General features: G+C 40.0%; 1 protein-coding gene across 2 annotated transcripts; it reads right to left on the bottom strand.

The window, feature by feature from the left end:
- Positions 1–13,341: 13,341 nt before the first annotated feature.
- On the bottom strand, positions 13,342–61,863 carry fdft1 (farnesyl-diphosphate farnesyltransferase 1). Of its 2 annotated transcripts, none has more exons than XM_041250661.1 (8): positions 61,632–61,863; positions 59,252–59,349; positions 44,233–44,416; positions 38,116–38,244; positions 23,201–23,392; positions 15,002–15,178; positions 14,258–14,410; positions 13,342–13,874 (listed from the first exon to the last, which is right to left on the bottom strand). In XM_041250661.1, exons 1-8 carry the CDS (start codon positions 61,728–61,730, stop codon positions 13,650–13,652), a joined length of 1,257 nt encoding a protein of 418 aa, XP_041106595.1. In that variant the 5' UTR covers positions 61,731–61,863; the 3' UTR covers positions 13,342–13,649. The 2 variants fall into 2 exon arrangements, with proteins under 2 accessions (XP_041106595.1, XP_041106594.1); XM_041250660.1 differs by having other exon boundaries at positions 59,252–61,263; positions 61,632–61,710.
- Between the last annotated feature and the right edge of the window lie 10,226 nt (positions 61,864–72,089).

Genomic DNA, 72,089 nt, shown 5'->3' with positions numbered 1-72,089 from the left:
GAGGCGTTTTCAGGGCCAGCACCCCAAACTGCCCAGCCCCAGCCTCAGCACCACGAGCAGGGCCCCTGAAGGCTGGCAGCCTCAGACCTCCTTTGGCACAACAGCTGCAGTACTGGCGCGCTTGCACCTCAGACTCCTGTGTGCTCACCACTGTGCAAAATGGCTATGCGCTTCCTTTCTGCTTGGGACCTCCTCCCTTTTGAGGTGTCACAAACATTTTCGTGACAGACCCTCTACAAGCCTCGGTGCTTCAGAAAAAAGTGGCAGCCTTGCTGTGCAAGTGAGCCATGTGTCTCATAGACCCCATCTCCCACGGAGAGGGATACTACTTGAGCTGGGTTGGGGAACAGACTGGGAAGGCAGAGGAGTATGTGGATCCTGGCCGGACCGCTGGACATCGATGCACATAAACATGCTGGAATTGCAAGTGGTATCCCTTGCTGTCCACCATTTCCTTCCAGTGCTGAGCAGTACACATGTGCTGATCCGGACGGACAGCACAACAGTGGTGGCGTATGGTCGCTGGGGTTGCATCGCAATGTCTTCAAGCTATTGATATGGGCTCAGAGGAATCTACTGTCCCTACAGGTGACTCACATTCCCGGAGCAGTGAACTGGGCAGCGGACCTCCTCTCAAGCGTGGCCCACATCCACTAGAGTGGCGATTCCACTGTCTGAGGGTGTAGCGCATTTGGTAACGGTTTGGGAAGGTGCAGGTTCGGCAGAGAGGACACATTGCCCCCTGTGGTACTCCCTCCACCCCTTAAGCGGTCTACTCGGCCTAGCGCACGAATGGCCCAAAGTGTTTTTGTACGCTTTCCCACCTATACAACTGCTCCTGGCTTTTCTCGAAAAAGTCTGGTTAGAGAAAGCGTCAGTTCTCCTAGTGACTCCCAAGTGGCCCAGGAGAATATGATTTTCGTCTCTGTGCCAGTTGTTGCACAGCCAGCCCTGGGAGATTTAATTTCATTTGGATCTCCTCACTCAGACGAAAGCCTCGTTTTGGCATCCCGAACCGGGCAGTTTCCAGCTATGGGTCTCGGCTGTGAAAGGGACCATTGGCTTGCCCTACGGCTATTGGACGCAGTTGTGGGTATGATGCAGAGCACTAGTGTGCAGACTCCACCAGGTCATTATATACAATGCCTATAGAAAGTCAACACTCCCTTTCAAAATTCACTTTTTGTTGCCTTATACCTGGAATTAAAATAGTTTTTTTTTTTTCCATTTATCCTACCCCACAATTTCCTAGTGAAAAACATTCTATAAATTTGAAGAACAATTAAAAACTGAAATAACTTGGTTGGAGTGTCCACCCCCCATATAACAACAATCCTAAATTAGCTCAGGTTTAACCAATCACCTTCAAAATCACACACCAAGTGGCCTCCACCTGTGTTAAATTTTAATGATTCACATGATTGCAGGATAAATTCTGCAGTTCCTGTAGGTTCCTTCTGATGGGTAGTGCATTTCAAAGCAAAGACTCAACCGTGAGCACCAAGGCACTTTCAAAAGAACTCAGGGACAAAGTTGTTGAAAGGCACAGATCAGGGGATGTGTATAAAAAAATAGCAAAGGCCTTGAGTATCCCTTGGAGCATGGTCAAGACAATTATTAAGAAGTGGAAGGTGTATGGCACCACCAAGATCTTGCCCAGATCAGGCTGTCCCTCCAAACTGAATGACCAAGCAAGGAGGAGACTGATCAGAGAGGCTACCAAGAGACCAATGGCAACTTTGCAAGAGCTACAGACTTTTATGGCCAAGACGGGTCAAAGTGTGCATGTGACACATCTGTATGGTAGCAAGAAGGAAGCCATTACTCAAGAAAGCCCACCTTGAATCCCGTTTGAAGTATGAAAAAAACACTCAGGAGATTCTGTAGCCATGTGGTAAAAAGTTTTGTGGTCTGACGAAACTAATATTGAACTTTTTGGCCTAAATGCAAAGCGTTATATTTGGTACAAACCCAACACAGCGCCTCACTCAAAGAACAGCATCCCTTCTGTGAAGCATGGTGGTGGCAGCATCATGTTATGGTGATGTTTCTCATCATTGTTATCGTCTGAAGAGGGGGGAGTTGCATGTATTAAAGAATGCACATTCAAACTGGAAGCCAATGAAAGGACTGATTTTACTCAAGGATAAACTTCCTACATTGACCTGGAAGTGATAGACTAAAGTGAACTCCCTTTAGGCGCTATATTTAAAGCGATACAAGCATGAATTCGTTCTCTTTCTCTTGGATTCAAAAACATCTCAGCATGAAGAGATCACTGAGCCTTCGCTTGTAATGGGGACCCATTCAAGCGTCCTATGTATCCTCATCCTGAAGAAGACTTCTCATCTCTTCTCCTGCAACTCTACATGTTTCCAAGACCAGCTGCATCTCAACATTGTTTTTCAACAACAAACACATCTCCAGAATAAGTATTACATTTCAAAGACTATGATGCATGTAAAATACTATTTGTTTATATAATATCTACATGCAACTAGAAGAAAACAGACATTAAATACAATGTATCACTTTGCTAAAGATAAAAATATAAACAATGCTACTTTGAACATTTGAAACAAGACTTAAACTGAACGGATAGTGTGTGTATTTGAAAACAACAGCTATGAAGCTGAAACCATTTCAACATTGATTGAGTTTTCCTACAAGTTTGAAGAAACTAATATTGCAACTCAATACAAAATGCAATTGAAAATGCTTCCAATCTGAACCTGTTGAAATATAATGCAGCCTTCGTTCCGACCAGCATAAGAGACGCTGACATTACGGTATGTAAGTTACGAAGGATTCTGTGTGCACGTGTGTTTGGTAAATGTTTTATTCCTTCTTGTGTCTATACTTTATGATTTTGGTATTATGATTTTTTATTATTATTTTTTTTTTAATAAATTTAGTCGTTGCCAATTATTTTTGTTATTTTTCTCCCAATTTGAAAATGCCCAGTTATTATTTAGGCTCCGCTCACCGCTACCACCCCAGTGCTGACTCAGGAGCGACGAAGATGAACACATGTTGTTCTCTGAAGCGTGTGCTGTCAGCCAACCGATTCTTTACACATTGCGGATTCACCATGCAGCGACAGCGTCAGAGGACAACGCAACTCCTGGGCAGCTAACAGGCAAGTCTGCAGGTGTTCGGCCAGACTACAGGGGTTGCTGGTGTGCGGTGAGCTGAGGACACCCTGGCCGACCTAGATATGCACGACACCTGTTAGAAAGATTCAAGATGGTATGGAACACCATTACCAAGTCCACCTGGGGCACTGGTTGGTGTCCATAGATTTAAAGGCCTACTTCCATATCCCCATACACAACAACTACAGGAGATATCTCTGCTTCTAAAGTCAAGGTCATCAGTACCAGTTCCAAGGGCTCCCTTTTGGTAATTCCTCAGCTCCCAGGGTGTTCACAAAAGTGATGGTAGAGCTAACAGAATATCTCAGAAGGATGGGGGATCCGCACCTATCCTTACCTAGATGACTGGCTGCTGAGAGCTCCCTCCAAACAAAAAGCCTTACAACACAGGAACAAAACTCTTCTGCTTTTTCAAAGCCTGGGCTTACTGGTCAATCAAGAAAAATCATCACTTGTGCCAGCTCAATCTCTTATTTTCCTCGGTGCCCAGTTCAATACACTAACATGAAGCATGTACCTCCCAGAGAAGAGGGTGACCACAATTTAGTCAATGGGCAAGTCACTTCAAAATGGGAGCTAGACCAACAGCGCTGCTATTCCAGCAGTTTTTAGTGTGCATGGGAGCAGCAGTTTCCCTCGTAAGGGACATATAATTACACATGAGGCGTACACAAAGATGTTTCCTTTTCAACCCCTTCCTTCCAGATTCCCTTCACATCAACATCTTCCCGGGATGCCACAGAAAGCACTTGGTAGAGACGTTCACCCCGGGTGAGTATGGAGCTACTACTATCTCCAAATATGCCTTCACTTTATCTACACACAGACACCTCCCTAATAATGTGGGGAGTAGGCTCAGGTTAATGACACCTCGATATAAATCATCCGGAGCTTCTGACGGTCTTTTTAGCATAAGGGAGATAAAGATTTTTACTGACATCACGGCAGTTAAATACATCATTAGGGGGGGTACATCAATAGGGGATAAGTTTCTGGAGGCTTGGATCTACCCGGATCCCAGAACAATATTTCAGATTCATTCAGCAGAAACGTGGCCCCCCCATGAGTGGTTGTTATGCAAAAAGATAATAGACTGGATATTCAATACACTGGGCCATCCACAAGTAGATCTATTTGCGACAACAATGAACACTCAAAAGCCACTTTTCTGCTCCTGGTTTTACCAGAAATCAGCCATGACAACAGACGGTCTCTCCATTTCATAGGCAAATAACCTAATGTATGCATACCCACCCCTGCCACTAATCCCAGCAATACTCAAGAAAGTAAAAAGAGACAAGGCCAGCCTCATTGTGACAGCACCTTACTGGCCCAAAAGATTTTGGTTCTCATAAATCCTGCAAATGGCAGAGGCAGGGGCCCTGTGCTTATCGGTGAGCCGCGATCTACTGTTCCAGCACAGCAGGAGGATCCTCCACATCAACCCGTCAGGACTTCAACTGACTGCATTGAGGTTGAACGGCAGCTGTTAAAAGAACAGGGGCTATCAATGCAAGTAATAAACATTTTTCTTGCATCCAAGAAATCACTTCCAGGCTTATACAGGCACGTGCAGAGCGTTTATCCGTTGGTGCAATTCAAAATCATTACACCATACAGCAGTCTCTCTGTCAGTTTTTATCTTATCTCAGTCACCTGTTTCATAAAGGCTTCTCTCTGTCCTCCATCATAGTCTGCACCTGGACACACAAAGCACTATGCAACTGACTTTTCTTACAATACAGAAAAATTGAATGGTATAGTACAGTAGTTTTCAGTACCACATAGGCTATGGGCTAAGAATATAATTTACATTACGGCCAAAAGTTTTGTAACACCTAGTAGAATATTAGGATGCAGGCATAATTTAAAGTAAAAATATATGGACATAATTTCAATATTTTATTTAACATCATGCAATCTAAGAAACTACACAATTGTATCTCAAAAGTCTACAATAGTAGTATTTCATGTTAGATTTTGAAATGTCACATTTTTCAATTTTAGGCAAACTTCAAAGCAATATGAAATTTCAATATGTCAACGTAACATTATTAGTTCTGTAGGGAGTGATGCAAAACTTTTGGCCACAGCTTAATGGCCTCCATATAATCTACTAAATAAAAACACTGGTTTGTTTTTCAAAGTTGTTTATCTGTTATCTATATGCAGGTGTATGAAATGAACAATTCTTAGCAAAGAAACATACAATACGTCGCTGACAGTGTTAGTAAATATATAATTTTACAGCCAGTTATTTAGTAAAAATAGTAGTGAACTACACAAATAATTAAAAAATGCAAAACGTGATAGCAGTATCAAATACGCTACAAAAAGATGCTTATCAGGGGCGATATATAAAATACTGACTTGCCTGTCCTTGTATGAAACATGGGAGAGAACAAACACTTCAGGGTGTCGGACATCTCCGTAGACAACAGTTTCATTCATGATGTTTCCTGGCAAGCACATGTTGTCAGCACTTGGCTGTGATTGGTTAATCCACCAACAGTACTGCATGGCAGCCAAGAGAAATCAATCTGGATTCAATTTGAGCGGTACCACTCAGCAGCACGCGGGACAAGCAGTATCATCTTGCGTTGATCTGTTCAACACCATATAAAGCAATGACAGTGATACAGGCGGCAAAATGCCTCGAGTGCTGCACCAAGCCTGTCTGTCCCGGGCTTAATACTTGGGTAACTCATGGGACCGCTATTGGAACCCATGGCCACATGTGAACAGAAGTTTCTTACATGGAAAACAACTTTTCTAATTGCAGTAACATCAGGATTGGGGAATCAAGCCCTGGTGATTGATACACCATATTTTATCCTTTAACACTAGAATGACCAAGGCAGTCATTTTGACCGTTTTTAGAATTTAAATTTGAATTTTGGTGTGTTTGTTTAAGATATGGAGCTGTGCCTTCCTGACTTTTTTTAAATACAAGTACTAATTATACTGACAAAGAAACAATTGCGTAGCTGCAAAATTACTGAGATAAAATACTATCATATCTATTCTGACCAGGAGCAGTCAAATTGACTGATACAGATAAAACATATTATAGCAATGAAATGTTGCAGTTTTATTTGTATTTATCCATCAGGACTTGCAGCCATGTATTGGAGTTTGATTATATCAGTCTGCATTCCTCAAGTGAGCGGTCTTCTATTGTTTCAATGAGCCTCCTGATAGCCCATCAATCAGCCTTGCCAGGCTGTCTGTCTGCACTCTAGTTAGTCACTTGTTTTTCTAAGAAATTAATTGTTACCCCAATACACTTTGAAAATGGATCACGGAGGACACAGGACAGCAAAGCAATGTTTGGAATTACTACAAAGTTTACTAAACAACGATTCTGATGCAGAAGAGACGGACAATGATGAATCTGGTTCTGAAGCAGACTGGGTTCGTGAAGATGAATCTTTCAGCAGCGGTGACACGAGGGTGCAGGAGATCTTGTGGGAGAAGAAGAAATCTTGTGGCAGCTCTTTCATTGTACTAGTATATACCATGGAGCATTTTTTGTTACTGTTGATGGCTGTGCCAAATGCACAAAGACAGACAATGCGGTAAGTGCACTGAATATTTTGAAAAGTGCAGGATCTGTGTGATTTGTGCCAGCACTTAGACTTCGTAAACAATTGTAAATGAAGCCCATTCTGTTCAAATGTTTATTTATTCATATAATTTTGATTATAGTATAACTGTGTATAAACTTCACACGTTATTTAATCAATATAAGCCCATTTATTAAAACATTTTTTGATACTTATTTACATCGTTTCAGTTGTACAGTTTTGTATGTACATGATATACCCATACATACACAAATTTATTGTCAAATATTGGTTTATTTAATTTTGTTAAATACTACTTGCATTCCATTCTGTTACAATTTTATTTAACATATCATTTAATTGTAGTGGTATAATATAAGATCACAACATAATTTTTTTTTCCAATGACAGCATTATAATGATATTATAATACTTGTGCAGGCATTAAACATTTTAGAAATAATTTTTTATGTGATAGAATTTAAAGCCGATGCACTTCAAACCCTCATCAATGCTAACGTCTTTATCTACTACATCAGAAAACTTGCGTCGCACATACAGTATCTTCCCCAGTTTCTGGCACGGGTGTATATATTTGAATTAATATCTGTGATGTGTATGTACAATAAATAAATAGGTTGTTTTGACCAGTACCAAACCTGACAAGACTTCCTTACAATGTACACTAACAAATAATTCACGAAGCGTGAGCTGGGGGTGTAAGGATAGGGCAGAAGCAGCAGAAAGGAGCGGTTAGTAGGACAGAGTGCCGACTGAAAATGACCGGACCTAGGATAGAAGAGCGGATGAGGTCCACTCTAGTAGCAGACCAGCTGAGTTGGACATGGAAGCTAGGATAGATGGTGGTCACTGCCTGAGGGAGGCGATGCCGACACATCCCAGGGGCAGAAGAACCAGCAACCGAAACAGGATAGAAAGATGGTCACTGACTGAGGGCGGCAATGCCGACACAACCCAGGGGCAAAGGATCACAAACACCTAAAATACATACGAGGTTTATGACTCGGGGAGCTGCCCCTCGGGAGGAAGTCGGTCCCAGTAGACCAAGACACGAAAGGGGGTAGAAAGAGGTACCCAGCATCTGAGACTTCATGCTGCCTGGGACTTGAAAAGGACAAGCATAGAGGTTAGTATTGGACTTGAACACGGGGTAGCCACGTCCCGAAGTAAGGGAGAGTATAGAATTGAGCCTCGAGCGAGGTAAGATAAGTGCAGGAGCTGCGAAAGGACAGAGTTTGGCCGGGGGTCCGCTCTGACTCACATGGTTGGTGAGAACCCTCCTGAAGGTAAGGGAGGATGATGCCTGGCCCCGAGGTCGGGGAAGTGAGACCCTCCGGCTCCTCATGAAATCTTCCACACCATGAGACGAACAAAGAATAGCACATGCCAGCGCATAACATAAACAAAGGATCAGAAGGACAAACAAGACAACGGAGGGATAGTTAGTGATTGTATGGTGTTACTATGTGAATACCTGCCGCACAGTGGAGAGGAAAAACACCTGAGACTAATTAGGGGAAAACTTCAGGTGGCCCCGGCGGACAGGAAGCCCCCACTCTGGGCATACTAGCAATTTTGAAATGGGCTGCAACTATGTCGGAGGGAGATGAATGAACATAAGAATCCACTGCAGAAGAGGACCGGTGCCCATGGTCTTGATCAGGCTGTGATTGATACTGGCCCTTGCAGAGGAGGTGGCTGCACTGATACGGAATGAATGGGGTGAATAAGCTGAGGAGGGAGGAGAGGTGGATTGAGAACCAGAGAAGAGTGACAATAGAGCGGGAAGAATCGATGAATAGAGGGTCCAGAGGGGGGCAGGGTTTCCTGCTTGAGAGATATCTTGACATTGCTGAAAAGGGCAGATAGAAGACTCGATCCTTGAGAGCTGAATGAACTGACTACGCCAGAGTTCTTCTGTCTTTGAAGTATGCAGCCGAATAAGGAAATAGGAGTTAGAAATAGAAGAGAGGTCACATAAACAATACCCTCCGAGGGGAAACTAGAAGCTGAGGGAACTGTGAATTCGGAGCTTCTGAGAAAGCCAAAGAAAGCTGTGAGGCAGATGGTCTCCATGAGTAGATCCTCGCAGGGGGAGAAGCAGCCTTTCCGAAGAGTAGAGATGAGTAAATAGAGAATGTCTGTTGATATAGGCAGGCGTGAAGGTACAGCAGGGGGGGAGCTTTTGAGGATTCCGCGGAGGGTCAGATGAACTGTTGGAATGGAGAGGATGCGATAGTGACATTGGATTCCTGAAATGTAAGATTTAATGGAAGCTGGGTAGAGATGGAGAGATTCCTTAGCATGAACAATGAAGGCCAAGATCCAGTCTTTATTTAAAGCAATAGGGTAGATGTGATTATGAGCACAGGTGGTTAGGAATGCTGACCAGGCTGTAGAATAAGAAGCGAGGGCTGCAGACATGTAGTGTTGGGTGGATTGAAGGAGGTTGTTGAGGGTAGGGTTCAGTCTAATAGCAGCTGTTGAAACTGAGGGGTCTGGAGGGGGGCTGGGGAAGCAGTTGGGACCAGCGGACAGAACTTGGATACCTGCAGATGAAAAAGAGCGTCTGCAACATTATTATGGGCACCAGGAAGGTGGCTGGCTTGTCTTAAAAGAGATACAGAAGACTATATGAGACAACAGAGCAAGCACATGATGAGGGGAGATGAAGAACGCCCTTTATTTATGATGTGCACTGTGGGTTTGTTATCATTGAAGAAAAGGTTTGATTTCTTTGACCAGTGGTGACCCCAGAGGTGGGTGGCGGCTACGATTGGATATATTTCTAGGAGAGCAGTGGATTTCTCTTGAAGGTGAAGGATTTGAATTTCGGGGGGTCAAGTGCTGGAGAACCATTCTGATGCGAGGAAGCCGCCGAATCCAATGGATGAGGCATCGGTGAAGAGGACAAGATTGTGAGGAGCTGAAATGAAGTCATCATAAAATAGAGAAAGACCGTTCCAGCTAGAAAGGAGATTAATCCACATCTCTACATCTTTTCTGGCTTCAGCTGAGACTTTGAATTCAGGTTCTTGGCAGTTGATGAGAGGACTAGAAGATGTGAAATAAATGTTATGCCCTGAGGAATGATGCGGATGGTGAAATTGAAATGACCGAGTAGAGACAGGAGGTCATGCTTCTTAATAGTAGAGTAGATCTGGAAACTGTTAATGAGTAAGAGTATATGCTGGAGTTTGGCAGAAGGTAGATTGGCTTCGAATTTCACTGTATCGAGGGTAATGCCAAAGAATTCCAGAGAGTTGGTGGGGCTGATGGTTTTCTCTTTGGAGAGAGGGACACCGACTGATGAGAAGAGGATCTTAAGCTGATTAATTGCTTGGAATGGAGGATCTGAAGGGGGGGGGGGATGAGCAGAAATTCATCCATGAGATGGAGGAGGAAAGGAACACAATAGATGTTGAGCAAAATCCAGCAGAGGGCTTCTGACAAGGAATCGAATATTTCTGGGCTGCTGCGGCAACCGAAGGTGAGCTGGTGGAAAAATAGAACTGGTCTGCCCAGCAGACTCTGAAAAGATGATGGAGAGAAGGGTGAATAGGCACAACCTTGAATGCATCGGAAATATCGGCTTTGGCAAGCCAGGCTCCTGCAACCTTGACGGAATTAATGTCATCTGATAGCTTAATGTAGTGAAGAGAGAACTCCTCGCTTGAAATGAGGGAGTTAATGCTGCAAGTGTAAGCAGATAGATCAATGATAAGGTGTTCCTTACCAGAATACTTGCGGGTAGTGATGCCTATGGGATTAAAGCAAAGGGAAGTGAAGGGAAGTGCTGCAAAGGGACCGACCATGAAGCCTTTGTCGACTTTGGCTTGGATAAGGGAACTGATGACTTGTGGCTCTGAAATGGCAGAGTGGAGGTTTTGACAGATGTGAGACTCGGAAGGAGCTTGATAGATGCCAGTAGAGAAGCTGTTTGAAAGACCATTGATTAGATAGGAGACGAAGGGCTTGACAGCAGTTTGAAGTGTATGAGCGAGAGACGGAACATTGATAGGAGTGAAAACCTGAAGCAGCTTTGATTGTCATTTAGCTATAAAAGGACATATGGACCGGGAGTGGGCGTCGTTGCAGAAGCTGCAGACATGAAGGTTCTTGCAGGAGCGGATCAAGCAAACAAAAAAATTGAAATTATTACATATTTGTCTGCCTTCTGAAAACTTGATGGGGCGGCCATAGATGTCTTGGGCTTGAGATCTGGCGGGCGGAGCTGAAGCACTGGTGGAGGCGGAGGTAAGTTGTCTTGAACTGAGAAGAGAGGGCAAGGGATGAGGACTGGGTTGAAGAGAGCTACCTGCTGTCTTAGGGCATAAGTAGGTGGAGTGCGCTGTGGAGGTGCACGCACTGCAGGCATTGGCATGAATGTCTCTGAATATACAGGTGAAGAGATCTGGATCAGAATGGGACCAGTTTGCAGTACGGTTGTCAGCTAAAAGGATAGCAGCAGCTTTGGCTGAGAATGTGCGGTGGTATTGATAGAATAGGGTGCTTCCATATCGCAGACAATTCGATTACCAGGAAGAGATACCGATTTAGCTCCTGCAATCTGTGTGGATAAACGGAATAGAGAATGTCACGATAAATCAAGACGAGGACTATTCTCCCACGGAAAGTTGCAGGAACGTTTCCACAGTCAACCATTCTGTGATCCAAGAACTCAGAGGTGGCGATGAGAATAGAAACAAGATTAACATCCTTGCCTTCAATTATTTGCTTCTGAATTTTTGGAAAAATGAAATGGTTGGCAATAGCATGAGGAGAAGAACCTGATGCCGTTGCTGAGGCAAGGTTGAACTCTGGGAGAGCAATGGGAGGGGACGGGCAAAGTGTGACACTACTGCTGCAGAAGCTGTGGCTGGTGGGGAGGGCAGGGGGAGCTGGACTGCGTGAGCAGGGTCTTGCATATGCGCAGCCGGAACAGGAGCTGCAAGAGTAGCAGAAGAGGAGAGCCTGACGGCAGAAGTTTGCAAAAGGGGGGGAGGGGGGGGGGGGGGGGGGGGGGGGGGTGTCGTCCCAATCTTATAATGAAGCTGCGGCTGGGGACTGGCTGGCTGGCGAACTGTGCTTTGAGCCGCACGCTTAAACCCTACATAATGTAATATTTAAACATTTAGTCCTATAAAAAAATGCCCACGTGTTATGAAATATTATTTCTGAGTGCACTTTGTTTTTACTATATGCTTCCTGCTGCTAAGTTCTGGTTAAAGGGAAGTGAAACAAAACAAACGGGAAGTGAAAAAAAAAAAGGGAAGTGAAAAAAACAAACAAAAAAACCCTGCCTTTTTAAACTGCAACTATATACTATAACCCTAGCTTTAAAATATTTTTGGAACAAAACATGAAAACTGAGTCGTACCATCAGCCGACTGGTTGAAGAAACAATACGCACCCAAAGTTTTTCAAGCTCGAAGACGCAAACTTTGAGTTTATTTTATGTTTGTGTGTGTAACAGAATTTGAACAATTTACACCTGTAAATAATAAACATGCCTGATGGTGAATAGTGAAACTGCATATAATCTGGTTTATTTCAAGTTGACAAACAAACACTATGTCACACGTTATATGTTTATTCAGACATAAAAGTCAAACTGGTAAATAGTTTTTATAATAGAAAAAAAAAAAACTATTTACAAAATAGTTTGATTTTTAAAAAGTATTTGAAATAATCTCTGAAAACTATTTAAAATAAAAATAGAAAATACTATTTCTATTTTGAACCAGGTATATTGTAAATAGTAGAAGATGTTCATGCCCATCCCTGATGACAATATCATGTAATGAAAAATGGCTATGTAGTATTTAAGACCCAGACAAAAGAGGTCTTAGTATGTAAAGTATAATAAAATGCCTGATTTACAGTATGTGTTGTCAAGAGTCATAAAAAAGCATGACCAAAGCAATATGATAGTCCCATTAACATGCAAAAGTTTGATCACAGTTTTTTTCCAGGTAGAAGCAAAACATGTGACTGTCTCCACTATATCTGGTCTGTGTTTATATTGTTTTGCTGTTATATACTGTACATGCAAGTTCCATTTGTATTTTACTTTTCACTGGTACTCTTTACAAGGATTATCTTAAATTTTATATTACTAATACCAAGGTATGCCACCCTGGTTCAAAGTTCTTCTGACGTCATCTTTGAGGACTTAATTACATTGAAATATCTATCTTTTGTTGTGATTTGAACTTGAAGTGAGGTGTGGATCCCTTCAGCCATAAAACTGTTGGCTAAACCAAATACTGTTTTCTTTAACAATAGATGCCATACACACAAAAACAACATTAAAAATATTTTATAATTTAGGTATTTAATTATGTACAAATCACAATGACACCACATATATTATGAAAAACAGGGGATAGCCCCCAACTCCCTCCCCCGCCCCCCTCCGGTATTTAAAAATGAATTGTGGCCCTTAATGAAAATCTATTTAAAAAACAATTATTGGAACTGTGTCCTGTTTTTGTTGCAGGGGCTTGAAGGGATAAACAAATTTAAAATATGGTGGGTGGGAGATGTGCACACAGGTCAGTCACTTGACCACCAATACTTCACTCTGCTTCATGATGAAATAGAAAAAACATTTTACATAATCCTCTCAGATATTCTGTATAAAAATACATAATTCTTTCCCCGGTCTAAAACAGCCACCTGAAGATGCAGTGTTCTTGCAGAGTAGGCAGCATCACAACCAGTGCTATATTAGTTTGAACAAAAACTAAAGCACGCACAAAAAAGGAGCCCAATTTTCATATATACATCAAATAGGAATAAACCAAAATATGTGATTGATCAGAGCTAGACATGCAGATGCATATTTCACTTGTAACAAAAGTCTCACGACCCTGGTCATTTATCGTGTGTCTGAAACACTCCCTCAGTGCCCCTGCACATCACTGACATTGGCACTCTGCCCCATGGCTGTGCTGAGGTACTGCCAGCTGAGAGCAGCCAGCAGCAAGGCAGCTGAGAGGTAGACAGGGGAAAGGCGAGAGGTGCGGGACGGCAGCCGCTCCCAGGACAGGCTCTGCTTGTGTATCAATGCCAGGATTTTCAGGGTCTTTTCCCGCGATGGGTCTGTGGGAGAAATCTTCTGCACAATCTGGAGAGGAAGTGGAAGGACACAGAGAGTGAGTCTGAGCTTTAAGAGACCCGTTACCACAATGTCATCTCATCCTTGAAGCACTGGCTGGACTGTTCGAATTTGGTGGTTTGGTTTTAGAAGTCTATAATACCGTATAATTGGTTATATACGTATTGGTAAGTGTTTGGGTTTTGACAACGCTGTTTAGAAAGAAAAACTGATCAAGCTATATAGCTGCTGCTACACGTTTTAAAGTTGTATTGCAATATATTCCACAAGATTGGACCAATAATTTAATGTTATATGGTAGATTTTAATGGAATGATTTAAAGTTGCCATTTTATCATGTTGCTGTTTGGAGACCAGAGTTATTCTCAGGCAGAATCCTAGCCCATACCCACCTCCTGGTTGTACTGGGAGATGATGGCACACACTGCTACCATGTTTGTTGCTTCCATCATGAGTGTGACAGCCTGACCCTTCCGGATCTTCACCACACCCTGGAACACCAGGGGGTTATTATAGCAGGCCGACAGCGTGGCTATAGCCATCACCTGCAAATAGAGTATTTAGGTAAAATTGTGAATACAACAGCACCTTGTAAAATGCACTGATTTATTTAATTTGAAGGAGTTTATTTATTTTATAATTGGTGTGTCCAAATATTTAACACCTGATTTTTTTCTGCAATTTAGAATGTCCTTTCTTCGACTGCAACAATTCTCCACAACAAATCAGGAGCAGTGATGGTCAGTGAGCATCCTCTAATCCCACGACCAAGCAAATTGCCTCTTTAAAGCCAGGAGTTCAATAGCATGTGTCAGCCAGCTACCACCTCTGGAGGACAAAAACCAGCCCTTCAGGTGTCAGCTTGAGCATTTGCCTCCCAAAGTCAAGGCAGTGCCAGGGCCAGTGCATAACTTCCCGTAGTATAAATCAGAGAAGACTGGCAACTGAGCCTCACCTATTGTATGATTCACCCATGGACATCTTACAGCCATGCCTTTACCAGATGAGACCCTACGGGACTCTTGAAGGATTTTAAATGTGTGACAGGCAATACTGGTTAAGAGAGGAAAGGAAGTTGAATAGAAAGGGGATTTAAGTGACCGTTCACTTGGTTTGTCCTTGCTCTCAATGCCTACTTGTGGGATGGCACAGAAGTTGAAAACACTCTGGTTGCGTAGGCGGGACAGGTACGTCAGGACGTCGGGTACATGCCTCAGTGCATCGGTCACCAGCAGATTGAGGCAGCAGAGAGCAGAGTCCAGTTGCTGAGGCTGAGCAAAGTCACACAGCCTCGCTGTAAATTGACTCCATGCCTGAAACACACACACCATCTTTTTAAGATACTCATTATGAAGGTACATTTTATATACAGTTCCGGTTCCATGACAGTAATTTACAAAGTCTGAATCTGAGCATTAGCACTCTTAAATTTTACAACTTAATTTTTAGTTTTACTCAGAAGACTAAAAAATTGATGTTGAATCTTACATCAATAAATATTTGAAGAACGACAATGGTGAATCAAAAAAGCTCAACCGATATAAATTGCAGTGATAGGAGACAGACATAATACAGAGAGAAAGGTTGCAGCTGAACAGACACACTGGGAGGCTCACTTGAGATTTTGGTAACAAAGATTGACCTGGAGGTAGTGATACCCTGGAAGCAGGAAATAGTATTATATATAATGCAATTTGACTCGTAAACGTTCCGGATGTACAGTACGAAGCATAGCAGGCAGCAAAAAATGAAAATCTGTCTTATAAAATGAAACTGGATGCGGTGGACAGAGTGAGAAAAGGTGAAACTCAAGCAGCAGTTTCAAAAGATATAAATGTTGCAGAATCTACATTCCGTGGATGGCTAAAAGACAAAGATAAACAAAGAGGTTTTCTAGATAAGGACTGACTCTAAAGAGGGCTGCTCTAGCAAAAAAAAACAAAAAAAAAAACAGTGCTGTACTAAAGACAATGAATTGACTCTGCTTTATTTGCTTGGTTTCTGTTGGAATGTCAAAAGGGAGAAAGCATATGGCGGGGGCACATAAATGCGGGCAGAGCTGACAGACAAGCTGCTGTGTGAATGTGCTGCTGTGAAACAAAGACTGTTGCTTTTGGTGTGGCCCAGGCTAATGGACCTGGAATAATCATCCCAATAAACCGTGGATTCGAGTACCTGCAAATTCTGTGTGTCTCCTTCCTTCATTTCCAATAATTAATTTGGCTTGTGGGCATTGTAAATCACAGGAACACAAACACACACCACACACACACACACAACACACACAACACACACACAACACACACACACACACACACACACACACACTTATCCAATGGACAAAGGCTTCCGATTTTTGTTTAGATCTACTTGGACTCAACGTCCCACAAAACACACACAAATAGAATATCACTTTTAGATTTTGTTTTTATTAAACAATGAACACAATCAATTAGTAGTGATTAATAATAACTTTTGCTTCAGGAAATCAAAATGCAGAAAATGTAATTCAGTCCCAAAACAACTGAGCCCATCTAATTTTTGTGCATGACACAAACAAAAACAATAATTAAAACTAAAAAGATTAAAAACTACATCAGACTTGTAGGTAAGTGATCACTAAATTACATGTATGGAGACATTTCTGAAGAAAAATGAATGAGTACATTTTAAAACTTATTTTTTATATTACAACTAGGTAATCGTAGGGTATATTTCAATACAGAGTGAAAATGATATTCTCTTAATAATCTTCAGATTCTCAGCTGTTTAGAAAGGTATAATACGGTTACTTTAGGTGGATATTTGCCCTGAAACTCAAGCTGAAAGTCATGTTTTGTCTAGGTTGAGTTTTACACAACCTGCTTTCTTAGGCTGCACTTCATTCCTCCCACCGCAAGGTGGGCATGTAGTCTGCTTAATTAAACCACTTATTGATTAATAATTCTCCTGATTCCTTTAATCATCTCAATTAATCATTCTATTAACGCGCAGTGGTGCGGTGATTAGACGGCAGCAGCTCCGGACATGCATCCCTTTATTACTAATATATCTTATTCAACATTATTTTTTAGAATGTGTAAATAAATAATTTAAATGTTTCAGTTTACTAAAAGGAACACAATTTGTGAACAAAAGACTATATATATATATATATATATATATATATATATATATATATATATATATAAACCACGCACTGATTCCCCGGAAAAAATATATTAAAATATAAAAAATAAAATACTGAAATATAACATCAATGCATGTAAACAATACCGTTAAACACAGATGCCGATGTACAATTTTCCCCTCCCCCGAAAAGTGTTGAATTTAAATCAAGGGAAGCAATATTAAAACTGTACAATGCATTAGTAAGACCTCATCTTGAATATTGTGTTCAGTTCTGGTCACCTCGCTATAAAAAAGATACTGCTGCTCTAGAAAGAGTGCAAAGAAGAGCGACCAGAACTATTCCGGGTTTAAAAGGCATGTCATATGCAGACAGGCTAAAAGAATTTTATCTGTTCAGTCTTGAACAAAGAAGACTACGCGGAGACCTAATTCAAGCATTCAAAATACTAAAAGGTATTGACAATGTCGACCCAAGGGACTTTTTCAGCCTGAAAAAAGAAACAAGGACCAGGGGTCACAAATGGAGATTAGACAAAGGGGCATTCAGAACTGAATTTTTTTTTTTTTTACACAGAGAATTGTGAGGGTCTGGAATCAACTCCCCAGTAATGTTGTGAAGCTGACACCCTGGGATCCTTCAAGAAGCTGCTTGATAAGATTCTGGGATTAATAAGCTACTAACAACCAAACGAGCAAGATGGGCTGAATGGCCTCCTCTCGTTTGTAAACTTTCCTATGTTCTTATATAAGGTGCATATAGAAAGCCTACACTCCCTTGAACTTTTTTCACATTTTGTTGCATCAGTGCCTCAGAGTTTCATGCATTTAAATGAGGATTTTTTCCCCACTTATCTACACACCACACTCCACACTGTTAAAGGCAAAAAAGTTTTTATTGAGAAATACAAAAAACTAAAAAAATATTGAGAAATACAAAAATAAAAAAAATACAAAACTGAAATACTAGGTGGAAGCACTTTTGGCAGCAATTACAGTTGTGAGTCTGTTGGGATAGGTCTCTACATCTAGATTTAACTATATTTGACCATTCTTCTTAACAAAACTGTTCAAGCTCTGTCAAGTTCCTTGGGTGTTCACGGGTCCCAGTACTGGGCGGCTACTCTTTTTGTAGAAGGCATTGTCCATGATGCTGCCACTACCATGCTTCACAGTAGGGATGGTGTTCTTTGGGTGAAGCGCTGTGTTAGGTTTTTGCTCAAACATAACGCTTTGCATTTAGGCCAAAAAGTTCAATTTTAGTTTCGTCAGACAACAAAACTTTTTGCCACATGGCTACAGAATCTCCTGAGTGTTTTTTGCATACTTCAAACAAGATTCAAGGTGGACTTTCTTGAGTAATGGCTTCCTTCTTGACACCCTACCATACAGGCCAGAATTTGAGTGCTTGGGATATGGTTGTCACATGCACACTTTGACCAGTCTTTGCCATAAAAGCCTGTAGCTCTTGCAAAATTGCCATTGGCTTCTTGGTAGCCTCTGTGATCAGTCTCTTTCTTCCTTGGTCATCCAGTTTGGAGGGTCTTGGTGGTGCTATGCACCTTCCACTTCTTAATAATTATCTTGACCGTGCTCCAAGGGATATTCAAGGCCTTTGATATTTTTTTATACCCAACCCCTGATCTGTGCCTTTCAACAACTTTGTTCTGGAGTTCTTTTGAAAGCGCTTTAGTGCTCATGGTTGAGTCTGCTTTGAAATGCACTACCCAGCAGAGGGAACTTACAGGAACTGCAGAATTCATCCTGAAATCATGTGAATCACTACAATTTAACACAGGTTACACCTGAGCTAATTTAGGATTGCTATTACAAGGGGGGGAAGGGGGCAGTTATCTGGCAAAGCAATTTCAGTTTTAAATTTTTAAGTAATTTTCTACAAATTTCTAGAATATTTTTTTCACTTGGAAGTTGTGGGGTAGGAAGTGTAGACAAATGAAATTAAAAAAAACTAACTATTTTAATTCCAGGCTATAAGGCAACAAAAGGTGAACATTTTGAAAGGGGGTATAGACTTTCTATAGGCACTGTATATTACAAATACAAACAACAATATTCATATTATATTATTATAATTATATATAATAATAATAATAATATAATTATAATAATAATAATAATAATAATAATAATAATAATAATGCAAGGTTGCTCACAGCAGCACATTAAGTGTCACTTAGTTTCATGAAAGAAAATGTCCCATGCATTAAATGCTGCTATTAAACTTAAGCATCGTCAGAAACACTTCTTTCAGCTCTACAGATTTGGCAACAACTGACAAATATATTTTAGCCTTTCATGTTAAATTGGGAAATAATTCTTCAGCTTTAAAGATTCAAAGTCGTTCTACTGCCGTTTTATTTTGCATATGGTAGGTATTTGTCCATTTCTGATTTAGTCAGTATCAAATCCTGGAATAGAATATAATGGGAGGGCATCCAGATCCAAACTACACACTTGTGAGTCGAATATACTTACTGCCATCGGAGTTATAAGTTATAAGCGGGTTGAAAAAAATGTGGTTTCTTTTTGCATTGCATTGTATGCCTTGATCATGTAACTAGCATTATTGGACACAAATCCAGTCACATCATTTAAATGAACTACAAATGCGTTTAAACATTTCACAATGCCCTGTGCCACTGATGAGTAATTCACAGAGTACAGATTAACTGTATTGGCTAATACTTTCAGTTTAAAGGTATTCGATAGTCCTTGGAGAACAAACAAAATGTGCAAAACATACTTATCTTTTGCATTTGTAGACTCGTCAGTAACTACAGATACACTCTCAGACATCTTTACCAACTGTACAATTTTCATCGAGTAACTCAGTAATTTGGGGTAGAAATGCACGTAGTTTGGGATTATCAATTTTTTCCAGGGGAATATTAGCACAAACAAATGCCTCTGTCAAATCGAAAATAACATCGTCGGTGTTCATAATTTTCATTCCCCTTACATTTTTTACTGGAGGATGCCTTCTCATAGCTGTCAATCTCAGCCTTTCGTTTTCTGTGTTTTTCTGATGATAAATGTCAGTCTATTGTTAACTTTTGAGTGTGGTCCAAAGACAAATTGCCAATTTCCAGAAGTTGCATGGGATGGGGGGCTGCACAAAAAATGTACCACTCATGAAACCGAAATACGTCCCAAATCATACCGTTTTTATTTCCTATACATTTTTGTATTTAAATTAGGAATGTATATTACTACCACTGCAATACCAGCAGCTTTGAAATGTGTTTATATTTTACCCTGTGTCTTGGTTTGAGCATCAGTATCATGCGTTGTCCTGGTCACAGCAATTAAAGAAAATAATCCCGAAACAGGTACTCTTCAAACTATAACAATTAAACTCGTTTTGTGGGTTATTCTTCAGTAGTGAGGCAGAATGCACCTTGACCTGTACAACTAACCACTTCACAATTCACTGAATATATGTACAATGAACTCTGCTTAATTCAAATCTCTGGGGACCATACAAATAGTTTGAGATGTGAAAAAATTTTAATTAAATTATGTAAATTTCCCCATGATGTGGACATTTATTTCCATAGTAAATGTGCAGAAATAAAACAGACACCACTGTATTTTACCTTGATGTTTTTATTTATTTTTTCTTTCTGAAATCAACTAAATAATCACACATTTCTATTTAAAGTGCAGCATTAATTAATAAATTATCTGTCTACATTGGCGCTTTTTATGCAATTACATACGATTGCTACATAACATCGTACTAGCTACTGTACTGTAGCCTAACTGTAGTCTTATTCTGAAACACTGTACAAAAAAGAGAAACCCTTCAGGGACCACACCAAACATCCTTGCGGGCAGCACTTGGCCCGCAGGCCGCACTTTTGGAACCCCTGCTTTAGAACCTGTGTGCTGACAACTGACTGATGGTAAGGGCCAAAGTTAAGCAGATTTATATTGGGCAGGGCTCGCCCAAATCAGGCCTGATTGTTAAACAAAGTATTCAAACAGCTGACCCTAATTAACCCTTTAATTGGGTTGAGTTAACTAGGGGGTGCAATAACTTTTTCACATCTGAAGATTGTTCGAGTATCTTGCACACCAAACAAATGAAAGCACCACCAAACTTTGGTGTCATTTTTTCTCTCAGACTCCCTCTATATATTACTACAACCCACAAAAAGATCTGACCAAATTCAATGTGACAGGGGGCAAATAGTTTTTCACAGCACTGTATATATATATATATATTATAGACAGACACACACTCACACACACACACACTTCCTAATGTTACACACACACACACACTTCCCAATGTTTCGGTATGTTTAACATACCTTTGTCAAGGGAAAGTGTGTTTGAAAACAGTGGAGTTACTTATAGGCTATTGATACCACACTCACTTTTTGTGTTTGTGATGTCATTTATTACATTGTTACTGATGTAACAAACTACTATTCCTTTCTATTTTACCTTAAGGCATCATGGTATTGAGTCTATACACCCATTTATTTTCCTATATTTTTCTGTATGGTGTATTATCTAATTTTATGTCTTCTAAAACTACAAATTGTAGGTCATTCATATTACGTTTTTTTTTTTTTTTTTTTGTAGAGTTTAACTATAGGTTTATTTGCTTTTTTATTTCTTATGTTTGGTTGGTGATTTCCTATTCTGTAAGGAATAAAATAAACATTTAACATTGTATTCTGTGTATAAACATGCACTGAGCAGGAGTCCAATGTGAGCCTGATGTAAGGTGTATGTAAGTTGTTAATATAGTTAGAATGGTGAAAGTGTCTATCATTGTATAGGTTTGTTTTATGTGAAGAGCGCTGTATCAGCTAATGTGAAACAGATGTAAACCAAAACCAGATGTTACAGTAAGGAATTCTATATGATTAAGACTGCATGTTCAGAGCTAAATTATGTGCAAAACTATTAGGGCTGTCACTTGATTAAATAGAATCTAGGGCTGCAAAGAAGGGTACATTTTGACCTTTGAAGGTTCGGAACACATTACCTAAGGAAGGATTGAACCATAAATGGTACTAATTTGCATAATCTACTGGTGACGTCACCATAGCTACTTGTTTATATTTCATTCAAAATACTATTATTTTTACAGATAATCCATATAAATGGAATAAAACATTCACAGGTAGTTTAAAAAAAAAATACATCATATAGAACAGTAATCATGTTTTTATAATTTAAATAAAAATACACGTCGTTTATTTCCACGTAATTGATGCTGCTTGTGATCTATACAGTAAGCTTGCATTGCAGCAGCACCAACTGCAGCTGACTTAAGCAAAACAAAGCTTTATTTAACAGGCACCGTTCCAAGCAGCTTATCAGTCACATTTTACTACTACTACTACTACTACTACTACTACTACTACTACTACTAATAATAATAATAATAATAATAATAATAATAATAAATAATAATAATAATAATAATAATAAATACCAGAGATTGGTTGTGCCTCCATAACACATCAACAGTCGTTTGCACAGTTTGCTTTCAACAGCAGAGAGTTTGAGACATTTCTTTCAATACAGCTTACGCTATACAACGCTTTGTTGTCGAGATGAAGAAAGAAGAAATTAAAGTTCTGCCTCTGGATACCACAAGTTGGAGGGGGAGGGGTGGACAGTACTCAGTTTTCGAAATTTCAATTATTGCTGTTGGCATATAGTTTATATGTTTCAAACATATTCTACCATAGCTCTTCTCTTATAATGTATTGTACACTGGGTATTATTCAGTTCATATTTAACTGAAGCTCTACAAACGCTATAGGTACCGCCCCAGTGCTTTGGCATACTATCTCCTACTCCATATGGCAGCGGCGCCAAATAGAGCCATTACAGCATGTATAACCATTTGGTACAATGGTAGTGGATTTTACAATGACTTTTGTTTATGTAATATGCACTATACAAATCAAAAGATTGTATTTTGCATGCGAGTGACATTTAATGTGCGATTTATAGTTTTACGGTTTTCAGAACAAAACAAACAAACAAACAAAGAAAGAACATACAGGGCGTGAATGCCTACCTTTGAATTCCTGGCTAGCAAGCAAACTTTCGAACACAGTCTTAATAGAATCTAGAAGTTCCAAATACATATGTGCAATCTTTATTTTTAAATACTCAATTAACCCCCAGTAAGTGTCAGTGATTGCCATGGTTACCTCTCGAGGCCAGAACTCCCTGCCCTCTTTCTGGTCCTCCAGGTAGTCTCGGATGATGTTGGTTTTCTGCAGAAACAGTCCCATTGAGTTGGCAAGCTCAGTATCTCGCCCCACCTCAGGGTCCTCCAGCTGGGAGGCAGAGAAGAGACGGGACAGGCCGATCCCCACCAGGCCAGCCACGTAGTGACAGTACTGTGAACAAACAGGACAGTCAGGGAACCCAGAGATGAATTTCAATGTTTTACAGTCATAAAGATTATTCATCAGAATGCAATGCAGTGTTTTTCCTGCAATCTGCTGCAACAATGAACCAACAATATATATGTCCTTCTTTTTCCACAATTAAACTATCAGACACTATTAGTACATTTACACTTAACACTAAAACTACCAGATTTTCAAACTACCTAGAACCGCCACGTGGGTAATCTTGACCCATACATTTTTAAACTGCTTTGTTATGAAAATGAAAGACATGCTATTGATACAACTCAAAAGTTTTATTCATGAACATCATATCTAATATTTGCATTGCAGAAACACTTTAAATGGAAAATTAAACACAAAAAGCTTTATTTTCAAAATGCTTGCATATACAGCACGACTACAAAAACTGTGAAAAAATAAAATATACATTCCGCATAACGTACCATATTTGAAAAGGCGCTTCCCTGCTTCCTTAGAAGGAGCTGCTTAGGCATGTGCAAGCAAGCGCAGTGAGCCGAGTACCACTACAGTTAAGAAATTAAAGTTACTTCCACCTCCGACTATATACCTCTGGCTGATTTTACCTGAAATTAAGTCAATCTAACTTAGACATTGCCAGGACTGTATAGATACTGTGTTTAAATAGTAAATTCAGTATTATTTTTATTATTTGTTTTGCAAAACAGAAACTTTATGTTTCACTTTGATTGTATTTGCACTGTCATGAAGTCTGTAATACAATGATGCATTTACGATATTGTGCTTCAGTTCATTTGATTTCAGATCAAGTATATTTTTGTATGTATCTTTTCTCTTTTACACAAAAACATTATGTTTATGTATTTCCCATTGGCAGCTGGTGGCCAAAGTTTTTGGGTGTTCACACCTCAGATTCAGGTGAGGGGGTGGGGTGCCTTAAGAAATAAATAAAAATAGAAATAAAATTTAGGCAAAGAATTACACTTGTGGATTTTATTATAATATTTAAAACACTTTAAATTTTTTCTGTCTTTTTGCAAAGTAACACACTATGCAAGACTGACAAGAGACAAAGTTGTGCTGCTCCTATTTATAGCCTTTGTTGTCTTGGCACATGCGCGCTGATCACCTGGTCACCGTGTTCTCTATCCGGCTGTGCTCCATCCAGACATTAAACCAATTGTAGCCAGTCCTGGCTGACGGCTAGCTTCTACTGCACATGTGCACAGCAGATTTGGGGGCTCGCATTTCTGAGCGAGTACAGCCCGGCTTCAGCCCGGCTTCAGCCCATTAAACAGAAGGGATGAACGGCATTGTTGATGTGCCAGTGTCACATGAGTGCAGAAAATTAAAAACGCACATCACCCAGAAGGGAAGCGCAATTCATTAATAAGAGACTGGGGGTTCGGCGAGCAAGTGAACACTGTTAACTGGCAGCTCCTGGTATTTCCCCTTTGTGTAGGTTCATAAAGGAACAAAAATTCACAAAAGACAGATTTCTAGGTTGACGCTGCACAGCGTATTAATGTATTTTTCCCCACATCCATAATAAATAATTTTGGTAAAAGTAGTGTTATGTTATTCTGTCCGTCTTTTTTTTTGCTATGAATCAGTCCTTCTGTCCTATCAGTCTGCTATATCTGCTTGTTTGACGGTAAGAAATTTGAATGAATTTGTCAGGTAAATTCATTGACGTTGCTTGCAAACAGTGATGGCATGTGCTGGAGATTAGAAGCAAAGCACAGAATATTTAATCACACAGCAACTTTCTGAAGAAGCTCAAAGCATGATTATAACTTATATGATTATTATTTTTCATAATTTTTTGTTTTCAGTAAGCTCAATTAAATTATGTCTTTCAAGAATGCAGTTTTAAAAATGTATTTCTATAATGCTTAAACTTAGAACACGGTTTAAAAGTAATAAGAACTTAATGCAAAAGAGAAAAAAAAAAAAAACTTGGTCTGCGATAGATGCGTTTAACAGTTGAATTTGTGTGGAGGTGTGTTTAGTTGCAACCTAACATGCTTCCAATTTCTTAATCTTACTATGACTGGCTGCAAAGACAACAGGGCTAACCAGTGATTGGGCAATGTTCTGTTGGGTGGGTTTTACTGTGCACAGATTTTCTAGTAACTATAATATTATTTGTGATAGTCACGAAAAACCCGCACTCGAGTCCAAGAAGTCTGATTATAAATATAGTGCTCCCTCGCTATAACGCCGGTCTCGGGGAACACACAATATAAACGTTATAATCAAAGAGCGTTATAAAACGGGGGAGGGGTGTGGGGGCGCCGCAGGACACAACACACACATCTGACAAACACAAAATACAATAACTCCCTTTCTATAATGCAAGTATAGTGAATCAAAATATAACTTTCCGTGAATTAACCATGCATAAAGCACCATGTAATCAACGCTACATTTTTTACACAAAAAAAACAGCCTGGCTAAACAGCGGTCAGGAATTCAGTTCAAAGTGACAGACAACCAAACCAAGTGCTAGAAGGAGCGGGTCGGGCGAGAGAAAGAGGGAATGGGCTCGCCCCAGGTTTGGCTGCCGGAGCGGGGCTGAAACGAAGCTGAAGTGTCTGGTCTCCTAAATACATTAGGAAAGATCACCATGTAATAAGTCTAATTTTTATTTAGCAATCAAATGAATACTGAATAAGATGTCTAAAGTGGCAGCACAGCTTTTCTTCAGTCAGATACTGTATCAAAAGGGAGAGACAGAAACAGAAGTTAGACTGAGAAGTTGTTTAAAGTTTGAACAACCGTACTGTATTTACTGTAGAAATATTGCATGAATCACTGGTATAGGGAATTGGGGGACATGCTGTAGGAGGGTTATATCTGACACGCGTTACAAATCGAAAGCCTTATAGCGAGGGAGCACTGCATATAGTATGCCTTTTTTTCAAATGGCTCAGAATGCAAATATAGCCTTCATCCATGTATTATACATAGAAAAATAGATGGGAATCAGTGAGTTACAAGAAAATCATTTCACCTAGGGTTTCTGTGACATCATAAATTAGGAGACCAAAGGTTGAGTAATTTATAAACTGTCACAGAAACCTGAGATGGAATTGTTTTCCTGTAATTCACTGAAGAGGCCCATCTATTATATTTTATAATACATGGATACCCTTGTGATGCTAATATTAAAGAAGATGAGGTTCAGCAGTATAGGTTTTTTGTTGTTTTTCTTTTTAAAGTGTCTTTGTCAGATATTCTGAGTTAACTAGCATGTTACCTAATTAACCTTTTGTCACCAATTATTGTTAAAAGGTGAGCGTCCATGATTACTATAAATATAGGGAACATAGGCACAAGTTTGTCATTGCTGAATGTAAGGGAGCAGCAAATGACAAAATACGCTCGGTTAAGCAAAGAAAAAAGTCTGTAATTACTTTAAGAAATGAAGGTCAATCTTTAAGACACACTGCAAGAACTTTGCAAGTGTCTGTAACTGCTGTGGCCAAGACCATCAAATGATTTGAAGAAACTGGCACTCATGAGGACCGAACAAGGTCAGGCAGGCCAAGGGTGACCTCAGAATCAGAGAACAAGTTCAATTGAGTCACAAGTCTGCGAAACCGGCGATTAACTGCCCCTGAAATACAAGCTCAGCTAAATGCTACTAGAAGTACAGATGTTTCAACATCAACTGTTCAGAGGAGATTGCGTGAAGCTGCCCTAACTGGAAGAACTGCTGTAAATAAACCATTGTTAAGCGTGCAGAATAAAAGGAAGAGACTTGCCTGGGCCAAAAAACACAGAAACTGGACATTTGAGGAGTGGAAGTCGGTCTTATGGACCGATGAGTCAAAATTTGAAATTTGGGTCCAACCGTCGAGCATTTGTAACACGCAGAGAGGGTGAGTGCATGAGTTCTGCATGTGTGGTTCCCACTGTCAAACATGGAGGAGGCAGTGTCATGGTCTGGGGTTGCTTTGCTGGTGACAGAGTTGGTGATCTTTACCAAGTCCATGGCAAGCTCAACCAGCACGGCTATCATAGCATACTTCAGAGGCATGCCATTCCATCAGGATTATGGCTAGTTGGGCAGTCCTTCATTCTTCAGCAAGATAATGACCTGAAACACGCCTCAAAGTTGTGCAAGAACTATCTGACGAAGAAGGAAAGTGAAGCAACTCAATCTAATGACCTGGCCTGCCCAGTCTCCAGACCTCAATCCCATATAACTTGTATGGGACGAACTGGACAGAAAAGTGAAACCAAAGTTAACCACAAGTGCCCTACATCTCTGGGAATTGCTGTAAAAGAGTTGGGAAGACATGTCTGGTGATTTCCTGCTGAAACTTGTTAACTGAATACCTCGTGTTATTAAGGCAAAGAGTGGCTATTTTGAGGAATCCAAGATTTAGAGACAATTTTCAATTTTCTTGAACACTGCTTTGATACTCCTTTTGTTTTGTATACTGTAACATTTGTTTCATTTTCAAGTATTTACAGAAAAGTATACGACGTAAAACATTGTCAATTATGAAAAAAACCTAGTTTCCAGCAAATGTACTCAAACTTTTGACTGGTATTGTGTGTGTGTGTGTGTGTGTGTGTGTATATATATATACACACACACACATATATATTAGTGCCTATAGAAAGTCTTCTACACCCCCTTTCAAAATTTTCACCTTTTGTTGCCTTATAGCCTTGTAGAAAATTAATTAAAAATAAAAACAGAAACAGCCTGGTTAGATAAGTGTCCACCCCCCTTGTAATAGCAATCCTAAAATTAGCTCAGGTTTAACCAATCGCTTTCAAAATCACACACCAAGTTAAGTGGCCTCCACCTGTGATAAATTGTACTGCTTCATATGATTTCAGGATAAATTCAGCAATTCCTGAATGTTCACTCTGCTGGTTAGTGCATTTCAAAGCAAAGACTCAACCATGAGCGCCAAGACGCTTTCAAAAGAACTCCGGGACAAAGTTGCTGAAAGGCACAGATCAGGGGATGTGTATAAAAAAAATATCAAAGGCCTTGAATATCCCTTGGAGCACGGTCAAGATGATTATTAAGAAGTGGAAGGTGCATGGCATGGCACCATCAAGTTCCTGCCTAGATCAGACCGTCCCTCCAAACTGGATGACCGAGCAAGAAGGAGACTGATCAGAGGCTACCAAGAGGCCAATGGCAACTTTTATGGCAAAAACTGGTAAAATTGCATATGTGACAACATGTGTCTGGTCTCCTAAATACATTAGGAAAGATCACCATGTAATAAGCCTAATTTTTATTTAGCAATAAAATGAATACTGAATAAGATGTCTAAAGTGGCAGCACAGCTTTTCTTCAGTCAGATACTGTATCAAAAGGGAGAGACAGAAACAGAAGTTAGACTGAGAAGTTGTTTAAAGTTTGAACAACCGTACTGTATTTACTGTAGAAATATGAAAAAACAAAAACAATATGCCAAGCACTCCTCAAAACTGGCCTGTATGGTAGGGTGGCAAGAAGGAAGCCATTATTCAAGAAAGCCCACCTTGAATCCAGTTTGAAGTATGCAAAAAACAAATCAGGAGATTCTGTAGCCATGTGGCAAAAAGTTTTGTGGTCTGACTAAATAAAATGGAACTTTTTGGCCTAAATGCAAAGCGTTACGTTTGGCGCAAACCCAACACAGTGCATCACCCAAAGAACATCATCCCTACTGTGAAGCTTGGTGGTGGCAGCATCATGTTATGGGAATGTTTCTCATTGGCAGAGACTAGGGCACTTGTCAGGATAGAAGGGAAATGAATGGAGCAAAGTACAGAGAAGTCCTTGAGGAAAACCTGCTGCCAGCTGCAAGAAAGCTGAAACTGGGACAGAAATTCACCTTTCAGCATGACAACGACCCAAAGCACACAACCAAAGCTACACTGGAGTGGTTAAGGAACAAAAAGGTAAATGTCTTTGAGTGGCCCAGTCAGAGCCCCGACCTAAATCTAACAATTTGTGGTATGACCTGAAGATTGCTGTCCATCAATGCTCCCCAAGGAAATTGACAGAGCTTGAACAGTTTTGTAAAGAATGGTCAAATATTGCCAAATCTAGGTGTGCAAAGTTGGTAGAGACCTATCCCAACAGACTCACAGCTGTAATTGCTGTCAAAGGTGCTTCCACCAAGTATTTACTCGGGGGTGGGGGTGGGGTGGAGACTTATCCAATTCTGATCTTTCAGTTTGTATTTTTAATATATAATTTTTTTCTCAATAAAAACTTTTTTCCCCTTAACAGTACGGAGTATGGTGTGTAGATAGGTGTCAAAAAATCCTTATTTAAAATGCATGAAACTGAGGCACTGACACAACACAATGTGAAAAAAATTCAAGGGGGTGTAGACTTTCTATAGGCACTGTGTGTGTGTGTGTGTGTGTGTGTGTGTGTATATATATAAGAACATAAGAACATAAGAAAGTTTACAAACGAGAGGAGGCCATTCGGCCCATCTTGCTCGTTTGGTTGTTAGTAGCTTATTGATCCCAAAATCTCATCAAGCAGCTTCTTGAAGGATCCCAGGGTGTCAGCTTCAACAACATTACTGGGGAGTTGATTCCAGACCCTCACAATTCTCTGTGTAAAAAAGTGTCTCCTATTTTCTGTTCTGAATGCCCCTTTTTCTAAACTCCATTTGTGACCCCTGGTCCTTGTTTCTTTTTTCAGGCTGAAAAAGTCCCTTGGGTCGACACTGTCAATACCTTTTAGAATTTTGAATGCTTGAATTAGGTCGCCACGTAGTCTTCTTTGTTCAAGACTGAACAGATTCAATTCTTTTAGCCTGTCTGCATATGACATGCCTTTTAAGCCCGGAATAATTCTGGTCGCTCTTCTTTGCACTCTTTCTAGAGCAGCAATATCTTTTTTATAGCGAGGTGACCAGAACTGAACACAATATTCAAGATGAGGTCTTACTAGTGCATTGTACAGTTTTAACATTACTTCCCTTGATTTAAATTCAACACTTTTCACAATGTATCCGAGCATCTTGTTAGCCTTTTTTATAGCTTCCCCACATTGTCTAGATGAAGACATTTCTGAGTCAACAAAAACTCCTAGGTCTTTTTCATATATTCCTTCTCCAATTTCAATATCTCCCATATGATATTTATAATGTACATTTTTATTTCCTGCGTGCAGTACCTTACACTTTTCTCTATTAAATGTCACTTGCCATGTGTCTGCCCAGTTCTGAATCTTGTCTAGATCATTTTGAATGACCTTTGCTGCTGCAATCACACACACATACAGTGCCTTGCAAAAGTATGACCAATTAACTCATATTATTGAATTACAAATTGTACATTGAAATTTCATTCTGTTTGATATTTTATTTTTAAACACTGAAACTCAGAATCAATTACTGTAAGGTGACACTGGTTTTATGTTGGGAAATATTTTTAAGAGAAATAAAAAACTGAAATATCTTGCTTGCATAAGTATTCAACCCCTGTGCTGTGGAAGCTCCCAGTTTGCACCGATGAAAGAAATTGCCCTAAAGAGGACACAATTACCTTACCATTGGCCTCCACCTGTGAATCATTAAAGTTGCTGTCACATTTTCTGGATAAAAAACCCACTGCTGAAGGATCATTGGTAAGGCTGTGAATCTGAAGGAAAATGAAAACCTACGAGCATTCTACAGAAGTTAAAGATAAAGTAATACAAATGCCTAGATTAGGGAAAGGGTACAAAATAATATCCAAGTTTTTCGATATCCCAGTGAGCACAGCTGGATCAATAATCAGGAATTGGAAGCTGCATCACACCACCCAGGCACTGCCAAGAAAAGGCCGTCCCTCAAAACTCAGCTCTCAAACAAGGAGACTTGTGAGAGAAGCCACAGAGAGGCCAACAATCACTTTGAAGGAGCTACAGAGTTCAGTGGCTGGGAGTGGAGTAATGGTGCACCAGTCAACCATATCAAGAGCTCTGCATAACACTGGCCTGTATGGGAGGGTGGCAAGAAAGAAGCTGTTACTCAAAAAGTACCATCTGAAAGCACGTCTGGAGTTTGCCAGAAAGCATGGGAGTGACCCAGCTGCGATGTGGGAAAAGGTTTTGTGGTCAGATGAGACCAAGATAAGAGCTTTTTGGCCAAAACTCAAAGTGCTATGTGTGGCGCAAACCTAACACTGCCCATGCCTCAAGACACACCATCCCTACAGCAAAGTATGGTGGTGGCAGCACCATGCTGTGGGGATGCTTCTCATCAGCAGGGACTGGGCATATTGTTACAATTGAAGGAAGAATGGATAGAGCAAAATACAGGAAAATACTGCAAGAGAATCTGCTTCAGTCCGCTAAAAAACTGAAGCTTGGGAGGAAATTCCCCTTTCAGCAGGACAATGATCCAAAGCACAAGGCCAAAGCAACATTGGAGTGGCTCAAGAACAAAAAGGTGAATGTCCTACAGTGGCCCAGTCAAAGTCCTGATCTCAATCCCACTGAGAATCTGTGGCACTATTTGAAAATTGTGGTCCACAAGCGTCATCCAACCAACCCGAACAACCTGGAGCAAATCTGCCAAGAATGGGCCGAAATCACTCCGACACTGTGTGCAAAGCTGGTACATACTTACCCCAAAAGACTTAAAGCTGTTATTGCAGTGAAAGGTGGCTCTACCAAATATTAATGTGTGGGGGTTGAATACTTATGCAAGCAAGATATTTCAGTTTTTTATTTTTCTTAAAAATATTTCTCAACATAAAACCAGTGTCACCTTACAATAATTTTAAAATAAAATATCCAACGGAACGAAATTTCAATGTACCATTTGTAATTCAGTAATATGAGAGAATTGGTCATACTGGGTCTGAATACTTTTGCAAGGCACATATATATATATATATATATATATATATATATATATATATCATACATACACACAGACACAGGTAGTGGACAAAAAAAATGGAAACACTTAGGTAAATGAGGGACACAAGTGTAACGAAAGCAAGGGCTTCCACACAAATCGACAAATGGACGAGTGCACGTGTGGCGCCAACCTAAAGAACTCTACAGCCCTGAGTGCTTGGTTCCAACAGTGAAAGGTTCTGGTGGTTCCATGATGTTGTGGGGTGCATTTTCCTGGCATGGTTTGGGTGCACTCATTCCCTTCGAAGGCAAGGTCAATGCTAATCGCTACTTAAATGGTACTGAGCGATCATCTTCACCCCATGTTGCATCACTTCTTTCCTGCCAGGTGGGGTGTTTTCTCAGATGACAATGCCCCCATCCACAGGGCATGTGTGGTCGCCCAGTGGTTTGATGATAGTGACACCTATGTTATCCATATGTCATGTCATCCAAATCTCTATTGTAACCTTATCAATTCCTTGGAGAACTATCGTCTGGCTGTCTACGTTAGCATATAGTCTGCTGTCTTATAATATTACTATTACAAGAATTGTTCGAGAAATCTTGATATTTTTGCGTTTTGATTTGAGAGCAACTACATATATATTTGCATTGGCAGCATGAATTTGGAACGACTTCACTGAAAACAGCATTGCCCGTTTCAAGCTAAACATAAAACAATACATGGACAAGCAGCTGTTTCTGACAAAAGCAAGGTGTCGATGGAGACAATACACATCAAACAAACCTGTCAAACTTGGGATCAAGTTTTGGCTGGCAGCGCAGACCCTACCCCTACCTGTGCAAAGATAAAACTTGGTCAGAGACTGGGAGACAATGTAGTACTTAGGCTGATGTAACCGTGCTTAGGAAAAGGGATGAATGTTACCAATGACATTTTTTTATTTCACTGTAATTAGCAAAAAAGTTGAAGAACAAAAAAAAAAATAGCCTGGTTGGAACAATAAACAAAGCGAGAAGAGATCTGCGCAAAACTTAGTGAAAGCAATAACCGATGTCCAGGTTGCTGTATTTTACAAGGTACTGGACATGGCAGCCATGAATTCCTTTGTTTTGTACAATATATATACAGGGGAAAATATCATCTTATGATACTAGCCACGGAGCTTTAGCAGAAACAGTTCTATCAGAAAGCTGCAAAGCGGCAGAGAAACGCAGCTCAACCTGGATACAGTCCGCATCAAATGACACATGCAACAAAAAACAAAATGCCAGGTAACTAAACGAACTAAAAATAAAACGTCTGATATCTGTGCTCAGTGTGAAAGAGCAGTATGTGGTAAATGCACATGACAAGTTGAAAAGCATTACATCTGTGTGGACTGTGCTAGTACGGGGGCTACTTTGAAGTATGTTTCCCTGAATGCACATACTTTCGTTTTTTTTTTTTTAAATGAAAAGAGAAATATTAAGTTGAGCAGAGGATTTATACTGGACCCTGATCCGTAGCTGTGGCTTAAGGCCAGCACTAAACCTGGACAACACTTCACCACTGTGCATGAATAAATTGTACTTCACCACAAGCACTTTAGCACTAACTCCGGACTTGTGATTGTGTGTGTCTTTTAGGGGTGGGAATTTCAAGTAATTCAGTGCTCGAGCACTCGAACGTTAACAATTTTGAGTACTCAAACCTAATGCAAGACAATATTACTCTACACAGGCACCACAAAAATTACCACGTTAACACTAGAACCGCCGCGGTTATACAGTGGCTTTCAGAAGTATTCACCCCCTTTGGACTTTTCCACATTTTACAACATGGAATCAAAGTGGATTTAATTAGGAGTCAAAAAAAGTCTATAATGTCAAAGTGAAAAATAAAATCTACAAATTGTTCAAAATTAATTACAAATATAAAACAGATTTAGCTAAATATTTAACTAAATCTTAAATCTCTTATCATGATTTAACATTTAGGGGGGAATATGAACATTTCTGCATTACAAGAGCCAATCAAATTGCGTGAAAACAAAGCGGGTGGAGTTCATTTGCATACAAACTCCAGATTTAGCTGACCAGTTAAATATTTAGCAAATGTTAAATCTTGTTAAGAGATTTAAGATTTAGTTAAATATTTAGCTAAATGTTAAATCTTGTAACTAGATTTATAAATGATATCTGAATGTATACATTTAAAAAAAAAAATTATTTTCCCAACATTTATAAATCTGGGGAAAAAAAATACAAAGTTTTAAGCTACATCTAAACAAATATGAATGCTTTTTTTTTTTTTTTTTTTAACACATGGCACCCCAGGTCTCAGTCAAGTTACAGTTCAAACAGGAGAAAAATATAGTAAAAGAACACAAGTCATCAAGTACGTGCGAAAACATTAGTTTTCCTCCACCCAGATTTTTTTGGTATTTCTACACGAATCATGGGAATGGACCTGGGAGAGGCCATTTTGACAGAATTCTGTCTACACATGCAACACTTTCACCCATGTACAGTAACGTGAAAAAGTATTTGCCCCGTCTGATTTTCTGCATTTTTGACAGTTATCAGATCTTTAATCAAAATCTAATAGTAGATAAAAGGGACTCTGAGTGAAGAAATAACACAAAATTGTGATACTTATTTTATTTATTTATTAAAGAAAGTTATGTAACACCAGCCCCCATGTGAAAAAGCAATTGCCCCCTTATACCCAATAACTGGTTACGCCACTTTTACCAGCAATAACTGCAACCAAACGCTTCCTGTAGTTATTGATCAGTCTCTCACAGCGCTGTGGAGGAATTTTGGAATACTCCTTCATGCAGAACTGCTTAAACTCAGTGACATTTGTGGTTTTTCGAGCATAAACTGCTCGTTTCAGGTCCTGTCACAACATTCAGTGGGGTTTAGGTCTGGACGTTGACTAGGCCATTCCAGAACTTTAAATTTCTTGTTCTTCAGCCATTCTGATGTAGACTTGCTTGTGTGTTTCGGATCATTGTCTTGCTGCATGACCCAGCTGCGCTTCAGCTTCAGCTCAAGGACGGCAGAGCAAAATTCATGGATCCTTCAATGACGGAAAGTCGTCCAGGTCCTGATGCAGCAAAGCATCCCCAAATCAATGCACTACCACCACCATGCTTGACCGTTGGTATGAGGTTCTTACTGTGGAATGCAGTGTTTGGTTTTCACCAGACATAACGGGGCCCATGTTGGCCAAAAAGTTCCACTTTTGATTCATCTGTCTATAGAATACTGTTCCAGAACTCTTGAGGATCATCCAGGTGCTTTTTGGCAAACTTGAGACGAGCATTCATGTTCTTCTTAATGAGCAGTGGTTTCCGCCTTGCTACTCTGCCATGAATCCCATTTTTGCCCAGTGTCTTTCTGATGGTAGAGTCATGAACACTGACCTTAGCCGAGGTGAGAGAGGCCTGCAGATCCCTAGATGTTGTTGTAGGGTTCTTTGTGGCTTTCTGGATGATTTTACACTTTGCTCTTGGAGAGTTTGGTAGGACGGCCACTCCAGGGGGAGATTCACTGCTCTGCCAAACTTTCACCATTTGGACAATATGGCTCTGATTATGGTTTGGTGGAGCCCCAGAGCCTTAGAAATGCCTTTGTAACCCTTTCCAGACTGATGGGCAGCAATAACTTTTTTTCCGGAGGTCTTCAGGAATTTCTTTTTATCATGGCACGATGTGCCTCTAGAACTTGTGTGCTGACAACTTCACTCTGCTGGTAAGGGCAAAAGTTTGTTAGATTTATATTGGGCAGGGCTCGCCCAAATCAGGCCTGATTGTTAACGAAACGAAAGCTGACCCTAATTATCCCTTTAATTGGGTTGAGTTAACTAGGGGGACAGTAACTTTTTCACACCTGAAGATTGCATGTTTGATTACCTTGCACACCAAACAAATGAAAGAAGCACCAAACCTTGGTGTCATTTTTCTCTAAGACTCCCTCTATATACGACTACAACCCACAAAAAGATCTGACCAAATTCAATGTGAAAAATGCAGAAAATCAGACAAGGGGCAAATAGTTTTTCATGTATGTAAGTTTTTTTTTTTGTTCAGAAATCCTGTGTTTTGTATGTATTACATCGTTTACAAATACATTGTTTATTTTACTAATTAGAAAATGATTTATCACCGTCAGCCAATCAGCTTCCAGCTCAAGCGGGCTCTAACAGATGGTACATGCCCGCTGGAATGTCTCAGCACCAACTGTGAATCAAACTAAAAATCAATCCCTATGTATACCGGCTTTTTGAAAATTACATTCTTGCTTATGGAAATGTTGATTTATTTGGGCACGTACATTTACCATCCTCACCTACAACACATGATCCAGCTACTGCTGAAAACCTGCTACAAAACCCTAGTACTACAAGTTATAGTACTGCAAAGCTAATAATAGTGCTGGGACGAACACAGGATTTTCATGTTCAGATATTCGCTTAATTTAAATATCTGTTCTAATATTATTTAGTTTTTCACAAAATAAAAGTAATTATATTGCTCTGAATAGAGCACAGCAGTAAGGGCACGGGGCATGGGTGTGGCCATCGCTGTGGCAGTGCCCTACGCGTGTGCCTTTATTTTACAGAAGACCTTACAATATGTAACACGTTAAAATAGAAAAATATCCCAGGAGTAAAGAGTAAGTGAATTAACTACAAAACAAAGGCAAAGCCAAATAGCAGTTCAAGTTAAACTTTGTTTTATTTATTCACAAAATAAATAATACAAAAACATTTTATTTAATTTTTTCCTTTCTTACAATTTCTTCACAGTAAACAGCACCCATCAACATGTTTTCATAAGGTAACAAAATGAGGTTTACTTGTGTCTTTTTGTAATAAACAAACGAAAACTGAAATTCAACTTTAAATATTTCAAATAAAAACAAAAACGTGGAAATGGAGTTGTAAAGTGAAGGGAAAGAAAACTCACCATTTTGGTTCTTGTTTATTACATTCCACGTAACAGTCACAACAAAATTTATATAATATATACATTTCTAAATAAAAATCACTACATAATTGCCTGCAAGTTGGACACTGTTTAAGCAAGGCATTTCAGAACAACATGCTTCCTTTTTTTCTGACTCTTTCTAAAGCAGCACAACCCGTTTTTGTCCCAGACGGCTTTCCATAGACATCACTATGTGTGCGAGCTGAGCTGCTGTGTTGTTTCTGGGTTACACATACATTATATATAAACTCACATATCACACAGAGCTCTATCATTTGCCATTTCTTAAACTGTCGCGCAAATTCTGGTGAGACGGTAAATAAGTGCAAGGTATTTGTCATTTCTAGCGAATACGAACATCTTATTTTTGTATCCGAATACATGTCAAAAAATATCTAATTCGGCTTGGGACGCATAACTCCCCACTATCGCTTAATTTCACGTGTTTCTAATTTACAAAAAAATGACATTATTCTTTTCAAATATACATATTTTTATTAATCCCAAAAAATAAAACAAGTACATATCAAATGTGTGTCTTACTTATTTTATGGTGTTTTACTGGCACACGGACTTAAAGTGTTAATGGAAATATTATAAGATTGAGATTTAAGATTATGTTTTATTTCCTATCTAATAGCATTTTAATTTAATATCAGGGGTAAAAACAGCAATTAAATTATTTCAAAATTATGGTACCTGGCGTGTACCTTAATTTTTACTTTGGAGTTGAAGAGTTTAAAGACAAGATTCCACCATAGAAAAACTGGAATGCATAATAAATAAAAAAAATCTCCAAAAAATAAAACAAAATGTTTTTCTAAACACATTGTGACATTATGTAAACTGTCTCGTGGTCATTTATATTTAATATTAAAATCATATCAGTTTAAACAAAAAACAAAAGGGGTTACCTTGTCCCATTCCTGCATAGAAACCACTTTTTTCTCTAGGAATTCTGCCATGCCGACCCCCATGCGGTGACAGATATCCGAAATCACATCCTGGTAATCCTTCCCCAGGTTCTGGAATTCCAAGGATATCTGAGTGACAAAAAGAGAAGATCAGACTTAGAATCCCATGCATGCTGTTAGAGCTGGGGAGATTTAAAAATGACAAGAGTGTATGAGCAAAAAAGCTCTAGCTGCTTGATAAAGCATACGTTACAGAGGACATATTGGATTATAGAGACAGAGATTGATACGTACATATATTTTAACAAGTATGAGTCTTTTCAATACATAGGGAAAAGGCATAACTTGATTTTTTTCCCCTTTTTTTGTCCAAATCAGGTTCTTATTCCTGAAGTAGTTCTTACATTTAACCCTTTTGCAGCCGCCATCGGCCATGTTTGATTTTATGCTATGCGCCTCTTAGCTGTGTAATTATGGCATTCCATCATTAAACTGCAAAAAACTTCTTCCAGAGACAGTCAAGCTCTTTGCAAACCTATCACATTTCTCAGTTAGAAGATACATGCTTTGACTGGTGTTGCTGCAGCCACTCACAGGTCCACAGAGGGTTTTTTTTTTTTTTTTAGCACAACCAAAAGTTTCTATTTCTATTTTAAAAGGACAATGAAAACATCTAATATTCTAAACTTCAGAAATATGTTTATTTGGAAATATATGCATGAACAGAAAATAGGAGGCACTTTTTTACACAGAGAATTGTGAGGGTCTGGAATCAACTCCCCAGTAATGTTGTTGAAGCTGACACCCTGGGATCCTTCAAGAAGCTGCTTGATGAGATTTTGGGATCAATAAGCTACTAACAATCAAACGAGCAAGATGGGCCGAATGGCCTCCTCTCGTTTGTAAACTTTCTTATGTTCTTATGTGTAAACTGACACTGCATTTACAGTAATCACTATTGTACTGTATATATTAATTCTCAGTTTATTACATCATATAATCTGTAAGAACAACTCTTTAATTGATAGTTTAAAGTTGTATCTAGGTTGATTAGTTCTCGTGCTTTTACACAGAGGAGTTATGACGGTTCAGAACCGCCACTGAAGTAGCTTATAGGTCTGTGTGAATTGTCTATACCACCACAGAACCGTAATATTTTATGCCGTCTCTGAACCACCTCGCGAGGTGGTTCAGAGACAGCACTGAACCATCATAACTGCCTGTGTGAAAGGCTGTACCGCCACTGAAGCGCTATAGTGGGAGTGGTTTGAAAGTCAACATCCCAAGTGACTGTATACCAGACGTATTGGGTATTTACACACTTTCAATTTTTCAAACACAATGGATAGTCAAGAAAGAGGTACTAATTGGAAACCGAAAGTAGTTAAGGAATTGTTAACTTTACAATTCTAAGGAGTGACAGCTACTAAACAGCTGCGGCACTTTTGGGGGCAGACCTTGCGCAAATCCAGTTAATGTGATCGGGGACGAGCAACAGACACAATAGGCTGTTTAAGTAATTTTTTATTAAATTTATGTAAATTGTAAAATCCTTGTATCCAAGTGTCCCTCGTAAAGAAACTTTAGAAGCTTGTCAAAAAGCACTAGATAATAGACTAGATGAATCAGTAATCACTGCAGAGGTGCTGTGTAGTTTTAGAAAAAAGTTATTTTACATTTGTTGATAATTACAAATAAAACTATTGTACAGCAATAGGATCTAAATTAGGAATGCATTTTGCCAGTACATACATGGGGAAATGGGAAGAACAATTACTTAGAAAATCAGAAAGAGAACCTTTAGAATGCATTCTGTTTGTAGATGATATTTTTGGGGTTTGGACACATGGAGAAGAATCTCTTTCCAGTTTCATAAAATGGCAAACGAAATACACAGTAATATTATGGTGGACCTTTGATGGACAAGAAATAGAATTTTTAGATACTGTAGTAAAACTTGAAGAAGGTTCAATTGAGACTGACCTCTTCTATAAACCTACTGACATGCACCAGTATTTACACATGTCCTGTGCACATCCAATACACACTAAAAGAGCAATCTCAAAGGGGCTAGGAATAAGAATACGAAGAACATACTCTAAAGAAAGTAACTATGTAAAACAAAGACATGTATTAAAAACAAATCTTAAAAAAAGAGGATACAAAGAAAGAATTATAGAGACAGAGTTAAGAAAAGTGGATATACTAAAAAGAGATGATCTACTAGATTATAAAAATAGAGATAAAAAGGTCAAGAGAGTCCCATTAGTAATGACGTACTCTAAACTTTTGCCCAGTATTTCTAAGATAGTTTGGAAACACTTGCGTATTCTACATAATTCAGAAAAATTGAAAAAAGTGTTTAAGGCCCCAGTTGTCGCATTCAAAAGAGAAGCCAATTCAGGTGTTCACAGTAAACATAAAAGAATAATTGACAGAATAGGTTCTACAAATACTTGCCCTAATACATGTAAAGTATGGACAAAAGTAGAAATATAATTAAACATAACAACACCACATATCCACTAAAAACTAATATCTACTGTAAAAATAGCAATGTTGTTTATGGAATAGCCTGTGAAATGTGATGAAATAATATATGTTGGAGAGACAACTTTATATAAAAGAATTCAGAACCATCTTTCATTAATTAGAAATAAAAAAATGAATGAACCAATAGTACAGCACTTCACCAGTCAAGGACATGACATAAATGATGTAAAGTTTGTAGTATCAGAACAGCTAAAATTAGACAATGCGACATACAGAAGAATAAAAGAAAGTAAATGGATAAATAGACTTAACACAATTATGCCAGCGGGACTCAACAGAAAAGAATGAACTAATTAATTCCAATAAATATATAAAAGTTAAAAATAATTAAATAAACAAAATTAATTCAAAAGTTGTGCATGCTAATGCACTGGGGAGACCATATCAAGGCTGATCCTCAGAGCCAGCATTGCATGATAATATAAGTTTATATAAAACAATGTTAATTAGAATTAATATAGATTTAAAGATATAAGTAAACGTGATGTCACATATAGAACACCATTACATCATGTAAGAATAAATCATGGATATAAACAACAACAAGCAGTTGTCATGCCGTCAAACACCTATAAATACCTCCAATGCTTTGATTCAAACACAGGCTCCCTTGAGAAAGATATGTGCAACATATCGAAACGTTGGGCAGCTGGCTCTTTGAGCTAATTATATATATATATATAAGAGAGAGAGAGAGAGAGAGAGAGAGAGAGAGAGAGAGAGAGAGAGAGACACACTCACACACACAACGCATCTGCAATTTATTGTAGCTACTGACAGTACTTGCAATAGGTAGAACACTTTTTTTATGGTCGGCAAGCCTACAACTTTTAATATACTGCAGTTGGTATCACACAACTGAATGAAAATATTAATAATGAGTGCCACTTCAATTTTCCACATATATTATTAATAGAGAGGGCAACACGAGCACAGGGAAGTTTACAGTACACTACAGTTCTTCAGAGTCATTCATTAAAAGATAATATATCTGTTTTTTTTTTTCTTTTCAAGTAGCTTACCCAGAATATTCTGCTTAGGCTCAATGGGTTGGAATACCATAAGGTCCCCTATGCCAATAAGGCTACTAGGAACACCTTGGCCCAGTCCTGTCTGATTTTCTCCAGACACAGCTGGAGCAAGGCATGTAGTGAGAAGGTATATAACAGTTGCCTTGGCCACTGGTGTGTCAAGCCATACCGCCAGCGGGTCCCCATCTCCTATTATGGAGCGCCAGAGGGGACAGTGGGTTGATTCCTGTCAGGAAAGAGATATACCTCTGCTCTCCTGAATCCTTATAAGGCAGGTGTCTTTGAGTCTGGATAAAGCACGAACGTCAGACAAAAAACAAAAATGCTACTCAACAAGCTTGAAATTGCGCGTTGTTGAATTTACTGAAAAGCATGGCAATTGCAATGCTGAAAAAAGACAAACGTAAATATGGCGAAAGAAAAACAAGTTGGTAAGAGGAAAGTGTTTATGGCCCGATGTTGAAAACATGTTGTTTGAATGGAATACTTAAGGGCTTTAATACATACTGTAACTTGTTCACTTGTAAAATGTGGTTATGGTTCTGATTAACAAAACAAATGGAATGTATCATTGTACAACTGGAAGTTTAATATAATTGTACTGCACCGTATGCAACACCAAGATGTTTTGTTAACTTCTTATTAATTAGATGGTAAACTGTTGCATATTTTAATTATTTATTTGCTTTAATTGATGCAAGCAGCACTGTTTAATACTTTTCTTTTAAATTTTAATACAATGAATTTGTAAAAGCCAATGCAGACGGAACTATACTGTCTAAGTATGGTTTTGAAAAGAAATGTTCAGTAAAGCAAAGATGATATGTTCTTGAAGTGTCTGGGTACTTCATGAGCTAAAATACAATACATTATTACAGATGTGATGTAGAATGTAGAACTTGATTTTACTTACTGGTGCACTTAATTATTACTTTTTAAATCCACTCAAGTGCCACTTGTCAGTGGTTTACACTGTTACTACTGGAATGTACAGTAGTGCCAGATCTATATTTTGACACTGCACCAATTATTTAGAAATTTTGAAAAACAATAGCGTTTATATTAGCAGTTTAACTAAAAATGAAAAATGCTGTAAATTAATGGAATAAAATGTTACCAACAAGCGTTATTTCGAAACTACACCTGTGTATTTCTTTATCAGTGTTGAGCATGTAGGAAATAACAATTTTTTTTTTTAAAAGTATTTTAAACATAGATTTTTTCAAAAGTCTCAAAAAAAAAAAAGGGGGGGGGGGGGGGGGGGGGGAGGCGGGAGCAACTTATGTCAGTGCCACGTTGGATATGTTGCCGAGTACAAAAACTCAAATAGAATGTAATGCAAGTTGGAGGAGATGCTATGAATGATTAATATTTATTCTTTGAACTTCTAAACCTTTTGTTGATGGACATATAATGTAATAATCAAGTGCAGAACGTGCATTTTGTGATTTGATTTGATTTTTTTAAACTATAAAAGGTTAGGATGCAAATGTTGTAGTGTGTTTTGGCAAACTTCACTCTGTCTCAAGGACTGTCACAGGATGGTTTGAGCGGTGATGTTAGACCCGGAAGAACACAGGACAGACAGGACTGATGAGTGATGAAATGGCGCGGTGCCCTGGTTTATTGTAAAATAAAAAGGTTTAACAAAACACTGAACAAAACAAGCGGCGTGGTGGCCAAAACAAATAGACACAGACAAAATCAAACAAGTACCATGCTGGAGCTTACCAACACGAATAGCAATTGTTATTTCTTTTATAAATACTCTCCTCTGTCTCTCTCCTGTTCTCCACTCTCACACAACCCCGAGTGAGGGAAACACTGCCACAAGGACTATAAAGACAGTGTGGTAAAAGCAGTCCTAAAAAGCGTACACCTGGGTATCAAATACTCCAAATCCAGTATCTGAATGTCTTACGCCTCTCTGGAATCATTTTAATGCAGTTACTGTTGATGGTAATAATACAGTACACATGGATGTATGTTCTTGCATGGATGTGTGCAGCTGGGACTCGTAACAGGAGTCGAGTTGCTAGGCTCGCCCAGCACTGATCGGGAGGTCTGGATTGGATGGGGGCGTGCCCAGTCTCTTTTAATGAGGCTTGCGTTCGTGTTGTGTGGCAAACTTAATTTTAGCTTTATTATGTTTTCTTTATTAAATCTGACAGAAGGGCTACCTTTGCTAGTACCCTAGTGGCAGCACCTGTGTTAATTAAATCTGTTCGGCTGTGCGGCGTGTCAACACCCAGTGTGTGACTCATTATTACTCAGCGACGACCCACACACGTAGCGTGTTAGAGTGCCTTACACAGTATATTTACCTGTTTGGTGCAGTCTATGAAGTCTACATTGCACAGCTCAATCAGGGCAATCATCCGGAAACCAAAAAGTCACATGACATCCTCAATGTAGCAGTCATTTTGAGACAGTGTCAAGGTCACAGGCACATTTAGTCTAGTGCAACTTAAACAGCAGTTATATTAACACCCCCCCACCACCACCACCACCCACACACACACACTGTTGGTACCGTGGGGAAGTCCTCCAGAACCTGACGGTCTTTCTCCTGGCTCTCACTGAAGCTCCAGTCTGGCTGGAACAGGTAGCTGTTGAAGTTGTGCAGCATGGGGACCTTCTTATCCAGGGGGATGCTCATGTCATCTTCCACTGTGTCCAGAGCGCGAAGCACCAGGTAGAAGATACACACCGCATGGCTGAGAAGATAACATAATACAATGTATAACGAAAAAGACTGAGAAACATATGACAAGCTAGTTACTACCGAGGAGCGACAGTGGAAGAACCTGTTAGGCATGAAACATATTACACTGAAATGCAAAAATGAATGAAGAGAGATTGAAAAATTCTTGCATGCAATATGTAACTGAAAAAAAATAAAAAATTAACAGTCTAGCTGGTTGTTCACCTCCAAACCAGTTTTCCATTAAGCTATTTAGCTTAAGATTCAGATATAAAGTTAATTACTAGCCACAGAAAGAAACACAGTTTAACTCAGTAATAACCATTTATTTAAGCTACTTTGTAATGCAAACAGACATGCACCTGCTACGTGCAAGACAGCCTAAATACAGTTTAATATGATTTTAACAAAGTATGATTTGTATGTTTAACTAACAGCTATGTTAGTTAAACATGTTTGAATGTCTTCAAAACAACCAAGGAATAATAAATTCACTTAGTGAACCCAGCTTACTGATATTCCAATTCTAAACAGCTAGTGGAAGCAGCTTGTAAACTGCAGGTTAGTGCACCAGTTTATGCAAATTTGAACATTTCTAAACAATACTAGTTTAGAGGACCAGGTTGTGAAAATTATTACGTCATTTTAGGTAGAGCTTTGAGGGCTTGCCCCCCGTACACACTGTAACTTACTATACACAAGCGCCTTGGTGATTTTTCATAGCTGGCTACGGCCCTAATTTCAATGACCGTTGCTGTTTTGTAATTCGGAACACACAATAAGTAGATAATTATTAGTTTATATAATTCTTACACCAAAAAAATTTAAATAAAAAAATAGCTGGTAGCAGCAGCAGGATATACAAAATAGTGAATGAAACACAATCTTGAGAAGGGCATCGATTTCTGTTTTCTTGTAATTTTGTGCAATACATTCTCAATACCTTACATAGTTCTGCATTTTATCTATAAAACGTGTGCTTTCACGAAAGGGGTTAGAATGTGTATGCTTAAACAGTGTACCATTTTTTTTTTTTTTTTTTCCCTTAAATCGAGTGCCCAGTAATGCACCATAACAAAACTGTAAATGCTTTGCAATTAGAAATTTCAAGAACTGTGAAACTATATAGACTCTCAAATGTAAACATCTAACATTCTGTACATCCAGCTGTTCATCATTGTGATGCAGAGCACTCTCCATTGCCTGACCAAGTTTCTATTTTTATTTTTTTCAAAGCTGTATTGTTTGTACAGGTTTTATAACAGCGGTTAGCAAACTACAGCTGTGCAGACACTGCAGACCGAACTCATGTGACCACTATCGTTATTAAATTCCAGCCATGGGTACATCTTCAGCCAGTCTGCCTGAAAAAATCGATCTTTTTTTTTTTAAACTTTCCTTTAACCAACACAGATTATTTGTGCTGTTGTATTAAGGCTGTATCTAAACCTGTAGTCTAACCTATGTATTAGTCAGTGGTGTGTGACCGAGTTTAGTAAAAAAATAAATACCTTGAATATTTATTTTTTGTCAAATTACCCTTTGTATTTTTTCATTATGAAAGTTTGTAATTTTTAAATTAAATATAGGTCACTTTTCCATTGTAAAAATCAAATGGTATAAAAAAAAATCTTATTTTTGCAACAATTAGAGTGTGAATCACTTAGAAAACATTGATTTGTGTTTGTTTGAATTACAATTTCATCAACATAACAGGCTCTCTATTTCTTTTTTGGTATTTTATGTATGAAATTGCCATGGTGCCCTTGGGTTGGATTTATGTTTTGATCTTTATAATCTGCACTGCATTTTTTTCTACATTCTATATCAATTGCTGTTGAACAAATACTTTATTTTTAACAGCAATGGATGAACCCAACGATTCCGTCAACTGTGACAGTGAAGGTGTCTCTTGTGCAGATGGATCAATTGAACCTGATGCTACCGAAGCATCGTGTTCTGCTTCTGCAACCAACAGGCCAAGTATGAGGCTTGCATCTAAGGAACCCCTTCCAAACCTAAGAAAGAAAAAAAAAATATGTAGAGGAGTCATGGAACCTACTCGTGCCATGCTTCTTGAGCAACATAGAATGATGCTCCCGATGGAGAATGAGCAAGCCCAGGCAGACCATGAGATGGAGGAAAGAGTCAGGCGTTTTGAAGCCCTGCAGAACACAAATACGTTTCAGATCTTGCTTCAGTATATTTCAGACTGGTCCCCACAGCAGCCAGAAACAAGACAGTTCGTTATGGTGGGGCACTTAATGGCAGTGTTCACCATGAGTCACCTTGCGATGAAGTCACGCGGACTAACTTGTGAAAAAACGTATTCTGCAAAGTTCAAGATAATGTAGCAGGTGTTTACTGCTATTAAGTTAGTTTAAAAAAGGCTGTACACTGATGTTGTTTTGAAAGTTTCATTTTAACAAGTTTTAACCATTTAATATTGTGTTTAAATATATATAAAAAATAATGTGTTAATAAAAACACACTAAAGTAAGGTTTATAATTTAGAACAAATACATCAGTTACATTGTAATGACTACATACTTTTTGTCAGTCACTGTCTACTTTGTTTTATCGCTCCTTGTTATTGGGCAAATTTCATATTTACAAAACTATTTACTATTTATAACTATTTACAAAAAAGGTAAACCAGATTAAAGATTAATACTTTAAAAATAAAACTAAATTACAAATCTGTGTTTAAATGTTGTTATAAGATCGATTATAGGCTACTATATAATTAATAATAAAACCACTGAACACTAAAATCAAATGTGTAGGTTTAAAATGTTCTTCTTTTTTAATGTGCCTGCCACGACAGCAACTGCTTGAATTATTATTATGGTATTTTTTGTTTTGAAACATGTTGCCAGCGAGTGTCGTATGATTATTGCTTTTCTACCTTGCTCTGCGAGGGACGTGTCATCTTGGAGGACCTGTTTGTTTTCTGGTTGCTCGAAAGTAGGTATGTCAACCTCAGCAAAGCAGCAAGCCTGGAACTCCTCTGCTTTTGTTTCACGTGCTGTGAAGGACACAACATGCGCCGATGACAAGGCACATCTTCTACAGTGTGGTCATTGCGTTTAAGAAGACACCTCCATCTCCCTTTCAAACGTCCAATGACAGGCTCCACAACCATTCTTTGAATCCGCGTAATTGATGTATGGTTTCATTACCCAGCTAGACCTGCTAGAATAGCTACCGGAACAGTAAAATTGTTTATCACCCAGGGCTGTGTGATCCGGTCCTAAACACCGGACACAGCCCATCCTCCTATGGGAGTTCAGCCGCACACTCGTTGCACTGGTGAAAACCAGCGGAGGACCCTGCAGAGCGCACTGACATGGTGCACGGGCGTTGGTGACCGTAGTCGCCGCCGAGGTGGTGATGCACCGATCAGTGTCAGCGCCGAGCTGCTGCAGCAGAGTCAATTGCCGAAGAGGAGCACGGTAAGCGCTAAGAGAGCCCAAGACTGAGAAGGGTGCGTAGGCCCGAGCTGGATGGTAGCTGGAGCAGAGTCAATTGGCATCGGAGAAGGGAAATCCGAGAAAACCCAGCGGAGCTAAACCAAGTGTGCGTAAAGTGCCGCGTGATCCAGGATTTGCATAAACTAGTAAGCATGCTAGAAATGGAGCTGGAAGAAGTGAGACAGCAACAGGATCTTGAGGAACTGGCACACCCACAATTCATGGAAGTCTGCATCACCCCTAACAGACTGAAAGCCACCAGGGAGATAGAAGGTCAGAACAGCTAGGTTCAAGTAGGCACAAGCAGGGAAAAAAAGAAACTTCATCAAACACAACCACCAGAAATCAAAACAACCAACAAATTTGAGTCACTTCAGAATACTGATGAGCAGAACCAACAACAAGAGAATGAAAGGAACAACATCGAGGACCCTATTAACAGTGGTGACAAGACAGTAAAAAGAAGGGAGGTCATGATTGTTGGGGACTCCATATTGAGAAACACAGCAAGTTCAGTTCACAGTTTGGACCCCTTTAATACAACAGTGTGCTGCCTTCCAGGAGCCTCGGTCAAGCACATCACTGAGAACGTGGACAGGCTCCTAGAACGAACAGGAGACGACCCGGTAGTAGTCGTCCACATTGGTACAAACAACACTGGAAGGGACAGACCAAAATCCCTGCAAAACAAATTCAGAGCTAGGAAGGAAATTAAAAGAGAAAACCAAAACTGTGGTATTTTCTGGTATACTACCGGCACCTTGCAAAGGACCATATGGACAGCTGGAAATAATTAATCTAAACGCATGGCTGAAGACGTGGTGCACATGAGAAGGCTTCACCTACCTTGATCATTGGACCACATTCTACAATGAGGACTATCTGTATAGACGAGACAGACTGCACTTAAATAACAAGGGAACCAGTCTACCTGCAGAAAAAATCCTCGAGCAGGTTCAGAAGCATTTAAACTAGAAAGGAAGGGGGGAGAAATCAAGAAAAAAACAGAAGGGAGACCGCATCAAAACAAGAACAACAACTCAGGTAAGACAACCATTAAATGTATTTATCTAAATGCTAGAAGTATCAGAAACAAAATTCTAGAACTTGAAGCTACTGCACTAACAAGTAACTATGATGTGATAGGTGTTACTGAAACTTGGTTGTCTGAGAGTGATGGGGACGAATATAATATTTGTGGGTATACACTGTATAGAAAAGACAGGCAGGATAGAAGAGGAGGAGGGGTAGCGCTATACATAAGAAACAGTCTTGAAGCCCAGGTGTTAAACCTGGACAAAGAAAATAAAGCAAAATCAATATGGGTCAGAATAACGGACAAAAATTCAAAGGGCATAATAATAGGAGCATGCTATAGACCGCCAGATTCAGATGGTGAGCAAAATAATCTGTTATACAATGACATCAGAAATGCATGTAGCAAAGGAGAAGCCATGCTAATGGGGGATTTCAACTTCCCCCATATAAAATGGGAAAACCCGGTGGGTAGCACGAAGGATGAAATTGAAATGGTGGAAATGACAAATGACTGCTTCCTAACACAATTTGTCAAGGCACTGACTAGAGGGGAGGCATGCCTTGATTTAGTCTTTTCAAATAACGAAGACAGAATAACTAAAACAGAGGTCAGAGAACCACTGGCAAACTCAGACCACAACATGGTCTCATTTGAAGTGTTTTTTAAAACCCCAAAAGTAATGACTAAAGCTAAGGTTTACAATTTTAGAAAAACAAACTATGAAGGTATGAAAGAGACTTCAGAAGTAGATTGGAGTAAAATAGAGAAAACACCCACAGAAGAAGGATGGTTGTTCTTCAAAAATGTAGTACTACAGGCGCAAAACAATTACATCCCTAAAGTAGACAAATCTAAATGTAAAACTAAATTGCCAAAATGGTTTAATAGATCAATTAAAAAAAATATTCAGCGAAAAAAGGCACTTTATAGAGCATTAAAAAAGGACCAAAAAGAAAGTACGCAGAAAGAGTACACGGAACTGCAAACGCAAGTCAAAAAGGAAGTTAGAAAGGCCAAGAGAGAAATAGAAATGAACATTGCTAAGGGAGCTAAAACCAATTCCAAAATGTTTTTCCAATATTATAACAGCAAGAGAACATTCAAAGAGGAGATTAAATGTTTAAGAGATACAAATGGCAAAATCATAGATGAAGAAAAAAAATAGCAAATATATTAAATGATTACTTTTCACAAGTTTTTACAAAGGAAGATACTGACAACATGCCCCACATGTCATCCAGTTCCTATCCAGTTTTAAATAACTTTAGCGTAACTGAGGCAGAAGTGTTAAAGGGACTAGGAGCTCTTAAAATAAACAAATCCCCTGGGCCGGATGAGATCCTCCCAGTAGTACTCAAAGAAATGAAAGAAGTAATTTACAAACCGCTAACCAAGATCATGCAGCAGTCTCTTGACACAGGGGTGGTACCGACAGACTGGAAAATTGCAAACGTAATACCGATCCACAAAAAGGGAAACAAAACTGAACCAGGTAACTACAGACCAGTAAGCCTGACTTCTATTATATGCAAACTTATGGAAACTATAATAAGATCCAAAATGGAAAATTACCTATATGGTAACAGGGTCCTGGGAGACAGTCAACATGGTTTTAGGAAAGGGAGATCGTGTCTAACTAACTTGCTTGATTTTTTTGAGGATGCAACATCGATAATGGATAATTGCAAAGCATATGACATGGTTTATTTAGATTTCCAGAAAGCTTTTGACAAAGTCCCGCACAAAAGATTAATTCTCAAACTGAACGCAGTTGGGATTCAAGGAAACACATGTACATGGATTAGGGAGTGGTTAACATGTAGAAAACAGAAAGTACTGATTAGAGGAAAAACCTCAGAATGGAGTGTGGTAACCAGCGGTGTACCACAGGGATCAGTATTAGGTCCTCTGCTATTCCTAATCTACATTAATGATTTAGATTCTGGTATAGTAAGCAAACTTGTTAAATTTGCAGACGACACAAAAGTAGGAGGAGTGGCAAACACTGTTGCAGCAGCAAAGGTCATTCAAAATGATCTAGACAAGACACTGGGCAGACACATGGCAAATGACATTTAATAGAGAAAAGTCTAACGTACTGCACGCAGGAAATAAAAATGTACATTATAAATATCATATGGGAGATACTGAAATTGGAGAAGGAATCTATGAAAAAGACCTAGGAGTTTTTGTTGACTCAGAAATGTCTTCATCTAGACAATGTGGGGAAGCTATAAAAAAGGCTAACAAGATGCTTGGATACATTGTGAAAAGTGTTGAATTTAAATCAAGAGAAGTAATGTTAAAACTGTACAATGCACTAGTAAGACCTCATCTTGAATATTGTGCGCAGTTCTGGTCACCTTGCTATAAAAAAGATATTGCTGCTCTAGAAAGAGTGCAAAGAAGAGCGACCAAAATTATTCCGGGCTTAAAAGGCATGTCATATGCAGACAGGCTAAAAGAATTGAATCTGTTCAGTCTTGAACAAAGAAGACTATGTGGCGACCTATTTCAAGCATTCAAAATTCTAAAAGGTATTGACAGTGTCGACCCAAGGGACTTTTTCGACCTGAAAAAAGAAACAAGGACCAGGGGTCACAAATGGAAGATTAGACAAAGGGGCATTCAGAACAGAAAATAGGAGGCACTTTTTTACACAGAGAATTGTGAGGGTCTGGAATCAACTCCCCAGTAATGTTGTTGAAGCTGACAACCTGGGATCCTTCAAGAAGCTGCTTGATGAGATTCTGGGTTCAATAAGCCACTAACAACCAAACGAGCAAGATGGGCCGAATGGCCTCCTCTCGTTTGTAAACTTTCTTATGTTCTTATGTTCTAACTCCATTCAGTAGAGTCTACCGAAGCGAGACTGAAGTACTTGAAAAATAGATGGTGAGTAAGCAGATTCAAGAAAATGCACAGAGTCCTTTTCTTCAATCAGTTGCCAGGTTTATTGAAATATGCAGGGAGTCTGGTCCCAGGTACAGGACAAACAACACTCAAAATTACAATGTTTGCGTGACATTAAATACCCTTCTGTATAGATGGTCCACCTCCCCTTTCTCTGACATTAACCAATGGTCAAGGTAATTTAATTTATTGTGTGAGTGTTAATGTGTGTGTGTCTGTGTGTGTGGTCTAGTGTGACAACCTCTGAACTCAGTGCATTCTTCACACTCCTGGAGACAAAAGGTCCATACATCTGCCTTTTGTTATCTCCTTGCGACCCCCATTGATGCCAGTGGGATTATCTCTTTTGATCTCTCTGAAGTCTAGAGCCTGTTCCCTTCTAGTCCACAGCATTGTTATCTCATTAGCTTGCAGTCATTGTTGGGCAGTTTGTAGACGCATCGTCTCTATCAGTGGTTAGCAGTACATGCAATTTGAACCAAACAGTCTGCTATCTGCAATATTAGTCTCTTTTCAGAAAAGAACACCAGTATAGCTCTGCTAGTCCACATGCATAGCAAACCCCTAATCAATTCTCAATCCATGTTTTCCAACAGAGACTAAGGCAATTAGCAATCTCAGAAATACTCATAATATTGTAGCTTGCCATACCGAATCCAATTTGCAGGTTTTCATTATACAAATGAGCCAATTTCCAGCACAAAGCAATCTAGGTGTTGTCTCAGTGAGGTGAGAGAGAAAATGGCGATATGCTACTGTGAGACGTCCCTCTTCAGCAGGAGGTGGGAGGGACTTCCCCCTCACAGCAGGGCCCTGATAGGGCAGCTTTTCTATATATATGCTCAGTGACTGACGGGTCAGAAAGGCTCTTCCCATTCGGTAATGGTTGTCATTTTTTTCAGGGAACCAGGGTTATGGTAATAACCTAACGATACCACCACTGGGAGCTTCTTTCATAGTTCCACACTGATCGTGCCACAGAGCAACCAAAGGTGTCTAAAAAAATAAATTAATAAATAAACACCAGATGTTGCATATACAAACATCTGCGTTTGAGGCAAAAGCTCAACATTTTACTGCTTTCAGTGATGTCACAGTGTGCTTTCTCACATTAAAATTAACAAGTAACAACAACAAAACAGCACCCTCTATAGCAGGGGTCTCAAACTCTATTTACATGCGGGCCAATGTCTTCCCTGATATCCTAACGTAGGGCCAATGACATCACCCAAGACGGTATTGGTTAAAAAAGAAAAAAAAAAAAAAAAAAAAAAAAAAAAACTCTTTCATGAAGTATTACACTTTTTTACAATTTGGGTTTGCCAAAGATTTTTTTAGTGTTTGCCAGACACCTGGCAATGCTTCAGTTCTGTGAGCCTGTTGATATTCGGCCTCTGACTGTATCAGATTATTCTGTTCTATATTTTGACTTGTTTATATTCATAGTGGAAAAAAAGTTTCTCACAATATATGTGCTACCTAACAGCCATGATTTTTTTTTAAGCTTTTGCAAAAGCTGTGGGAAAAATGGTGGTAGCTGCTTGAAGAACTGTGTGACATCTCCTTGAGCTTCCTTGAATTTATTCTTCAAAAGGTGGTTGCACTGAAGATCAATGAGCGCCATCTGTAAATGACTTGGTGTTGCTTCCATGTCTACTAAAAATGGATCAGCAAACAACTGGAAGCTTACTCTTTGCTTTCTGAAATCTGCAAACCGCTGATCAAATTCTTCCAAAAGCAGTTCAAGTTTAGCAGTGTATTCAGCACCACTGAACTGCATTTCAATGTCCAGCTCTTCCAGAAGTGATTTGCATGATGGGAAATTGGTGAGATTACTGTTTGAAATCTGATTTTTCCACAGTTTCAGTTTAGTTGTGAATGCTTTCAATCTTCACTGTTGTAACAAGCTGACCAGGACCTTGTAGCTTCAGGTTTAGATTATTCAACACTGGGTGATATCAACAAGGAAAGCAAGATCCATCATCCATTTTGTGTCTCCAAACTCTGACAGAGGCATATTAATCTCCTCCATGAACCTTTTCACCTCTGTTTTTAACTCAAAGAATCTCTTTAAAACAGTGCCCCTGCTTAGCCAATGCACCTCTGAAGTACAGCAAGTCACCATATTTGGATTCAATTTCCTCCAAAAAAGCACAAAACTGTCTGTGCCGCAAGCCCCTGGAGCAAATGTAGTTCACACATTTCACAACAAAGGACATAACCTTGTCGAGCTTCAAAGATTTACTGCACAGTGCCTGCTGGTGAATGACGCAGTGCAATGCTACTGGTTGCTCTGCGTTTTGTTCTTTTTTTGCACAAGCGCTACCAACCCATTCTTTTTCCCAGTCATTGCTGTGGCTTAATCTGCTGTTACACCTGCTAAAGAATGTCACTGCAAACCAGCACATTCTAGTTCATCTCCTAGGTTTTGAACGATCTCACTTGCTGTTGTTCTACCACGCACTGTTGACAAGCTTAGCAGTTTTTCAGTGACTTGAAATTTATCATCAACACGTCTCACAAATATCAACCAAATCGGTGCTCTCATCAATATGTACGGAATGCTTTGCCTTTCTCGCAGAGCTGCTCCTCAAGATCTTTAGAAAGCTCAACAATACGCTCTGCTACTGTATTTGCAGACAGGCTAATATTGCTAAAAATGTTTCTCCTGTCAGGACATACGACCTCAGATAGTTTGATTATACAGTCTTTAATAAATTCACCATCAGTGAACGACTTCCCAGACTTAGCGATCATTTCACTGACCACATAACTTGCCAAAACTGCGAGAAGGGTATGGCTGCCTCCCTCTCAGCCTTCCTTCTGAGCCTTTCTGCGTGCTCATAACCCCCCCCCCCCCAGTCACGTGAGGAGTTCAGATGTCATCAGAAGTAGTGATGCGATTCCCGAAAACAGTAACTTATTTGGTTTATTTTCCATCATATTTTGATTTTCTCAGTGTCGCTCAAATGACATATTCTGTCCGTATAATTTAAGTTGCTAGCTAACATTAAGTTAACGTAACTATCAAGCATTAGCTAACGTTTTCATTGCTCCCGTTGTCAACAGACAATCATCAAGAAAGATAATTTCATTAAACACTTGCACTCTGCATGCAACCAGGATGAACCGATTGTTGAAAAAGCAGCGGCATCACCAGTTGGAAAGAAGGTAGCCGCAGCTGTAGAGGGGGATCCCGTAGCTGGAAAGGGGGGGTGCCGCAGCTTCATTCATTTTGGAATATAAAGTTCAACTCTTGTTCTAGAGTTTTGAGTTCATACTACAGGTTTCTCCTCAAGAAAATGGAACTGTTGTGTTGCTCCATTGTAGTGCTTCAATGCAGTATCATACTTTAACAGGGTTTTCCCTGGGTTTTGAAATGGATTAGGTGGTGAGGCCACACAGGGGTTGGGCGATTGCGGGATAGATGGATGAAAAAACAAAACATGTTTTTGGGGTCAATTTCATACAAAATAGGTTTGAGTGGCTTTTTGGGCATGTCCCCCTTAGGTGGTAAGAGAAAGACTTATGTGGGCCACCTAGCATGGAGATTTGTGGGGAAAACCCTTTTTAAACTAATAGGGAGACCTTGCAAATTGTTTCTTCAATTCAGAGTTTACACTAATGTAAGATGTTCATGGTGGTTCTGTTTTAGACCGTACATGTTTATATAATTTCCAATTACACAATACTAACTGTTTGTGTTTTATGCATGCTTTTCATAAATCACTAATTTTCCAACACACCAACTAACATGTAGAACTAACAAGTTTTGTGTATTTACAGCAATCTGGCAAAGCTGATTGTCAAAGGACCTTGGACAACCATAACTGGCCTAAGAGTAAGTCATATATACTTGGTTGTAAGGGAAAGGATGGGATGTTTGTTGTCATTTTCTATGTACTCATACAATCACAATTTACAGGAACTTCCAGAGCAATACACAGGCATCGATTGTGGTGTTTTCATGTTGATGGCGAGTGGGTAAATAAACAGGGTATTTCTGTAATAAAACTCTGGTTTGTGATGTATGCTAATGTATTGTTTAATTATTTTTATAGCATGCCTTTTACATTACAACGGATGTAGCCTTTGATTTTACTTTGAGTGCTCACAAACATGCAGTAGATTTCAAGAGGAAATATGCAGAATGAGAATATGAAATCAATATTTATTTTCTATCATTTGTTAGACATGCCGGTTATTCGTAAGTGGTGGTGTGTACTCCTCATGGAGAACTTCTCCCTTGGAAGGTAGGTGTGAGATTCTGTTACCTCTTGTTATTTTCATAAATAATGATTAACACTGTATTGATATACTAAGTATATATTTTCTTTTTATGTTGAATAGCCATGGAAGACGTTTTGCACAATGGACAGAAAAAGGCCGCCTTTCTGCTAGAGGAAGAGACTATTTGTTCTACAAAGAGACCAGGTATTAGTCTGTGTATTCAAAATTCTCAATAATTATGAATAACGCTTACAAAACATAAGATTCTTCCAATACATGGAAAAGTATTTAATTAATAATTACATGAAATTAAAGGTTTAAGGCTGTCCATATGTTAACAGGTAAATGCACAGGAAGCTGAGAATGGGGGAAAAAAATGGCGACTGCAGCCTCCCACAGATAAACCAAGTATTACTCTCTGTGGTGTCTCCAGTGTATTCTCGTTGTGGTCTCATAAAGGAAAAGTAGCTAAAACAAACAAAAAAAAAAACTTTGAATTAATGGAAGACATTTCGTCAATTTCATTAATAATTATGCCTTTCTTTGAAGGATCAAAGTCAAGTCAAGGATCCATTCAGATAATTGTATGTTTTCATTCTTATTTAAGTGTAGTACAGTGTACGCCATATTTGTTATTGCATGTAGGTTTCTGAGAAAGTCTTAGAAAAGAAACATATCATGGCAACATCAATCTGCTTGAGGTAAAAAATAAAATGAATATAATTTTGCAATGGTAAGTACGTGCATAGATACAGATATGCTCTGTGGCTGTAGTCTACATGGGGGAGTGTGTATATTACAATTTGGGTATCTTATGTGTCAGTCTTTGTTAACAATAGCAATTTGAAGTTGGCATGGAAACCCTGCTTCAATAAAGTATAAGACAGCATGTTGCATTGTTCTCTTAATATATTATTTGTTGTGACTCTTGCTCATTTATTTATTTGTGTGTATTAAGTATATTGCAAATTCCAGCTTCCAATTCCTGTTTTGTTTTTATTTTAAAAATACAAAAGGACATGGGCATATTCCTTAAGGAAGTGAGAGATGTTAGAGGACTAGTGGTTTACTGCTCACTGTAACATGGTAGTAGGGTGTATATATTTGGCAGTGAAGGGGTTGATTTGTAGTCAAGGACTGTTAACGTTAACGTTATCTGTCACGTTTCTTAATTTCCCTTAAAAACTAATAAGCGGCTAATACGACCTTCAATTTGTTGTTACGGAAGCTCAACGCCCCAGATGGGAACGTCACAGCCTAGGCGAGTCTTCTATGTCACATCCTGAGTCTTGAGAGGGATGGGAGGTCGCGCTCAGCCTGGGTCTGCAGCCATACATACTTGAAAACTGCTGCCTCTGACTCACTTTTTGAAAAAGCTGTTCCTGCAACACTAATCCTTTCTTTAACTGCAAAGCTGTCCTCTCTCTCTCTTCTCTACGATATTTATCATACTGCTCTGCATGATTTGTTGTATAGTGCCGTTTAATATTGTACTATTTTAAAACGGCAACTCTTTCCTTGCAAATCAAGTGTACTCCACAAGTATATAATATATATATATTTATTATATATATATATTTATATAGATATATATATATATATATATATTTTCGTGAAATTTCCTGTGTTCGTGGTGAATTTTTCATTTTGACTGATCCATTTATTTGCTTATTTACGTTTGTAGGGGGTTCCCTGTATGATATTTTCGAGTGACTGCTACGATGAGTAGTTAAGAACATAAGAAAGAACATAAGAAAGTTTACAAACGAGAGGAGGCCATTTGGCCCATCTTGCTCGTTTGGTTGTTAGTAGCTTATTGATCCCAAAATCTCATCAAGCAGCTTCTTGAAGGATCCCAGGGTGTCAGCTCATATAGTCTCAGCGCCACTCTTATTTTTTTGTACTGATGTTGACTCAACGGAAAAAAAACGTTTAGATCTGATCAGTTATCTTGTGTCAATTATGGCATAAAAAACTTTCACTGTCACCAAGCTGTCAGTTCAGTTGCTCTTCCCGAATACATGTCGGTCTGTATAGATCTCTGCTGTAAACCACGACTGTGTCAATTTACGGTAGCAAATGCGACAGTTCTTAAAGTGGTAGCAACGCATTACAACAGAACTAACCATAAACAATGCACAACGTCGCCTACACACGTTTTACAACTATACTCGAGTTTTACGCATGCAGCTCCATGCGGGCCAGATTAAACTACTTTTGTGTAACTATTTAGCCGGCCGGATTGCAGCGGTGTGCGGGCCGCGAGTTTGAGACCCCTGCTCTACAGAGACAACCATTTCCCCCATTCCAACCAAGAAAAAAAAAAAAAGTAGGGCTGCAATCACCCACTACTGCACCAATCAAAAGCAATATCAAAGTAATTGAGTTAAATCACAACTGACTTATACGCAGTTTAAAGTTATACTTAACACGAATATTTAATACAATTATAATAATGTTACTAGGCCTAGCAGGTAATAGAATACATAACCACAAACTAAGCATTATTTATAACAGGTCCGAGTGTAGTTGCTATAATAAAAGTAACGGGACAATTACATTAGCCACAAATTAGCCCAGGAGCGCTGTCGCTTCTCAATTGTCCCAATTGTGATGACAATTATAACTATTTAAATACCTGTAATATTTAAATTACCTTTTCGAACAGCGAGTAAGAACAAACAAAATAAACAGGTTATATACTGTCTGCACATACGGACGAGAATTTAGATTAAGACAAGACTTAATTAAAATACAGGAGGATTTATTCTTGTCAAATGCCATCGGTAGTCAGACAATGTTAATGTTTTACACAAAGCTTAAAATGTATCCAAAACTTCTGAAATGATCTTATATCACATATTAGCAATAAAAGGTCTTTATTTCCACTTAAATTAAACAACGACTTATCCACCCCAGATTTTTCCTTTTTGCAAAAGCCAATCAAATTTATTTATTGTGGCTTGGGAAACTACACCCATTTATAAACTTAGGCACTCTCTCTTAGCTCCTCCGTTCTGCTCCCTTGATACAACAAACAACTTTTTCGGGGAGTTAAACTAACCCAGTTTCATTACGGCAATCTGGACGCTTTAACACTGTTAGGCTAGAGTTCATATCACATCGCTTTGAACTCAGTTGTCAAATGTTTTGCTCTAATGTGGACAGGGCCTGAAAGTGTCGTTCGACTTACCGTAGTTCTCCGTCCAATGCCTGTATGACGGCGGCGAAGCTACGACTCGTCTGGTTCAGGTAGCCGTAGCAGGTCCGTAGACTTTCACTCATCGACTCCTGGCATGAGAAACACAAAAAGACGGGGTGTCGATAACAGCCAGCCACTTGCAGCGGTGCAGGTCGGGCAGCCCTTTTGCCTTTCAGGGCCCCCCTCTCTGTTAACCTTCCACCTGAGAACACAAACCGTGCGGCAGCAGCCTCGCTACGAGGCGACACCAACAGTGTTCGTTTGAACAGCAAGAATGACACGGCGCTTTTGCAGCTGGGACCGGCCATGAGGGTTCCCCTGCAGTATCATAAGTCTGTTAGCAATTTCTCCATTGCAGTCATACTGGGTCGCTTGTCTAACCAATGTTTATGTTGTTTTGCGCGTAAGAGCACTCATCATGGCTGTGAATACACCTCCCCCTCAATCGTCACAAAACCCCAAACTACAGCTCTCCACACCACACCCCTTCAGCTGGCCAGTCACAGAAACACACTGCTGACTTCCACAAATTCAGTTTTAGTTTTTAGTTGTCTGCTTCAGTCAGGCTTAAATCCAGAGTAGCCTGTCTGTGAAGAGCCAGCGCCTAAAATGAACACAAAAGCATTCAAACTAGAATGCTTTTCCTTTACATACACTTTTCCCAATAAACCCCCCCACAAACAAAACACAGCCCAAAAGCAATGTGTTAATGACTGCAGCACAAAAACTGCTGGGAGGGAGGACAACACCTAGATACAGCGACTACTAGCTCAGGGATAAATGATCTGCGTTTGGCATACTGTACCAGCCTTGGGTGGTCTTTCTTGCTTGTTTATTTTTGCATTGAGTACATCAAGAAGTAAAGCTTATAAACTGGTTAGGAATAAGCCAACAATTAAAACCCAGAAGCAAGGGTAATGCAAACACCACAATATGAAAATAATAGCCTTATTTTCTTTCTTGAAAGAAACACATTTAGTGAACATATTATTCCATAGTAAAATTAACATACTAAATGTTAATAGCTTGAAATGAAGACTGTTCAGCTGGCCCCATCCTTTATCTGCATGGTTTCCTTGTTGCTGGAATTGCAGTTGACAGGAATTGTCTGTCTCTTCTAAAGACCACTGGGAGACAGGATTCCCAAAAACTCCATGGTTGTGTGTTCATTTGAACTCTGCCTCTATCTTAATTTGAACTGACACACACACATCTTTATTCTCTTGTGTAGAGCAAAGTAGGCACAATTATAATCCTAACATTTTAGGCTGTAACAGAAAAGCACTAATCACCACAAGTTCCCTTTTCCTTTATCAGCACCTGCAGTATCACATACAGAAACTCCTGCCTGGTATTATTTTTATAGGCTGTGGCCTGGTTCTGCCCTGTGGCCTTCTGCTTATCTCCCAATAACAAGTCTCTTAAAGGGCCACATTTATCAAGGTCTTTGAGAAAAGAATAAAATTGCTGCAGTTATACAATCAGAAAAAAATGTGAACTTGTGAGTACAGTGTGTGCTGGGAAATGTATCAACAAAACAGAAGTATATGGAGTTTTGATTTAGTTTGTTCTACTCTTTAGTTTTGCTTCTGCTACAGCTCCAATAGATCTTGAAGATGTTATTAATACAATCACTTTGCTGCAGGTAGATGCAGAAGCTTTTCAGATCAGTTCAGAGTGTCACACAATGGCAAGAAGGCTTTAAGAGGGAAGAAGCCTGCAAGCCTGATATTGAAACTTAAAAGAGGAAATGCTCCAGAAAACAACATTGTGTATCCCATATTTATTAATGAGTGTTACAGTGTGTTTCAATTAAAGACATCCCCTTTGAATGATGGATTCATGGAAGAGCCCTACCTGTACTTAACTGTTATGTTATGTAAAAATGTTATGACACTTTATGAATCATGTTTCCATCCTTATGAGAGGAAAGATGCTTCTAGGTAGAAAGAAGCTGCCACTCCTAAATCATGATTTCAGTCACATAATTTGATAACAGCTGTCTGTAAAAAAAAAAAACAATGAAATAAAAAAGCCAAATCTTAAATTTCTACAAAACTGACTGTATTCGTTTTAGTGCCACTAGTGGGGTTATATGACCCACTTCTTGTGACCTCGTGCCAGTAAAAATCCTACTGGTAGTAGTAACGAATATTTTGATCAGAATACTTTTTTTTTCACATTTGTTTTATTTATTCCATTTTTTTTTTGTTGGTTTTTTCTTTTTTTTTTTTTTTTTTTTTTTACTGTTTATACTTATATTTCCCTACGATTTTATTAAAATTGCAAATCGCCCTGAGGAGAACGTAACACAATTTAACAGTAATGATTTTTAAAAAAACACATACACAAGTAATTTTTAAATACTCACATAATCTAATTTCGGCATGACTGTGTGGCACCCTCCCATTTTAAATTTGAAAAGGTTGTACATTTCTTCTGGGTGACCCAGTGATTTTAGGATATCCATTTTGCAGTATTGGTTGGAGTATGTCGGATATCGTCAGGTGTTCCTCGGCTATACTGCCAGGACTAGGAATACAGTAAGTATTCTCCTAAACTCTCAGAATTTAATTCTTTTTCCAGCGCCTACCCCGGTCCGCCCCCCGAACACCAAGTCAGGCAGTCGGATATTTACGTCAGATGGACTGACGCTCCTGTTAGGTCGGAAGCTATGGGATCAGAATAGATTGACCAATAGGATAAAGAAGAGCCTGGTGTGATGTCCCGTCTCAATTGGCAGTCTGACGAAGTAGGTCGGGTTTTAGTATGACAATGGGGTGCGTTCACAACGGGGATATATTTGTTATTCTGTGCAATGTTTATAATTCTTCATTTGCTTTTATATACAGCTGCTGTCTTTTTATCTGACATCGCTCTCCGTATTCTAAGTTTTCCATTTTATTTTGTAAATGTTACTTTATTTATATTTTTTTTTTCCGTTTTTGTGTTTGTCCGGTGTCTGCCAATGAAAATGAGTTCATACCTAAATCTGGGTGCAATGCATCTTATGACATGTCATAAACGTTTAAAATTGTTTGTTGTCCCTGTGAAATAAATACACCAACAAATACATTCTGCGCAGAAACCGTTCAATTTCGCCATCTGCTTGACGTCAGGTGGTTTGACAAAAGAGGTGACGCAGACACGGGATGTAGGTGCTGCAGCTGGGGTGAGCAGGGAGCTCGATCAGTTTAAGAATACTGCAGGTAAAGGGATGAAAAATACAGTTCTAGCATGTCTTAAAAATGAAGAGGAACTAATATATGAAGATAAAGTGAAAGCAGATTTATTGTTAATAAGGTTAATAATAAAATAATAGTAATGGAAAGTATGCTTTAGAATTTTTGGCACAAATAGAGGAGTTTCATAAAGTCTATTATAGAGAAATAGAAAATCAAGAAAATGTTAATTATAATACAATATTTTTCATATAAAGAATTAACAGGCTATTAAACAAGGGGCAAATACAAGTCCAAGGGTGGACAATATTTGGAATACACTGAGTATATCTGTTTACTACACTCTTTGAGTATATCTGAGTACATGCCACAGGAAAGTTTAGGGATTTTGTTAAAATTGGAAAGAGGAAAGCTCAAAAATACTATCGGTGTTAAAACGGGAAAGATCATACAGTGCTATAGGTCTTGGAGCAGTAATATAAGGTACGGGAATATGATGACATTTTTGAGTGAGGAACATCTAATGAAGGGGAGTACTGCGACAAATTGATATCATGAATATAATTAAGGAAAATGTGGAAAAAGTAGTGGAACAGTCGCATTCCATATGACAAATTGGGCAAAAGAGATTAAGATTGAGGAAATAAAAAGAATGGAAAATGAATGTTTAAGAAACCAAAAATCTGTAAACTGTTAAGCACAATAATTAGCAATAAAGGAAATAAAATACAAACGAGGATGGTAGGACAGGACCATAGACAAAATAGAGGAATTTAAAGAAAAGGGTATTGTGATTTTGACAGATTGACAGAGATAGGATATATATATTAATATGAAATTATCCAGAAATTACATTCTAGCTATAAAAATGATAAAAAATATTCTGGGAAAACAGTGGAACGGCAAGATTTTATTATAAAAATCACTCAACAGCAGGGAAATATAAACATGGGGAAAGGGAAAAACAGGAAGAAACTAATAGACTAAGGTTAGGACATTAAATTGTAATTTATACAAGATTGGGAGTCGTGAGTGGGTTATGCTACGTAGTAATTGTGGTGAACAAGAAACAGTAACATATTGTAATGACCCTGGCGATGGCAGCATCCTGGACGTTGTGTTTGTCTTGTTTGTTACGTCCTGTTAAGGTTCTGTGTATTGCGAGGGTACGGGGCACGCTGTTAGTGTATGTCTGCGTGTGTGTGTGTGTGTGTGTGAGTGTGAGTGTGAGTGTGCGCACGCGTGTGCGCGCGCAATGGGCGGTTCCCCCGGAGGCTATAAGTAGGAAGGGGGGGGAGCCGCGAGCGGGAGAACGCGGGTGAATGTCTGAGCGGAGAGAGACTGTGAGAGACGGAGAACTGGCTGAGTGCTTATCGACGAAGCAGAGTGCGGTGTAAGGAGGAGGGGGAGTGGGACCATGACCCTGGGAGCGAGAGTGGTCAGCAGAAGAGGCGGCCTGACCACACACCACCTCGAGCTCGCATGGCCCAAGCAGAAGAAGAGGAGGCCCCGTACCACACCACTGACCCCACCTGGCCCCCGGAGCTTACCATCCTCATCAGGGCGGCGATCACCCAGCCGGCTTGGACTCCTGAGACCCCCCCACAGCTGTGCTGGGGCTGTGGACAGCCTGGCCACTTACGGCTCCACTGCCCAGCAGCAGCTGCTGTACCACCACGGCTGACACAGCAACCGCAGGGAAACGCCAAGGGGCCCGCATAGACGGGACGATGCGAGCCCCTAGTCCAGTCCCCTTAATCGCGGACCACCCAGCTGCAGCGGCCGCCACCAGTACTAACCCGTGTAGCCGACAGAGCGCGGCGTAACCCCCCACGGAAACAGCCAACCACAGACAGTGCCAGCCAGCTATAGCGGTAGGAAGGACCACTGCCGGGGATTTCTGCCATGTCCCCGTCTGCATTGAGGGGGTCCCGTGCACTGCTCTCGTGGACACTGGCTCCACGGTGACTCTCATCCGCCCGATGTGCTCCCTGCAGGAGTCCGGCTGGAGCCCACCACCGTGCAGTTGTGCACTGTGACTGGAGAGCTAGCCCCCATGCAAGGAAAGGGCAACCTTGCTATTGAAGTGGCTGGACGGACCGTGCACCACCCCGTCTGGGTAGCAGCTGTACAGGACCCCTGCATACTTGGCCTGGACTTCCTGCGCTACACCGGCAGACAGCTAAACCTCTGGACCGGGACACTGCACATACAGGGGAGCCCGGCTTTAGCTTTAGCCTCACCCCTTGGACTGCTGGGTCAGAGTCGGGACCCCTTCGCACGACAGTTTTGACAGGATGTGCCAAGGACACAACGGACCGCTGCAGTGAGACGGGAGACCTCAGCACACCCCCAGGCTCCATCATCCGCCAGTCTCATCAGGGACAATACAGTTTCTCGACGGCCACCCTCCAGCCGCAACACTCGCCAGCCAACACGCCCACCCTCAGGCCGCAACGCTCGCCAGCCAACACACCCACCCTCCGGCCGCAACGCTCGCCAGCCAACACGGCCACCCTCCGGCCGCAACGCTCGCCAGCCAACACGCCCACCCTCAGGCCGCAACGCTCGCCAGCGTGTACAGCCGCCCTCCTGCAGTTCTAGTGTGGCCCAGGGGAATGCAGCCCTCCCCCAGGCAGCCCCGCCGCCCTGCCCGGCGCCGCCAACCGCTACCCAAGGGCTGCGGGAGGATACCGCCATGCCACGCCCTACTGTCAGGGGTAATTCAGCATTCCCAGCAATCTCCCCTCCGCCACCAGTCTCCACTGAAGACCCAGCTCTCAGCGCAGTGCACGCAGTCTGGCTCAGGAGCTGTGAAGGGCTTTGCGCAGAAGAGCGTCGCCAGCTGTGGGAACTGGTGTATGAGTATCGCCACAGTTTCGCTACCGCCTCGGATGACGTGGGGCTGACACACCTGGTGCAGCACCAGATCGAGACGGGAGTTGTCCGCCCCATTAAACAGCGCCCTCGCCGCCAACCGCTCGCCCTCCAGGAAGCCACAGAGCAGGTGCTGGAGTAGATGAAGGCGGCAGGGATCATTGAGCTGTCCGACAGCCCCTGGACCTCGCCGGTAGTCATGGTGCGGAAGAAGGACAGCAACTGGCATTTCTGTGTCGATTACCGGCGAGTGAACGATGTGACGGAGAAGGACTCCTACCCCCTTCCCCGCATCAATGAGTCCCTTGACTTGGTGGCCGGCTCTAGATGGTTCTCTTCGCTGGACCTCCGCAGCGGTTACTGGCAGGTTGCGCTGGATCCCTCTGCACGGTCGAAGACTGCCTTCTCCACTGGACGGGGTCTGTGGCAGTTTACTGTGATGCCATTCGGACTTTGCAACGCCCCCGCAACGTTCGAACGGCTCATGGAAAAGTTGCTGGCCGGAGTACCCCCATCGGAGTGCCTGGTCTACCTGGATGACCTGCTGGTCCACGGAGGGACCTTCCAGGACGCCCTGGCCTCCCTGCATGAGGTGCTCCGGCGTGTGAGGTGAGCAGGGCTAAAACTGTACTCTGAAAAGTGCCAGGTGATGCGCTGGGGTATGGCAGAAGCGGAACTATGACCTCCGAGTACGGGGGCGCCACTTCACCACCGGGGAGCTCGTGTGGGTCTTCAGCCCCAAGAGACAGCGGGGCCGTTGCCCCAAATTGGACAGCCACTGGCTTGGTCCTTGCCATGTCCTGGAGAGGATCGGGGACGTGGCCTACCGGGTGCAGCTACCTCACAGAGGACGCAAGGTAGTGCTGCACCGGGATCGGCTGGCCCCCTACCTGGGACAACACCCAGCATCATCCGACCCAGCAGCTCCTGACAGTCCTCTCCTGCCCCCTCCCGATCCACTCTGCTCTAACAGTCCTCCCACCCCCACGGATGAGGGTTCCTCCCCCGACGGTTCAGTTTCCCTGTCCCCTGTGGCTGATGGGAGGCCGTCCTCCACACAGGGCTCCCGCCCGCAAAGACATAATCGCCTTCCGGGTCGTTTCCGAGACTTTGTTCTTCCCTCGGGGACAAGGGACTAAAGGGGGGGCTGTGTAACGACGTTGGCGATGGCAGCATCCTGGACGTTGTGTTTGTCTTGTTTGTTATGTCATGTTAAGGTTCTGTGTATTGTGAGGGAACGGGGCACGCCATTAGTGTATGTCTATAAGTAGGAAGGGGGGGAGCCGCGAGCGGGAGAACGCGTGTGAATGCCTGAGCGGAGAGAGACTGTGAGAGACGGAGAACGGGCTGAGTGCTTATCGACGAAGCAGAGTGCGGTGTAAAAGAGAGAGATACAGCAGTCGTTTATTATTTTGGCGTGAACCCCGACCCAAACAGGGTTCCGTTGTGTTATAAAAAAAAAAAAAGAATAGTAAGTGGAACCTCATCTGGTCTCCCCCCGAGTCTGTCTCACCCCCATAGCACAAAACGCTACAATATTCATTAAACGCAATACATATAATCAACAAAGAAACTGATTAAATAGGACGTTAAGGATATATAAAACAAAGTAGCATCAGTAAATTATATTATGAAGGTAGAAGGGAGATAAAAAAATGGAGAAAGAAAAGTGTTTATTACAATTTATAAAAAGCACAGGGAAATGGGAGAAGCTATAAGGAAAGAACTACAATAGAAACGTATAAAGGGAAAGGGCGCTCATCATCTCCATTTAGATGGCATGCGCAAAATGTAAAAATAATTGCAGTAATATATTTTTGTTGATTCTCTTAACTCTTGTTTTGCTGTAGTTAAAAGAAATTTCTCCAAAGCACTAGCTTTCTGTCAACGTATCTAATGTTTTTCATCCTCCACTAAAATTACAATTATAAGGTCATACTAAAAGGAAGATCGGGATGATTGGATGACTGGTATGATTGACTGCAATTACTTTGACAGACACTAGAGGCCACTATAATACGCTTTATTTACTATGGGGCAATTTAGGAGCAAAAACTTAAAAGCGTGACAACAGATCTGTCGCGTTTTTATGGTCATGAAAGTTCTGCTTCCACGTTTGCATGAGAGTTTATTTTAAAGAGAGAATTTAGTCGTCCAAATGCAAATGACCTCATTAATAATAAAATAATGGGAAGGTTTATTTAAATATCACCAAACGCGCTGAAAGGAGATGCTGTGCGATAAAGGATATCGTTCAAATAACGCATAGGGGTTTCCATGAGATTTTACGCACTAGGCAGAGATGAAGAGAAGGATACCCCCCATCTGTCTAGAATGCAAAGGGCTTGCAGTTAAAATGTTTCATGCTGCCAAGAAGAAGAAAATAGTAATATAGATTTCCGTGTTTTGCAATTGCAGCATATCTTACTTTAGAAAAGTAAATGATGGCTGGCGCAATTAATGGAGCTGGTATTTCACAGAACGTCTGGGAGGATGAGGATTCCAAATGGTCCGATGCCACTGCCACTGGCCGGTCACCCATTAACCGGTGCATTTCCTCCCAGAACCGAAACTGGGATCTCAAGCTTTGACCGGAGGGCTATAGACGTTGTCTCTCCTGCAGGTACAGATATTTCAGTTTTTGAATTTATCTCGTACTTGCAGGAGCGTTCTGTTTATACCAAGTTCAGTCAGAGAACCGGTGGCATTTCTTTGGCGAGGTCGATCCAGTTCGTCCATAACCCCCAGGTCCGCAATAATTTGGAGGAGGGATCGAGTTTGTTCAAAATATGTAATTATTTGTAATTATTAGTTTAATGTTATGGAACTAATTAGGCCAATTAGTGCACACTTTACCATGCTTTACCAAAGTGTAATGACACTTAAATCGCACACTTTTTTTCCGTGCACTTTTGAAACGAGCACAATCATGCGTCATTTGTGCGTGACACGTCATGAATGCACTATAGTAGCGTGATTAACACTTGCATGTCGTCCCCGCTTATGTTACTGTGTTTTAAGAACATAAGAAAGTTTACAAGCGAGAGGAGGCCATTCGGCCCATCTTGCTCGTTTGGTTGTTAGTAGCTTATTGATCCCAGAATCTCATCAAGCAGCTTCTTGAAGGATCCCAGGGTGTCAGCTTCAACAACATTACTGGGGAGTTGATTCCAGACCCTCACAATTCTCTGTGTAAAAAAGTGCCTCCTATTTTCTGTTCTGAATGCCCCTTTGTCTAATCTCCATTTGTGACCCCTGGTCCTTGTTTCTTTTTTCAGGCTGAAAAAGTCCCTTGGGTCGACACTGTCAATACCTTTTAGAATTTTGAATGCTTGAATTAGGTCGCCACGTAGTCTTCTTTGTTCAAGACTGAACAGATTCAATTCTTTTAGCCTGTCTGCATATGACATGCCTTTTAAGCCAGGAATAATTCTGGTTGCTCTTCTTTGCACTCTTTCTAGAGCAGCAATATCTTTTTTATAGCGAGGTGACCAGAACTGCACACAATATTCAAGATGAGGTCTTACTAGTGCATTGTACAGTTTTAACATTACTTCCCTTGATTTAAATTCAACACTTTTCACAATGTATCCGAGCATCTTTAGCCTTTTTCATAGCTTCCCTACATTGTCTAGATGAAGACATTTCTGAGTCAACAAAAACTCCTAGGTTTTTTTCATAGATTCCTTCTACAATTTCAGTATCTCCCATATGATATTTTTAATGTACATTTTTATTTCCTGCGTGCAGTACCTTACACTTTTCTTTATTAAATGTCATTTGCCATGTGTCTGCCCAGTTCTGAATCTTGTCTAGATCATTTTGAATGACCTTTGCTGCTGCAACAGTGTTTGCCACTCCTCCTATTTTTGTGTCGTCTGCAAATTTAACAAGTTTGCTTACTATACCAGAATCTAAATCATTAATGTAGATTAGGAATAGCAGAGGACCTAATACTGATCCCTGTGGTACACCGCTGGTTACCACACTCCATTCTGAGGTTTTTCCTCTAATCAGTACTTTCTGTTTTCTACATGTTAACCACTCCCTAATCCATGTACATGTGTTTCCTTGAATCCCAACTGCGTTCAGTTTGAGAATTAATCTTTTGTGCGGGACTTTGTCAAAAGCTTTCTGGAAATCTAAATAAACCATGTCATATGCTTTGCAATTATCCATTATCGATGTTGCATCCTCAAAAAAATCAAGCAAGTTAGTTAGACACGATCTCCCTTTCCTAAAACCATGTTGACTGTCTCCCAGGACCCTGTTACCATATAGGTAATTTTCCATTTTGGATCTTATTATAGTTTCCATAAGTTTGCATATAATAGAAGTCAGGCTTACTGGTCTGTAGTTACCTGGTTCAGTTTTGTTTCCCTTTTTGTGGATCGGTATTACGTTTGCAATTTTCCAGTCTGTCGGTACCACCCCTGTGTCAAGAGACTGCTGCATGATCTTGGTTAGCGGTTTGTAAATTACTTCTTTCATTTCTTTGAGTACTACTGGGAGGATCTCATCCGGCCCAGGGGATTTGTTTATTTTAAGAGCTCCTAGTCCCTTTAACACTTCTGCCTCAGTTATGCTAAAGTTATTTAAAACTGGATAGGAACTGGATGACATGTGGGGCATGTTGTCAGTATCTTCCTTTGTAAAAACTTGTGAAAAGTAATCATTTAATATATTTGCTATTTTTTTTTCTTCATCTATGATTTTGCCATTTGTATCTCTTAAACATTTAATCTCCTCTTTGAATGTTCGCTTGCTGTTGTAATATTGGAAAAACATTTTGGAATTGGATTTAGCTCCCTTAGCAATGTTCATTTCTATTTCTCTCTTGGCCTTTCTAACTTCTTTTTTGACTTGCGTTTGCAGTTCTGTGTACTCTTTCTGCGTACTTTCTTTTTGGTCCTTTTTTAATGCTCTATAAAGTGCCTTTTTTCGCTGAATATTTTTTTTAATTGATCTATTAAACCATTTTGGCAATTTAGTTTTACATTTAGATTTGTCTACTTTAGGGATGTAATTGTTTTGCGCCTCTAGTACTACATTTTTGAAGAACAACCATCCTTCTTCTGTGGGTGTTTTCTCTATTTTACTCCAATCTACTTCTGTAAGTCTCTGTTTCATACCTTCATAGTTTGCTTTTCTAAAATTGTAAACCTTAGCTTTAGTCATTACTTTTCGGGATTTAAAAAACACTTCAAATGAGACCATGTTGTGGTCTGAGTTTGCCAGTGGTTCTCTGACCTCTGTTTTAGTTATTCTATCTTCGTTATTTGAAAAGACTAAATCAAGGCATGCCTCCCCTCTAGTCGGTGCCTTGACAAATTGTGTTAGGAAGCAGTCATTTGTCATTTCCACCATTTCAATTTCATCCTTCGTGCTACCCATCGGGTTTTCCCATTTTATTTGGGGGAAGTTGAAATCCCCCATTAGTATGGCTTCTCCTTTGCTACACACATTTCTAATGTCATTGTATAACAGATTATTTTGCTCACCGTCTGAATCTGGCGGTCTATAGCATGCTCCTATTATTATGCCCTTTGAATTTTTGTCCGTTATTCTGACCCATATTGATTGGGTTTTATTTTCTTTGTCCAGGTTTAACACCTGGGCTTCAAGACTGTTTCTTATGTACAGCGCTACCACTCCTCCTCTTCTGTCCTGCCTGTCTCTCCTATACAGTGTATACCCACAAATATTATATTCGTCCCCATCACTCTCAGACAACCACGTTTCTATCTACGTTATCTACCTATCACATCATAGTTACCTGTTAGTGCAGTAGCTTCAAGTTCTAGAATTTTGTTTCTGATACTTCTAGCATTTAGATAAATACATTTAATGGTTGTCTTACCTGAGTTGTTGTTCTTGTTTTGATGCGGTCTCCCTTCTGTTTTTTTGTTGATTTCTCCCCCCTTCCTTTCTAGTTTAAATGCTTGTGAACCTGCTCGAGGATCTTTTCTCCGAGCAGACTGGTTCCCTTGTTATTTAAGTGCAGTCCATCCCGTCTATACAGATAGTCCTTGTTGTAGAATGTGGTCCAATGATCAAGATAGATGAAGCCTTCCCGTGTGCACCACGTCTTCAGCCATGCGTTTTGATTAATTATTTCCAGCTGTCCATATGGTCCTTTGCAAGGTGCCTGTAGTATACCAGAAAATACCACAGTTTTTGTTTTCTCTTTTAATTTCCTTCCTAGCTCTCTGAATTTGTTTTGCAGGGATTTTGGTCTGTCTCTTCCAATGTTGTTTGTACCGATGTGGACGACTACTACCGGGTCGTCTCCTGTTCGTTCTAGGAGCCTGTCCACATTCTCAGTGATGTGCTTGACCGAGGCTCCCGGAAGGCAGCACACTGTTGTAGTAAGGGGGTCCAAACTGCGAATTGAACTTGCTGTGTTTCTCAATATGGAGTCCTCAACAATCATGACCTCCCTTCTTTTTGCTGTCTGGTCACCACTGTCAATGGGATCCTGGATGTTGTTCCTTTCATTCTCTTGTTGTTGGTTCTGCTCATCAAAATTCTGAAGTGACTCAAATCTGTTGGTTGTTTTGATTTCTGGTGGTTGTGTTTGACGAAGTTTCTTTTTTTCCCTGCTTCTGCTTACCTGAACCCAGCTGTTCTGACCTTCTATCTCCCTGGTGGCTTTCAGTCTGTTAGGGGTGATGCAGACTTCCATGAATTGTGGGTGTGCCAGTTCCTCAAGATCCTGTTGCTGTCTCACTTCTTCCAGCTCCATTTCTAGCATACTTACTAGTTTATGC

Source organism: Polyodon spathula, chromosome 5 (genome assembly GCF_017654505.1).
Source record: "Polyodon spathula isolate WHYD16114869_AA chromosome 5, ASM1765450v1, whole genome shotgun sequence".
NCBI classification, from domain to species: domain Eukaryota; kingdom Metazoa; phylum Chordata; class Actinopteri; order Acipenseriformes; family Polyodontidae; genus Polyodon; species Polyodon spathula.
The sequence above is the reverse complement of the archived record's forward strand: the minus strand, read 5'-3'. Positions and strand labels throughout refer to the sequence as shown.

Excerpts from the sequence above, each read along its gene's own strand:
- fdft1 (XM_041250660.1), bottom strand. The coding sequence starts at position 59,568 with ATGGCCGGTCCCAGCTGCAAAAGCGCCGTGTCATTCTTGCTGTTCAAA. Across the intron at positions 44,417-59,251 it reads GCATTGGACGGAGAACTACG|CCATGCGGTGTGTATCTTCT; the intron begins GTAAGTCGAACG and ends TTATCTTCTCAG. Across the intron at positions 23,393-38,115 it reads CTATGCAGGAATGGGACAAG|TACTGTCACTACGTGGCTGG; the intron begins GTAACCCCTTTT and ends GTTTGTTCACAG.